The sequence below is a fragment of the Lissotriton vulgaris genome, chromosome 7 (assembly GCF_964263255.1).
Source record: "Lissotriton vulgaris chromosome 7, aLisVul1.2, whole genome shotgun sequence".
NCBI lineage: Eukaryota > Metazoa > Chordata > Amphibia > Caudata > Salamandridae > Lissotriton > Lissotriton vulgaris.
Window position 1 is genome coordinate 1571433066 of NC_141695.1, and position 72089 is coordinate 1571505154.

Below are 72089 nucleotides of genomic sequence, written 5' to 3' on the forward strand. Positions count from 1 at the left end.
TCAAGATGTTTGGGACTCGCTGTGATTTCCTCATCTCAAAGACGCGAGCGGCCGCCATTTTAGGTCGCTGCGCTCGCATCTTCCTTAAATTCCAAGCTCTGCCGCTCCTCTAAACATGGTATAGCTTCACAGTTACCGCACCCTGTCATTTGTTTTGCTTGCTGCAAGAGACATTGATTGTTTGAAACGCTCAGAAGTGCGTTTTTTCTCACAGCTTTTAATACGCAGTAATTCTATCCTCTCATCACGCGAGCGTCCGCCTTTCCAGGTCGCTGTACTCGCGTATATATAAATTGCCAAGTTTTGCCGCTCCTGTGGTCGGAAATAACATAATAACATCATAGAAACCACACGCTGCAAAAGATACTGATGTTAACACTCAGAAGAACATTTAAGCCATCATTTAAGAATTCTTTGTCACTGCTTGCTGTGAGGAATCTGTTTATATATTGCTGGTGTTTGCAATAACCCAATACACTACCAAAGGCATTAATTGAGTTGGTGTCCATGTTACTAACAGGTCGCTTCTAATTAGTACTCAGAGCAGGCACAAACAGCTGTATTCAAGTGTACAGTGTATGTACACTGTGCCACAAGATGTACCTGTACTGAGATAATCCGAGCCATCATGGAAGATTCACCTTTCTCCTCATATTGCCTAGTTGAAATGGACCTTTATTGGCTCTGTACAAATTGATTATATACAGCTCTTTTCTTGATGTTACCAATATACTGAGGAAAAGGAGCAGCCTTCCTATCAAACAGAGCCAGCTTTTGTTCTTATGCGGAACCTTAATTAAGCTTCATTGGTTATTCTTGCAGTTTGGAGGATCTTTTCATTCCTCATCTAACTTTGAATAGACTGCCATTATACCATACTACTTTTTGGTCTTTCTACAGCAATTGTTGCAAATATCTTATCTTTATTCTAACTTCTTGGTGATTCCCTTTACATTTTAGTATGGCGAATTATATTCACTCTGCTAGATCCTCTGTATCTGGTACAAAACAAAAAAAACATAATAATTACCCGCCTTCTCCTATTCACTCATCCCAGAATTCTGTTTTAGACTCTATATTAGATGATGTCCATGGTATTCAACTCTTTATGTCCATGACAAACGAAAAACTGAAACAGATTGAGGAGAGATGGATTGTTATGGAAGGCAAGGTACTGGAATTAGAACAACGTATTAGCGACTTAGAGGATATATCTACTATGATACCTTTATTAGAACAGGAAATTCACAAGCTAAAAATCCATACTGAGGACCTTGAAAATCGAAATCGTAGAAATAATTTACGCCTTTATGGTCTGCCGGAAAACATTGAAGGTCCATATATGTTATCATTTCTACAAAAGCTCCTTCTTGAACTCCTAGATCTTCAAGCTTCAACAAATCCTTTCAACATACAAAGAGCACATCATCTGGGACGTCTAAACCCTAACGCTACTAAACCATGAGGCATCATAATCTTTCTTTCTTGAATTTACTGAACTAATGCAGGTTTTAAAGGCTGTAAGACTTAAACGTTGTCTCATTTGGTCTGGTCATAATCTCTTCATCTCTCAGGATATCTCCAATGCAACAAACGCTTGTCGCAAAGAATTTCTTGCATTACGTCCTCAGATGAGACATCTTAACATCCAGTATGGAATCCTCCATCTATGTCTCTGCAGAATTACACATAATGGTCAGTCGCGTTCATTTGATGATCCGGAAGAACTTAAAATTTATCTTCATGGTCTTTCATCTAATGGAATTGATACTAATGGTTGACTTTTCTCTTTGTTAGAAGTGTCACTTTGAATTCACCATGCATGTTTACTCATTGTTCTCGGATCATTTGTTTTTCCCCATATTCATGAGGTTCTTCTTTTCACGTCTTCTTTGTATTCACTTCTGCGGTCCGTGTCCTCTTGCGTCACTATGCTTTTCCTCTGTCAACTTCTTTTCTTTTTACAGATCTGGATGTTATTCCTTGATCTGTTTGCTTGCTTTTCTTTTCTGTTTCTTTTCTCCTCTTTCTCCCTTTTTCTTCTTTACTTTTCTCATTGTATATCACTTTTAATCTTGTCTTTTGGTAACGGTTTGACTTTTAACAATAGGTCACATTTTCTCTCATTCTTAACCTTAAACTACTTCTCTTTTAATAATATGTCTTTCTTATTATATATTGAACAATATCTTTCTATTTTTTCCTTTGTCAATGATGCAGTTTTGTGTCCCTGTTCCCTCCTATACTCCATACATTAACGTCATGTTAATGTGGTCTCGTGGAATGTTCATGGTCTTGGTCATCCTGTCAAATGTCAAAAGGTATTGTCTCATTTAGCTGAACTTAACACTCAGGTGGCCTTTTTACAGGAAACCCATTGTAATGATGAAGAATCTTTTAAACCTAAACGCCAATAGGTCAATCAAATTGTTTTTTCTCCTGCTATTGATCGTCATAGTGGTGTTGCTATATTGTTTCATAAATCTACCAATGCACAGATTCTCTCATCAGATTGTGATCCCCTAGGTCGTTGGGTAATGGCTGATGTTATCATTAATAAAAGACAAATTACCTTCTGTAATATTCATGGTCCTGTAAAACCATATCCAGAATTCTGGTACACTATAAAAGAGAAATTATTATCTGTATCCAATTCTAACATTGTGGTTGGTGGTGATTTTAACAACTGGTTAAACCCGTTGTCAGACAGACAATCTAAATGCAAATTTAAACCAGATAAAACTCATAACTCATTTCAATCAGTCCCCTATTTGATTCATGGAAAACGTGTAATCCAGATACCACAGAGTTTACTTTTTACTCACCTGTACACTATACTAGATCTTGCATTGATTATATTTTAATTTCCAAATCGCTGTTACCTTGTCTCCAAATATCTGAAACTGGTTCTATTTTTATTTCTGACCATGCTCCTGTTTCTACCTCTATTGACCTGCCTGTCTTTACCTGTAAACAAGGTCGATGGGGTTTTAATAACCACCTTTTATCAGATCGTACTTTTATATCAGAAGCGACATCCTTTATTAAGGAATATTTTGTATTCAATAATTATAATTTGACAGATACATCATTACACAACAATTGGGATGCGTTTAACGCATCCTTTCGAGCCTTTACTATTGCATACTCTTCAAAGAAAAAAAAAGAATTAATGTTAAATATAAGGAAATGCTAACTCTTATCGAAACATTAGAACACAATTACTACTCATCCAAATCCACATCTTCTCTACAAGGATTAATTAAATCTAAGTCCACCCTAAATAAAATAGTTACTGCAGATGCTTGTAACATTCTCCTTAAGAAGAAATCGAAGTATCATGGAGGTCAAAACAAAGCAGGAAAAATGTTAGCAAATTTAAAAATCAAATCAGAATGTAAAACTATCGGACCTGTTCACTCAGAATTGAATAACTCACTCCTATCAACTGACTCTGATGTTATTACTATATTCCAATCATATTACAATCTATTATACACAGAAACTGCTAATCCCTCTGAAGAAGACTTTACCTCTTTTTTTCTGGGATATTCCCAAACCTAAAACCTCCCCGGATATTTTCAAACAGCTTGAGGAGGATATTTCTCTTTAAAAATTATCTGATGCTCTCAAATCCTTGAAAATTGCAAAGGCCCCCGGCCCTGATGGTTTTTCAGGTGAAATATTTGTAGCCTTCGCCTCAATTTTTACCCCTAAATTATTAGACATTTTTAACTCTTTGATATCTGAATCTAAGGCCTGTGGCTCTTTTTTGGAAGCCATTATTATTATAATCCCTACGCCAGATAAAGAACCATCCTTTTGCAAAAATATTCATCCTATTTCACTAATCAATTATGATTGTAAAATTCTTGCAAAAATCCTGGCATCTCGTTTAGAGAAAGTTATACCGTATACTATTAACTCGGATCAGGCTGGCTTTGTTAAGCGGTGTCTGGCCTCTGACAATGCTAGAATTTTTTCCAGTATTCCGGCTCTTAGTAAAAAATATCTCTCTCCCTTAGCAGCGCTATCTCTGGATGCAGAAAAAGCCTTCGATCAAATTATTTGGGAATTCATGATCCATACACTAAAACGGTTTGGATTTGGTCTAAAGTTCATCTCATATGTCAAAATATTATATACAATCCAAAAGCTTGTGTTTTTGTTAATGGCCTTTTCTCTCCATATTTTTCTCTCTAAATAAGTACTCGTCAGGGTTGTCTCCTTTCCCCGTTACTTTTTTTGTTGTGCTTAGAACCTTTTTTGGAACGTATTAGAAGTAATCCTCTCATTACTGGTTTTAAAATAAAATCCCACTAAATTAAAATGTTGGCTTACGCTGACGATGTTGTTATTTCTATGTCCAATCCTATGTCCTCCTTACCCCCTTTTCTACAAGAGATTTCTGCATTTTCTAACGTTTCAGGCTATAAATAACCTTTTTCTAAAACTGAGATTTTACCCTTAAATCCTTCATGTTACAGATATATATTTGATTCGACCAGCTTCACATGGTGTACGCCCAAAATTGAATAATTAGGAACATGGCTCTCCTCTAACATTCGAGATACCTTACTCCATAATTTTACTGCCTTTAAACTTAAAATTACCAATTTGTTGAATCTTTGGTCACCTTTATTTTTATCATGGTGGGGCAGGCTTGATACAATTAAAATGATAATTGTTCCCCAGATACCGTTTCTATTATCTATGTTACCATTTACAATACCTAAATATTACTTTACTCAGATCAATTCATTATGTATTACATTTCTTTTGAATAATAAACATGCACGTATTGCTATATCCAAATTGACTCGTCCCAAGAACGATGGAGGTGTAAGATTGCCTGATTTCGAAATATACCATAATGCTTTTCGGATTCTAAATTTTTATGCTCTATCTAAAGATTATCAAGATCTACCTAAACCTTCATGGATTAATGTTGAATGTTCATTGCTAAACGATTTCTCAATACAGGATATTGCATATATGACTAATTGTACTTTTATTTCTAAATACTCAATTTGGAAATATTCTCAATACCTCTTGCATACACTTTTCTTTAAAAAATTTGACAAATATCAATCTTTTTAAGCCTCCTCACTATGGTTTAATAAATATATTAAGTTTCGTAACAAATCATTCTACTACAAACAATGGAAGGAAAAGGGCCTTTTTTATGACAATCAAATGATTGTTGATAATGTGATCTTATCCTTCCATCAGTTACAAGAGTCTTTTCACTTAACTGATTCCTGTATTCAACCGTATAATACTTTAGCTCCCATATTACAGGCTTGTGTACAGCAATTTCTCTCTCACTCAACTCCGACTTCTTTCCCACCTGAAACTCCTTTATATCAAATTTCTACTGATACTATTCCTAGTGCCTCCTTTCTATATAACATTTTATCTACACTGGATGGCACAAGGAGTAAGTCAAAAGTTGAAATGGAATGGGAACAGGATCTAACCCAGACATTATCTGTATTTCAATGGGATAAGTTCTGGCAAAAATTGTTCAAGACTTCCAAAGCTGCAAATATGACACAATCTTTATACTTTATTTATAATAGAGTTGTTCTTACTCCCCTAATTTGACATAAATTCAACAATTCTATCTCATCAAGTTGTTGGTCGTGTTTTAATGCTGAAGGCTCTCTAATATAACCTTATTATTTTATTGTCCTAAGGTGCATACTTTTTGGAAAGCTATATGGTCAAAATGTATGATGGTTTTTTCGTATATGATTCAATTTAAGATTCACAATGTTTTTCTAGTTACTATGTCTCCTGATTTTGATCAAATTAACTCAAAATCTACGTTATTCGATCTATTTCTTGATGTGGCTTTTAAAGTTATATTAACTTGCTGGAAAGATAGGTCTAAACTATCTTTTTTACTTTGGTGGAACTTAATAGTTGATGAACATAGAATTGCCTCTGCACCTCAATCTCTAATTCATTTACAAATTAAATCTGATTTATTATAGTTACCATTCACTACATTTCTATCATCATAATCTTTACAATTTATTATAATTTTATTTTTCATACCTCCTCCTCCTTCTTATTTCTCTTCTCCTTTCCTTTCCTCCATCTCTTTCTTCTTTCTCTATCTTTCTTTCTCTTTGCTTCTTTTTCTTTTCTTCTTTCCTTATAAAACTAACTATTTTTCTCTTCACATTATATTCACACTAGTTTTCCCACAGGTTATTCTCTATATCAGTAAAATATGATATATTGTTGTTTATTTTGTATTCTTGTTTACATGGTCACTGTTATGGAACTTTAATATAAGAATTATAAATTATTGTACCTCCTTATTCTATACTTCTTCTAGTTTAAGATTACTAGTTATATATACTTGTATACTTATTTCTATATCAGAATTGATAACTGTTTATTTCTATTCCTGTGTTTTTTGTTATCTTCAATAAAAATTATTTAACAAAAAAAACAAGGAGATCTGATCTCTCAAGGGTAATACGTTCCCTTCTATGTTATTGTCTCTTTGTTTTGTAACATTCTTTCCTTTTTTATATTAAAAAGTAATAAAAAAATTCTGAAATAAAAAAAAGCAGCTTCAGCAGACCTCGGTCAATGGATATCCAAAACCGAGATATGACCTCCACTACTTTCTAACCTTTTGCTGCTGGAGATCAACTTGCAAGAAAATTCCACATCTCTTCAGATAAAGATCATGATCCTTTGTCTGTTAATAATGTTCTTGAAAACCTTTCACCTCAGAGCTAACAATGTACACACCCGGGACAGATCAATTCTGTTGACCAATTAATTTTCTTCCTAGGGTGAGAACCAATCAACTTGTACTAAAATATGCACTATACTCCTTTCTTCATGAACGGAACCAACACTATCCAATGCTTTCTCATCTCATGGGTTTTCTGACAAAGGTCTTACAAAGGGATTCAAATCACTTCAACAACCTCAAGATTATTCAATACTTGACAGGACATATCCATAGAAGATCTTAAGTCTGCTTTAGCCAACTACCCGAGGATAAGGCCCTTGGACCGAATAGTTTCACAGCGTAATTCTATTCCAAATTGTAAAACATTTTATTAACTCATCTGCTGTTCATGGAACTGCTGGGGGGTACCATGGAAAACGTGTAATCCAGATACCACAGAGTTTACTTTTTACTCACCTGTACACTATACTAGATCTTGCATTGATTATATTTTAATTTCCAAATCGCTGTTACCTTGTCTCCAAATATCTGAAACTGGTTCTATTTTTATTTCTAACCATGCTCCTGTTTCTACCTCTATTGACCTGCCTGTCTTTACATGTGCACCCCCCACCTCCCGGAGTACTTGGGGGCCCGCAACAGGCCCCCTCAAGCAATTCCCGCCTGCCTCCACGGAAAGGCATCTGCAACAGCCCATCCTAATATGGCGGGCGGTGTCTGATAGACACGCCACCATACAAACCCTTTTCCGCCCCGGCTGCATGGCGACCGGGGAGGAAAAGCGGCGGACGGTGTTTCCATCTGCTGTGGTCCCCCCGCCATAGTAATATGGCGGGGGGAAATGGGTGGCGGGCAGGCAAGGATGTCGGGCGGATCGCCACCGCCCGCATGTCGGTGGCGATCCGCCCGACATCCTAATGGGCCCCATAGTTAGAGATCTCCACCACCCTAGTGGAGATCTTTCTATGGGGACGTATAGGGAAAATAATAGCATTTGTTATTCTTTAAAAAACATACACATAAGTATAAAATATAAATGCACTAGTTAGAAGTAATATACTAAAATGTCATAACAAACACTTTCAATTAAATGGGTGATAAATAGTTACTTAATTAAAAATATGTATTTCATTTATAAATCGTATTTCCTAAAGAATAATATTAAAAAACACATACACTATAACATTCTTATTATTATTTAACATGTATTGACTTTTGTTAAATATTTTGTGCAAAATATTTTAACTCATTTTTTATTTTTAAATTAAGATTAGTACATTTTCAAATGTATATAGTCATATATATATATATACAGATATGCATATATCAATACATATATGCACATATTATATTCATTACCTAATATTTCATGAGTGATGTCATGAGTGGTGTTACTGACTATGTCATGAATGATGTAAATTGTGAGGTCAAAAGCAGTGCATTGCGGTGGGCATAGGTTATAGCTAGCTCAGGTAACTATAACTGCTGAATTTCTATGTTTTTATATGAGTGAAACATAAGACTAACAATAACATCCCTGTAACCTTTGGCTTTTTCAGTGAATATGTATGATTGTATGTGTATATTTTTTCTGAAAAGAAACAAGGATTACTGGCACAAATACCATAAAAAAACATAGAAATTCACTTAATAAAACAAAGGTTACAGGGACATTATAGTTAGGCTCAGTGTTTAAGCATAAAAATATCATACAAATTCAGTAATTATAGTTACCTGTGAAAACTATAACTTACGACCCTAGTAATGCACTGCTTATGACCTCACACATTACATCACTCATGACATGGTCAGTGACATCACTCATGATATCACTGATGTCTCAAATTACATTCCTTATGACATCACTGATGACATCATCCAGTGAGTGCGAGTGTTGTGTAAAAGTTGCTGACACTGAAAGATACTGCTTAGTGATAGTCTAAGCTGTTCATTAAGACTTCACTCCACAGTGATGGCTGAGCATAATTGGGTTTTACAACATACTGACCACTTTGCTTAGACCTCTCACATTTGTGATGAATCAGGGTAGTAATAGTTTGCAATAAATGTATAGTTTGACTAAGACCTCTCTTTAGGCTGATGGCTCAGTGTAGTGGTGGTTTGCAGCAAACTGAACTCTTTGCTGACACCTTTTTCATGAATGAAGAATAATTGTACTATTGAAATGTGACACAGTGCCTTGTCCTCTAAGACCGCTCTAATGGGTGTGTGTTGTACTGGTTTGTGTAAAACTGACGTATGCACTAAAACCTCTTTCCAGGTTGACAAATGGTGCTGTTGTGGTTTGTGGTTGACTACCCTGTCTCTGTGACCTTTGTGCTTTCAGTGAATTTCCACAGGTTTTAAATGGAATTTCCTAACTGTAACCTTTTTTTAGTGAGTATATATGTATATAACATTGACGAAAGTCATTCGAGCCGAAACTCGTTTGTCAAGCCATGGGACAAGAATAAAGTAATTTGATATAAAAAATTCAGTGTTTTGGAGTAAATATATCTATATCTAAATATATATATATATCCCTCTATCTATCTATATATATAAAAAGCAAAGTAGTGAGATTTCTTAAGCAACAATAGCAGTTGCAATAACTTCTTCTTGTTTAGTTTCGATCGTTTCTTTTATTCTATCTTTAGGTGTTTCTAATCAATACAGCAAAAGCAGCCTTCAATACAGAAAACAGCCAACACGTGTTTCGCACCCCACTGTGCTTCTTCAGGGCTTTTTAATCTGTATCATTAGAGCTTCATGGTCTTATAATTGCTTTAATTTCGTTTTTATGGTTCCTGCATGTGCTAGTCTTTTAAATCGTTGTGTGTTGGACGTAACTCCTTTTTTTGATTGAATCCACACTTTTGGTCATTGAAATGAAACTATGCTCAGTATTCAGGTTCCCCTTGATATGGGTATAGTGTTGGCTGGAAGGATTACATCTGTCTCGTCCAGTGAAAAGAGTGACACACACTGATTTCCTGGTGTGTTTCGGCTCCAGCATGAGGCTTGAATCTCAGGTAAAATTATTGCCTCATGAAAAACTGTTTGATTGTACAAGCAGGCTGCCATGCGACTCAATGACTTCAAGTCCTATGTTTCCCAGAATGCACTGGAATGTTAACAAGGACTTGAAGTCTGTGCATTATGGAGATTTGATATAACAGTGCTAGCACCATGTGGATTAAAAGCCCTCAGTGCATTGAAAGCACCAAATATGTGACTGCAATGAACATTTAGGGCATTTCGGAAGATGAATCATATTGATAACTGTAGCATGGTTGAAAATGAATTAACTTTCAATGTGCTTTAAAAATATGAAATGTAAAAAAAATGATAAACTAAGGAAGTGCATGTCAGAATTGTTGACGATATGTGAGTGTGGTACACGAAAATATATAGCAGGTGCACTGTAAAGAGAATGATGCAGCATGGGACAGCAGTGTTGAAGGGACACAATTGTGCTTTCTTTGGAATGCGCTCTGAACGAATGCTTGTTAACATTACAGTGCATTTTGGGAATAAAACGCTTGATTTTGCCAAGTTGATATATATATATATATATATATATATATATATATATATATATATATATATATATATATATATATATATATATATATATATATATATATATATATATATATATATATATATATATATATATATATATATATATGTATATATATATATATATATATATTACCTAATGGCGGGCACCAGTAGGTACTTATAGTTAGGACCTAGTTTCAATAGAAAAGCTTTTTTTGTTACCCTAATAACTTTGGTGTCGTTTGATGAATCTTTGCGTAGTTTTCAAAACTAGTGGGGCACTCCGTTCAGCTCCTGTCTTGAAGGTTTCGGTGTGATTCGTCAAGCATGGGCCGAGATAAAAAGGGGGTCCCAAAACATGTTTTCCCCATGTAATTTTTCATAGGAAACTTTAGACAAAGCTACAGACCGAACTGCTGAACAGAATTACACCAAATGTGGCAAAAAGGTAGGACTTGGCTTCGAAAGAGCCCTTTTTGTGAAATGGTGTAAATCCATTCAGATGTTCCTAAGAAAGTCAAAAAAGAAAAAATATTGATATATGAGCACCGAGGAGTCGCGACCACAAGCTCAATTCTGATTGTTTGCCAGCACTCCAAACCAGGAAGCGTTGTCAGCCATCTTGTGACTCGGTAGAACTGAGTCACAAGAAAACAGTGAAACAGAGGTTAAAAAAGAAGAAAAGGGGTCTGGGTAGAAACACCCTGACCCCCTAGGCCTGCTCAGGGGGTCCCACAAGGACCCCCAGGGCCCAAAAAAGCATTTTAAAAATCTGCAGAAGTCGCAAATCCCGACGAAAATAAAACAAATTAAGCGCAGACTCCAGAGGGTGGACCAGATCCCGGGAGCAATGCCAAAATGAAAAAGCCCAGGGACCGCCACCCCCCCCCGGTGCTATGCTAATTATGTGCGGAGGGCACGTGCCCCCCGCAGCCCCCAGGACCGCCGCCTTCCTGGGGCTTTTTTTAATTGTATGCAGGGGCATGTGGCACCCCGCAGCCCCAGGGGCTGCCACCTCCCTGCGGTTCTATTTTTTTTTTAAATAAGAAGTGAGGGTGGGCAAGAACCCTCCCCACACGCCCTGGGGACCACCACCTCCCCGGTGCACTCTTTATTCAATTTTGGGGGTTCGTTATGGACCCTGGGACCCCCACCTGCCCGGGGGTTTCAAAATGAAATGAGGGGGGGGGGCGCGGCCCCCCTCCAGGAGCATTTGATGGCCCTGGGGACTGCCACCCCCCAGCGCCAGCTCCTGCAATGTCCTGGGGTGCCCACCCCCAGGACATTACTCTTTACTATGGCAGGGTCGGAGCACGGTCCCAACCTATCATAGCAAACTCTGCTTTGGTTTTTCGAGGCGAGATCAGGAAATCTGCTATTGCTTCGAAAATCCAAAGCATATTGCTTTTGATCGAAGTGAATTGCATGTCAGCAGCTCCCCTTGCTCAAAGGCAAAGCCGGCTCCCGCAGGAGTCAGGGAGCTGGCGGGACTGTGGGGGCATTGGGGCTCCCCCCACGGTCCCCAACGAAAAGGGCCGGCCCCAGGGGATTGGGTCCCCGGGGCTAGGAGTGGCCCGGGAGAGGGGTCAAGTGCCCCCCACGCTAATTAAAATTTTAAAAAGGGCAGGCCCGGGGGATGGGGTCCCAAGGGCCAATAGAGGCCCATGGAGGGGGGCCATGCAGCCCCCTTCCTGTTTCTTTTTTCTTTCTGTACCTCACTTGCTCCTTTCTACCCTTCTCTTGCCTCTTTCTGCACCCCTGTTGCTTCATTCTGCACTTTCCATGTTTCTTTCTTCACCTGTCTTGCTTCTTTCTGCATCTCTGTTGTCTCTTTATGTACCTAATTTGCTTCTTTCTGCTCTTTTCTAGCCTTTTTCTGCACCTCTCTTCCCTCTTTCTGCACGTCTATTGTCTCTTTCTGCACCTCATTTGCTTCTTTCTGCACCCCTGTTGTCTTTCTGTACATTTCCTGTCTATTTTTGCATCTCACTTGCCACTTTTTGTACTTTTCTTGCTACTTTCTGCACCTCACTTGCTCTTTTCTACACTTCTCTTGCCTGTTTCCGCACCCCTGTTGCTTCATTGTGAACTTTCCATGCTTCTGTGTGCACCTGTGTTGCTTCTTTCTGCACCACTGTTGTCTCTTTATGTAGCTCTTTTGCCTCTTTCTGTACTTTTCTTACCTTTTCTGCAAGTCTGTTGCCTCTTTCTGCACGTCTGTTGCCTCTTTCTGCACCTCATTTGCTTCTTTCTGCTCCCCTGTTGTCTTTTTCTGCACTTGTCTTCCCTCTTTCTGTACCTTTCCTGCCTGTTTTTGCATCTCACTTGCCACTTTCTGCATTTTTTTGCTTCTTTCTACACCTATGTTGCTTCTTTCAGCAATTCTCTTGCCTCTTTATGCACTTTTCTTGCCTTTCTCTGCACCTCTCTTCCCTCATTCTGCACGTCTGTTGCCTCTTTCTGTACCTCAATTGCTTCTTTATGCGCCTCTGTTGTCCATTTCTGCACTCGTCTTCCCTCTTTCTGTACCTTTCCTTCCTGTTTTTGCATCTCACTTGCCTCTTTCCACACTTTTCTTACTTCTTTCTACACCTCTGTTGCTTCTTTCAGCAATTCTATTGCCTCTTTCTGCACTTCTCTTGCTTGTTTCTACACTTCTCTTGCCTCTTTCTGTACCTGTATTGCTTCATTCTGCACTTTCCATGCTTCTTTCTGCATCTGTCTTGCTTCTTTCTGCACCCCTGTTGTCTCTTTATGTACCTCTTTTGACTCATGTTTTTGCACCTATCTTGCCTTTTTCTGTACCTCTCTTTGCTGTTTCTGCACGTCTGTTGCCTCTTTCTGTACCTCAATTGCTTCTTTCTGCGCCTCTGTTGTCAATTTCTGCACTCGTCTTCCCTCTTTCTGTACCTTTCCTTCCTGATTTTGCATCTCACTTGCCTCTTTCCACACTTTTCTTACTTCTTTCTACATCTCTGTGGCTTCTTTCCGAATTCTCTTGCCTCTTTCTGCACTTCTCTTGCTTGTTTCTACACTTCTCTTGCCTCTTTCTGTACCCGTGTTGCTTCATTCTTTACTTTCCATGCTTCTTTCTGCACCTGTCTTGCTTCTTTCTACACCCCTGTTGTCTCTTTATGTACCTCTTTTGACTCACTTTTTTGCACCTATCTTGCCTTTTTCTGCACCTCTCTTTGCTGTTTCTGCAAGTCTGTTGCCTCTTTCTGTACCTCATTTGCTTCTTGCTGCACCCCTGTTGTCTCTTTCTGCACTCGCCTTCCCTCTTTCTGTATCTTTCCAGACTGTTTTTGCATCTCACTTGCCTCATTCTGCACTTTTCTTGCTTCTTTCTTCACCTCTGTTGCTTCCTTCAGCAATTCTCTTTCCTCTGTGCACATCTCTTGCCTGTTTCTGCACCTCTCTTGCCTCTTTTTGCACCCCTGTTGCTTCATTCAGCACTTTCCATTCTTCTTTCTGCACCTGTCTTGCTTCTTTCTGCATGCCTGTTGTCTCTTTATGTACCTCACTTGCTTCTTTCTGCACTTCACTTGCATTTTTCTGCATTTATCTTGCCTCTTTCTGTAGCTCTGTTGCTTCTTTCTGCACTTCTCTTGCCTCCTTCTGCATCTCTTAGTTAGAGGTAGTTTTAATCACCCTGCCCTATTATCTACTCAGGCCATACAGGGGAGGTCATGCCAATAACAGGGGTACCCCAACCTTTAGTGTACCTTAGTGTATGTAGGTGTTTTCACTGTACTCTAAGTGTCTTTCAGTATAGCACTGGCTCCAGGCCTGGTTAGTCAGAGTCAGTTACCACTAGTACCCGTCAGCAAAAGGTTGGGGCACAGGAGGACTTTGCAACAAGGCCTCTTTCTGCTCCTCTGTTGGTTCTTTGTGCACATCTCTTGCTTCTTTCTGCACTTTTCTTTGTCTTTCTGGACTTCTGTTACCTCGTTCTGCATTTCTCTTGCTTCTTTCTGCACCTTTCTTCCTCTTTCTGCACATGTCCTACCTCTGTAGGCATAGCTAAAAATTAGCATTTAAAAAAAACTTTGAAGTTCACTGAAAACATCACAGGTTTCGGGGACATTATAGTTAGAAATTAGCATTTAATAAATCTTTGAAATTCACTGAAAAAAACACAGGTTTCAAGGGACGTTATAGTTAGTTGGACATTTCAGTTGTACAAAGCCAGAGAAATTCTGCCGTTATAGTTAATTCAGCTAACTATAATTCGCGCCCACGCAATGCACTGCTGATGACGTCACATATGACATGGTCAGTGACATCACTGGTGACATCACTGATTACATCTCAATGACATCACTGATGACATCATCCATGTGATAATCTGATGCTCCTCCTTATACCCTAATATATCCTCTGATACCCACTCTAAAATACAGACTACAATTTTTGAAACCATAGGCACACCAATACTAGTTCGTACATACCCACTCATTAATTCCTAGGTTACACACACATTCACTCATTCACCCATACAGTCACCTATACATGCAGTCAACCATCAATACAGCACTATCATATGCACTCACATATCTATACAGACACTCCCACACTACCACTCATCCATAGAGTTACTCACACACCTAGTTAGTAATGCAAGGAATCAATCACACACCCATTTACTCACCTACACAGTTATACACACATCACCCCACTTATTCAAACATATACTAACACAAACTTACACTCTTATACAAAACTTATACAAGCACACATTCATCCATACAGCCACTCTTACAATCAGTCACTCTCACATATATTCATTTATATACTCCGGTCCAGGAAAGACATGGCTTGGCAGTTCGGGCTGGACTGTTCCCATGAGGCACAGGGTCAAGGCTGATTTGCATATGGCCATGTCTGAACTGGGGTGGTGTGGAGTGCAAAAAAACGATGGATTTAGGCCCTGATCTCTGTACTGGGGAGAATGTATGACATTGTTCTGCATTCTGTCCATCAACTGTTGTTTTGCATTGATGACGTCACATATGACATGATCAGTGACATCACTGATGACATCACTGATGACATCTCAATGACATCACTGATGACATCATCCATGTGATAATCTGAGGCACCTCCTTATACCCTAATATATCCTTTGATACACCCACTCTAAAATACAGACTACAATTTTCGAAACCATAGACACACCAATACTAGTTCGTACATACCCACTCACTAATTCCTAGGTCTACACACACATTCACTCATTCACCCATACAGTCACCTATACATGCAGTCAACCATCAATACGGCACTATAATATGACCTCACATATCTATACAGACACTCCCACACTACCACTCATCCATAGAGTTACTCACACACCTAGTCAGTAATGCAAAGAATCAATCACACTCCAATGTACTCACCTATACAGTTATACACACATCACCCCACTTATTCAAACATATACTAACACATACTTACACTCTTATACAGAAATAGTACAAGCACACATTCATCCATACAGCCACTCTTACAATCAGTCACTCGCACATATATTCATTTATATACTCCAACAATCACATATACTGTTGTTCACATATGCAGTTAATCACACATGCACCACTGAGACATCCATTCACTCACCAACACACCCATACACACACTCACCCACCCATACAGCCCTTCACAGATTCTCTCTTGAACCCATACACCCAGTGAATCACCCACTCACACATCTATGCACAGTGTTACACCCCCACCCACCCATACAGACAACTAGGCACCAATACAGATACTCATACAATCAATCAATAACCCATATAGACCCTTATTTTGCTACTCTCAATCCCATGCAACTGCTTACACACCAACTGACAAACTAAACTGTGTGAATGTCTGTATCAGTCACTAACCTACGCATTCAGTAAGACACATTTAATCACTCACTTACACAGTCCGTCACACACCTACTAAATCATCCATTCAGACACTTATACACCCACTCATTCTTCAATACACCTTGGCCTATATATATATATATATATATATATATATATATATATATATATATATATATATATATATATATATATATATATATATATATATATATTCAATGAAAAAACCATTGGTTTTAGGCCATATATAGTTAGGGATTTGCATTTACAAAACCTTATTTTACTCGCATAAAACCATTGAAATTCCATATATAGTTATAAGCGCTAACTATATATCGCGCACCCGCAATCCACTGCTGATGATGTCACATATTACATCATTCATGACATGGTTAGTGACATCACTGATGACATCACTGATGACATCTCAAATGACATCACTGATGACATCACTGATGACAACATCCAGTGACTGTATGTTTCTGTAAAGTTAAAATATCTCTTACATATTGAAGAATGAGTGGATATATAAGGTCTGGATGAAGGATTTAGTAGGTGCATGACTGACTGTATGAGTGAGTGATTAAATGTGTCTCACTGAGTGCATGGGTTAGTGACTAAACTGTCTTAATTTGTGCATCATTATGTCTGTTGTTCTGTAAACTGTTGCATGTGTTGATAAGTAGCTATATGAGTAACTATATGGGTTATTGATTGGTTGCCCAAGTATTTGTATGGGATACTGAGTGTGTGTGTGGGTGGCTGGGAGGTGTGTGACTCTGTGCATAGATGTGTGAGCAGTTGATTCACTAGATGTATGGTTTCAAAAGTGCATGTGGAAACAGCTGTATGGGCGGTTGACTGTGTGCATGAGTGTATTGGTGAGTGAATGGATATCTCAGTGCTACATGTCAAAGTAAGTACATATGTAAAACACAGTACATGTGAGAGTTGACATATATAAATAACTGTGCATAAGAGCCAGTGAATGTGTGAGTGGCTGTATGGATCATTGTGAACTTGTATCAGGGATTGTATAATAGAGTAAATATGTGTTAGTATATGTTTGAATAAGTAAAGTTTGTATAACTGTATAGTTGAGGAAATGGAGGTGTGATTGATTCTTTGCATGACTGACTAGGTGTGTGAGTAACTCCATGGATGAGTGACAGTCTGTGAGTGTCTGTTTACACTGATTGTATCTAAGGTTATATTAGAGTCTGAAGAGGTTCATCGTATTATCACATGAATGATATCATCAGTGATGTTATCAGTCATGTCAAATGAGATGTTTTCAGTGATGTCATCAGTGATGTCATTTGAGATGTCATCAGTGATGTCATCAGTGATGTCACTAACCATGTCATGAATGATGTAATATGTGACATCATCAGCAGTGGATTGCGGGTGCGCGATATATAGTTAGCGCTTATAACTATATATGGAATTTCAATGGTTTTATGCGAGTAAAATAAGGTTTTGTAAATGCAAATCCCTAACTATATATGGCCTAAAACCAATGGTTTTTTCATTGAATTTTCAAGGTTTTGTAAATGCAAATTCCTAACTATATATCCACTATAACCTATGGTTTTTTCTGTGAATTTCATTGGTTTTTTAATAGCAAATATGAAAAGCTTTAAAATGTCAAGTACGTGATAGATAAAAACATTTTCGTATTTATGCACGCTGATGTGCTTTGAACGCTGCACCCCCCCCCCTCCCCTCTTTTGTCTTAGTAGTACTCTCTCTTTGCAGATACTGAAGGGTAGTTAACGCAGGCCTTTACCCCCGTTGTAATCCGTCGTGCCTGCTTGTCTCTCCATTTGATTGATTGTTGTCCAAGCATTTACTGTTTTAGAATTGGTTCTCTTTGGATCATTCTCTATTTACAAACAAGCACAAAGTCGCAATACTCTGTTTAGTCTTTGCAGATAGTGAAAAATCGTGTAAAAAAATAAAAGTAATCGAGCAAAATCAGTAGGCCACTAATTGGATCTCTTTTTGACCTCGCTAAAATAGAAATATTAGGAACAACCCTTCATGAGAAATACGAAAATAGTGAGATGAACTGAGCTCCACACCATGAGGGCTGCAAGACAGCTCGGCTCCATCACCCATCCCGCACAAAATAACGACAAACCCTGTGCAAATATTAAAAATATAGACAACACACCAGCAAAGAAACAGGGTAAAACATTTTATTAAAAAACTATTTACATAACGTTGGTTTATAAGATGATGTCAGTAGTGGACCGATGTGTGAATAGGTCGAAAGCAGCACAAGGCTCCAAGATCCGGATGGCAACCTCCTGGATGTTGGGTGCCATAGTTCAGAGTTCTGAGTTTGAGCCTTTTTCAATGCCTGTGCTTTGTTGAATCAAAATGGCGGCTTGACACAAAGCTGACTCAAGCGTTGCTACTGATGCTATGCAGACCAAAACTGGTTTTCAGTTTGTACATTTTTCTAGATTTTTCAATCCAAGTTTGGTTGACTTTGTAGAACGATGGCTTCAAATTTTCAACATACGGTGTGGTGGCGCTGACTGGGAGGGGGCGCTTCGCTCCTGCCCCCTCCCCAAGTAAGATTTTCATACGTGAAAGTACGTTAATGGTTTTGGTCCCTGAGTTGCTTCGATGTCACTGCCATTCTCAAATGGCATAAGTTCTGGATGTTGGGTGCCATAGTTAAGAGTTCTGAGCAGTGCTTGTAACACTGTCTGAAGCTTATTTCCACCTACTGCAGCTTCACTATTCTCAAAGTAAGTGAGTGTCGTTTGTGGACCTGACTGCATTAGAAAACAATGTGATATGTTACCTTCCTAAACAGCTTGACGGAGGCCCCTGAGGGGCGGTGTGATGGCCATGGACTCGGAGAAGACGCTTGGCTCCGACACCCTCCCCAAGTCTTATAGCACTGGTGTAGCCTGAGATCGCCCCCGACATAGGCGGCCGGCTCCCGGGGTCCGGCAGAACTTTTTGCCTTTTGATGACTCTTCAATTCTGAACCTTGTCCCACAATCCGTTTGACCTGAAGACACGCTGTAGTGGGGCGCCCCTTTACCGTTTCAGTTGCCATTCCGCCCGCTTTTGCTACACTGTGCCTCTTCCGCCATTCAGCTGTTTACCGCCCGCTCTTGCGACTACAGCGTCTCGCTCATCATGTAGTTGAGTTGCTCCCGCTCTTGCGGTGCAGCGATAGGCGGCTGCCACAGGACTCTCAAAATGGCGGCCGGCTCTTCGGTTTTGGGCCTGGTCCACTAAAATGGCCCTGGGACACCTTTGAACTCGGACGCTTCCCTGATAGGGCTTGGGTCCCATTCTCGAAAAGCGTCCCCTCAGCCGTGAAGATTCTACAAAAGTCTTGGGGGCCTCCGACTCCCGCAGGCTTCTGGTGGGGAGCGGCTGCCATGATTGCTCGTGGAATGGCCACGACGGAGCTACGAGATGGTAGTGGTCTCATGCTGACGCCAGCTTTAGTCTGAAACATCCAGAAACACTGTAGACTACCAATTCGATCAGTTCCGGTAGCGCCCCAACATGACCCGGAAGAGAAGAACTTGCCCTCCCCTCTTTGACTGATGGTTCTTGTTGCCTGTCCCCTCTGTTGTCATTTAACAGAACTTTTTGGACTGCTGAAAGGGGTTGTGTTCCGAACGCTGGTTGGTGGAGACATTTTGACTATATTCTTGACCTACGTTGTCGCGTAATGCGTTATATGACACGCCGCGTTAGCGCACCCGGAAGTGATCCGAGGCGCGGCGCGCGGCGCGCAGCGCGTAACGTAAGCATAACAGGTCATGTGACTTGTTAATAAAACTTTTCATTGGTTCATTTTACTTTTGTTAATTTAATGATGAAAAGCTTGATCATATGACCTAAAAATTACGCTTTTTATTGTTTTCGAACAATATTTTTTTTTCAAACATATGTTATAATATTCCAGGCTAATGTACTTTCCCGGAAAATTTACAACTGTCTTGCAAGTAAAATATATTTCTTTTTCGAGAAAAAGGGCGTTTCTTCCTTCCATGACGGAGCCGTTGAGTAAAAGAGATTCAGCCTGCTGTCTTAGTCGCCGATACGCCTGATTATCAGATTCTTATCGATCACTTTATGTTGCAGACATGAAAAACACAACTGCCCTTGACCATTTATCTTTACTGCGTTCCTACATATTATACCTTTTATCCGTCATGTAATTGGACTGCTTTATTTCACTTGCCTTTTACTGATTCGAAAACAGTGACTAAAAGTAAAAACTTTACCAATGTAAATACTACTACCGTGTTTTGTTTTAAAAACCTTTATTGTGAAAATGTCAGTATACAAATACGGGCCTATAACCACGTGGGCCGGCCACGGAGCAAACTGAAATCGTATATGATGAGGAGACATTTACACTGTAGAAGAACGTAACGAGCAGGCCATTAGGTTGCAAGAACAAAGGTGTCTAACAGTTGCGGAATCGGTGGACGTACATTTTGTAATTAAAATACGACAGGGCCACTTACAATAACATTTTCTAGATATACATTTGCGGGCAAGGAGTTACGAGTCCCATTTATACCGGCGCCATTTTGGGCGAGGCCGGGCAGGTCCAAGATATAGTCAAAATGTCTCCACCAACCATCGGCCAGACCAGAACCCCTTTCGGCCCTTTATGCTACAAGATGGTGTCTTCCATTCAAAAAATATTGTTGGCAGCATTTTGAAAGGAAACCGAAACAGCCGTTCTCCTAGTGAGTTTCACATTGTTACATTTAGGAAGAATGTTGAAGAGTAGTATGTGGAAAATCTGAAGCCATTTTTCTACAAACTCTCAATCAGACTTGGATGGAAAAAAAAAACCTGAAGAATGTACAAACTGAAAACCAATTTTTGTCTGTATAGCATCAACAGTAACGCTTGAGTCAGCTTTGTGTCAAGCCGCCATTTTCATTCAATCAATAGCGTCCCCCTGCACACATTCAGGGACCTGGTCGTGTCTTCAGATGAAACGGATTGTAGGAAAAGAAGCAGAAAGGAAAAGGAAAAAAGTTCCGCCGGACCTCGGGAGCCGGCCGCCTATGTCATGTGCGACCTTTGGCCACACCAGGGCAATAGTGAAGCTGCAGCAGGTGCAAATAAGCTTCAGACAGTCTTACAAGCACTGCTCAGAACTCTCAACTGAGGCACTCAACATCCAGGACTTGCCATTCGGATCTTGGCGCCTTGTGCTGGTTCCGACCTATTCACACATCGGTCCACTACTGACATCACCTCATAAGCCAACGGGGCACCCCACGCCGACTTTCGGCGCAGCATTGTAGGATGGCCACACCAGTGCGGCAACTTGCTGGACACAACATCGGGGCCATCCAGATCTCGGCGCGTTCGACTCACTGTACCGCAAGAGTGACCGCAACTCAGCTGGACACGCCATCTTTCGGCGCAGCATTGTAGGATGGCCACACCAGTGCGGCAATTTGCTGGACACCACCTCGGTGCCATCCGGATCTCGGCGCGTTCGAGTCACTGTACCGCAACAGTGACCGCAACTCAGCTGGACACGCCGTCTTTCGGCGCAGCATTGTAGGATGGCCACACCAGTGCGGCAATTTGCTGGACACCACCTCGGTGCCATCCGGATCTCGGCGCGTTCGAGTCACTGTACCGCAACAGTGACCGCAACTCAGCTGGACACGCCGTCTTTCGGCGCAGCATTGTAGGATGGCCACACCAGTGCAGCAATTTGCTGGACACCACCTCGGTGCCATCCGGATCTCGGCGCGTTGTGCTGCCTTCGGCCTATTCGCACATCGGTCCGCTACTGACGCCGCCTCACGTGCCAACGGATTTTCTACGCTTTTTGTAGCCCTATGCCGCATAACAGGTCATGTGACTTGTTTATAAAACTTTTCATTGGTTCATTTTACTTTTGGTTTCCTAAAGATGGAAGTCTTGGTCATATGACCTAAAAATAACACTTTTCATTGGTTTAGAACATTTTTTTTTCCCAAACGATGAAAGCCCCACCTTGTTTCTGGATCATTCAGACTGAAGCTGGCGTCAGCATGAGAGCACCACCATCTCGTGGCTCCGTCGTGGTCATTCCGCGAGCAATCATGGCAGCCGCTCCCCACCGGAAGCCTGCGGGAGTCGGGGGCCCCCAAGACTTTTGTAGAATCTTCACGGCTGAGGGGACGCTTTTCGAGAATGGAGCCCAAGCCCTAACAGGCAAGCGTCCGAGTTCCAAGGTGTCCCAGGGCCATTTCAGTGGACCAGGCCCAAAACCGAGGAGCCGTCCGCCATTTTAAGAGCCATGTGGCAGCCGCCTATCGCTGCACTGCAAGAGTGGGAGCAACTCAACAACATGGTGAGCGAGACGCTGTAGCCGCAAGAGCGGGCGCAACTCAGCTAGATGGCCGCCACCTGGGGAGGCCCGTTCACGCCGCCTCCCCCACGCCCCCCCCCCCCGGGCCGCCGCACGCCAATTTTCGGAGCAGCATTGTAGGATACCAAAACCAGTGCGGCAGTTTACTGGACATCACCTGGGTGCCTGTCGTACATGTTGTGTCAGCCATGGGACACTGGACACAGTCCCATCAACATCTCAACGCGTTCTGCTGCCTTGGGACTATTCGCACAACAGACCGCTACTGACGAGGCCTCCCCCCGCACCACCCGGGACGCCCCACGCTGTTTTTCTGTGCTGCATTGTAGGATCCCAAAACCAGTGCGGCACCCAGGCGACATCACCTGGGTGCCGTCCAGAACTCTGCACGTTGTGCTGCCTTGGGACTATTCGCACAAAAGACAGCTTCTAACCATTGTTGCTTTTTGAGTTGAAAAATGTTTAAATGTTTTTAGTTTTTGTTCCGTTCATTATAGTTAAAAGTTAATAAAGTTTTATAATCTTACTTTGTTGGAGTGTTATCTATTTTTTTTAAAACGGGTGAATAGGGCCTTGAATCGGGTTATTGTCATGTGTGGGCTTTGGAAGTGTGCTGCTGCAGGATCGGACATTTCAAACTCAAATGCACGTTCTTTTTCTTACCTTTCCGAAGCATGGAGCGCAATAGCAGGCAGAGAAAGGGTGATGCACGTGTTGAACACTACCTGACCTGGCAAGTTGCTGGCAGTGCCCCCCCGCCCGCTCCTGAAAGAGGGCACACACACACCGCCGCCCCGAGTACTTCACAAATCTTTAAAAGACCATGCGCTTGTTCATGAGGCTTAAATGGTTTATCACCTCTTCTAGAACCCCTGCATCGACCCTCTGACGTTTCCTGGAAAAATTACCATGTAACACAATACCAAGCCCTGTCAGCTGAAACCCCCAAGGAATCGTGGGGCATATTATCAAGGGGGTTTATCTCCGCTTTTTTGGCTTTAAAAGCCATGAAAGCGGAGATAAAATTATCTCCCTATTACCAAGCTGTCGCTAACACCAGTTAGTGACAGCTAAAAGGAGATAGCGACCATCTTGGGCCCCGCTTTGCATGTCAGTGATACTTATCACTAATAACATGCAAAGTGGCGTGCCAAGATGTTAGCGACTGGAAACAGTCCCTAACATCGCTTTCTCCTATTACCAACTTTTGGAGATATTCGCGCTAAGCGCGAATATCTCCAAAATCTAACACCTGCCCTGAGCAGTTCTTAGCCATGTTATCCAATGGGAGGTGGATAACATGGCTAAGAGCATTTGCTCGATAATACATGAATATCGCTGACTTTTCTGCGATAATAGCAAGGTTTATCTGCGATAAAAATCGCCGATGTGCGGCGATAATTTTTGTCTCTAAACAAGTTAGAGACAAAAATTATCGCTAGTTGTTCGTAATATGCCCCCGGGTTTTTGCTTGCAGAAATCGGGAGGCGGGAGACTAGCACTGAAATCAGTAGTCACACGCCTGAATCGGGAGGGTTGGCATGTCTGAATTCTCTACAGCTGGGGCCATAAACTACATCCGCAGGGGTAGGTGATAGCCTGGGACCAGCCTGGCATCTAAAATGGCTGCCGTGCACGACAAAATTGTGGCATTGGAAAAAAGGCAAGATGGCGCAGCCGCTGGAAGAGATGTATCAACATATATCAGCCTCCTCAGCCACCCTCAGGAAACATAGGAGATTAGGATACGTCTCCCGCACCCCCTTATACCTAGTAATTTAATTAACGAAGCACAAAATGGTGAATTCCCGTTTCGCTACCAGTTTGCGGCCCAGTTCGCGGCCCGTGAAGCGCTTCTACCGTGAAAAATCATTTTTTTTTTCTTTTCCCCACGGGACCCTTTAATAACCCCAACAACATTCCTAGGGGGTCAAGAGGGGGATACCTTGCCCCCTTTCATTAAATTCCCCCTTCGTTTTTCACCTCTTCTTCTCTCTCGATCCTACCGAGAGACAAGATGGCGGCCGCTCCGGACTGTCACTCAGCAAAAAAAAAAAAAGCTCACGCACAGCCGCTGGAAGAGATGTATCAACATATATCAGCCTCCTCAGCCACCCTCAGGAAACATAGGGGATTAGGATACGTCTCCCGCACCCCCTTATACCTAGTAATTTAATTAACGAAGCACAAAATGGCGAATTCCCGTTTCGCTACCAGTTTGCGGCCCAGTTCGCGGCCCGTGAAGCGCTTCTACCGTGAAAAATCATTTTTTTTTTCTTTTCCCCACGGGACCCTTTAATAACCCCAACAACATTCCTAGGGGGTCAAGAGGGGGATACCTTGCCCCCTTTCATTAAATTCCCCCTTCGTTTTTCACCTCTTCTTCTCTCTCGATCCTACCGAGAGACAAGATGGCGGCCGCTCCGGACTGTTTAGAATGTTGACAGACACCGGAGAGCCAATCAGCTTTCTGCGCGCAAAGTTCCGAAACGCGAAAAGTAAGCGGACCGGATCGCTGCCCGGAGCGCTGTTACAGATATATATCTTGATTTAAACGTTAATTTCTCAAAATCCACTGAAGCACATATATTGAGACCTAGCAAAGGCACATCGGGCTAACAGTCCCTACAATTTTGCCAAGTTTCGTGCAAATCCATTCAGCCGTTCGAGCTAAAAGTGAGTCCAACCGCCCTATGGAAAACTCAATGTAAAAAACGCGTTTTGGGACCCCCCTTTTTTCTCAGCGCCCCCTTGACGAAACCCCACCAAATTTTCAGGGGCTGCTCAGAAACAAAATGTGCCATTTTCCTGACAATTTCAGCCGATTCCGTCCACAAACGCCAAAGTTATTAGACATAGAATTTTCAAAAATCCCATAGGGAATTAATCCTAACTATATATACCTACTGGCGATAGCCAGTAGGTAATATATATATATATATATATATATATATATAACATATTTAAACTGTACAGAAACACACAGTCACTGGATGATGTCATCAGTGATGTTATTTGAAATGTCATCAGTGTCATTAGAGTTGTAAAATGAGAAAGGTGCTCCCTTGTGTTGGGAAAAAGCTATACCTCTCTGAAGAGCTCTAATTAGAGCGAAACACTGTGTCAGGGGCTGTTTTTACTAATTTCAGGTTGGCTTAGTTGGTATTTTACCAATTCAAAGCTGTAATACTGTGCCTGGAGTGGTAAATGGCTTTCATCATTTTACAACTCGGCATGGACAGCCCTGTGCTAGTCCTATGCTTAAAGACTTTGCTGTAGAAATGGCAGAATACTTCGTCCTTTTCTATCTCGGCATGGGTGGCACTGTGCTAATCCTATGCATAAATACTTTGATAGAAAAGCAGACATTTGAGGTGAGCAGATCTAGAGTGTCGCTGGTGTTGAGAGTGCTCTAACAGGAGCTGCTTTCCACCTAAACGTCTCTGCTTCTTTTTCTGCATAATTTATGTGTCACTCTATGCCTGAAACGGTATTGTTCTGAGATATGTGTGTGTGTGTGTGTGTGTGTGTGTGTGAACTTCAGATGTCGTGCAAACTGTGGGTTCCTCTCAATAAACCTTTGTTGGAAAACATGTTGTCACCCTTCGAGTTATAACAGTACTATGTCAAAGACTAGTAAGTAAATTAAATAAACCTAATGTTTGCATGCAGAGCTTTAACTGTTATTTATTTTGTTGCAACTCATGTGTCTGATACAGATGGATGCCTCATGTTGCGATAACCTTTGGGGATTGCTGGCATACGAGAGTTAATACTCTGAAACAACTAGCTTGCTGCTCCGAGCTCTTAAATATTTTAATTTGTACCATGTTACAGGCTCAGTGGCTCAGATTTGAAAACAGGCACTCTGCTCCAGTTTGAGGCAGTGCAAACCCTCACTGGATTTTTCTGGTTCAGACTGAGGCATCGTGCCTGCTTTGCAAAAATAACGTGCCCTCTCTAGTGCCTATACTTACACGTGAGCCAGCCCATCCAGTAGGGCGCATCGGTTCAAACCACCACTCCATGGGGCATATTATCAAGAAAGCTCGATACATTCTCGCCGCTTTTATCGACAGGAAATTGCCAATAAAGCGGCAATAATGGGCTTGATAATATGCTCTATGGAATTCTAATCGAAGCCCATGTTAGATGTTAAGTCATCTAACATGGGCTTCGATTGGAATTCCATAGAGCATATTATCAAGCCCATTATCGCCGCTTTATCGGCAGTTTCCTGGCGATAAAAGCGGCGATAATGTATTGAGCTTTCTTGATAATATGCCCCCATGTTTCTCCACGGGCACCCTAACCTGAAGGAGTCTTAAGAACCCCAGAAAGCTGTGATGATTTGGTGGCTGTAACCACGCCTTAATGGTGTTATTAGGCACATACAGTGCAGGGGGCAGTGTTTGCAAACAAATACACATACAACATGGCTCTTGCCTCATTATCAGTGTTTAGGACCCCCTGACAAAGGGCTTAGCCCCCACCCCACAAAAGACTCCTTTAGGATAACAAAATGAGCATTCAGTATAATAAGTGGCCTTGAAAGTCTTTCGTGTAAGCATACTTTTTTGTTTTTTATTATGTGGATTCATGGTTGCAAATGGAGATTGCCAGACGAAGGGTTTCAACTCCATCCAAGTCGAGGGCCAAGTCACCCAAACGAGCTTCCACACACTGAGGTAATACCAAGGAATTCACATATGCATAAGAAAAACCATAAACTCAGCAAAAACAGAAGGATAACATATTTACCCAATATTAGGGTCTACCTGATGCACAGAAGACAACTACTTTAAAGCACACTCAGAACTCTTTAGTGTTTGCCAACTTATTGTTTTTATTTTAATTTTTACAATACAACCAATACCAGCAATGAATATATTATATATTTTAATGTGCATTTAGTAGTGTTTTCAGCTAGGTTACAAGGGGAATAGTCAGATAAGATTAAAGAAACCATCATTAAGTTATTAAAAGCCACACATTTCTTTTGGAACTCTTACTGTCATTAATTGACTGGGGAAACAAATAAATGAAGGGGGAGTGCCTGAATTAGTCTCAGTTACTGGTAATTATTCTGCGGCACATTCAAATCCATCAGATTTCACTCACTAAGCTACTCCAATCAGGGACATGCAAATCATCCTTGACTTGCAGGAACAGGAAGAGTCCAGCCTGAATTGTAGGCCAGGTCCACTCCAGGTGACCGCACACGAATAGTGGTTTTCTTTGCTGAAGCACAGTTTCAATGTTCTGGAATATTATACAAATTCGGGCACCACTTTTCAAAATCCTTGGTTTACAAGCATATCAATATTTTTTAACACTTTTACGACATAGACAAATGCAATATTTCTACTAGGGGATGGAAGAAATGTAACAGCCCCTCAATTCTAGCTGAATGTAAAATAAAGCACCCGTTGCAAAATGAGAAGTGAGAACGTCAGTGAGCGCATTTTTTGGAATTACCCTAAAGTGACTCGTCAAGCAGATTTGCTGATGCTGAAATATAAGTTATGGGGTACAATTATTGTGACGTGTGTGTTATTATTAGGGCATATGAAAACTGACACTTTTGATTGGTGATAAGAAATGTATGATTGGATAAAGATGGAAGAAACCTCCACTGAATACAGATGCTATCAAAGACCTCACTGTCAGCCTATTGTACAAGGAGAGTAATAGGAACATAAATGAAATGTAATACCCATGGTGATGTCATTGGATATATTTCTATGACGCGCAAATTATTTTATAGGTTTAATATGTAAGACACTATGAATTAACGTGATGTATCTACACTCGTAATGTTTTCACTGCAGATACATTCTGTTGTAAAAAGTGTTCTTTTTGCATTTCTAATGCATTTTTAACCCAAATGAAAACACAATTGAATTGAATTCAATTTTCATGGAAGGCTTTTCAAATTTGTCATTGGTTTTACAGATGTTCATGCTGGGAATTTCTATAGTCATTATGTCTTAACTAATACCATACTAATATGTTCTGGATTATTTTTTTCGTCCAACCACCTGACAGCTCTCCTTAAGTTTTCTCATGTATGGAAGGATATCATTGGAGATGCCATCCAGAGGTATCAGAAAACTAGGTTAAAGTGCTTTTGTATTGTGTCTTAGGGTGACAGAAATTATAAGGCAGTTGATAGCATCACCTATGGATGTTTCGGTCTGTAAAGGCTGCTGTACACCTTTTAATAATCACTGAGCCACTCCTATTTAGAGGAAACCAATTAGTGGAGTTTCCTGGGTGAAATGACATATCTGCTGGGGCTAGGGCATGAAACAGAGGAAATATATGCTTGTTCTGATTGGAAGAGGTATATCGGCATGGGGAGATCAGAGGGGCCTCTGTGAAGGGATATGCATGCTAGCAGTAACAGAGCACCCTCTAATGAATAATGGGGCAGATGTATCAAGAAACCATTTTGCACTTCTCTAATAGCGATTGTTAAGGAATCGCTATTTGAGAAGTGCAAAATGGTATGTATGTAGAATTTCGCTATTTTTTAGCGATTCCTTACAATTCCTTAATTGCGATTAGCAAATTGCTAATCGCAATTAAGGAATAATTTTCCCATTCATTTCTATGGGCCAGGAGGCCCATAGGAATGATTGTGCAGTACTTCTCAAAATGCGAATTCGCAATTTGCTAATCGCAATTTGAGAATTATTTCAAGGGTGCAGGGGTGTCTCAAAGACACCCTGCTGCACCCCTCAAATCTACATGTGTGTGCATGTGGCACACATACATGCCCTATGGGCATGTATGAGTGTCACATGCCACCCTTACAAATGCCAATTAGGGCATTTTTGTAAAAAATCGCAATTTACCACCAACTACAAGTTGATGGTAAAATGCGATTTTTTTACACAAATTCGCACACCAAAAATGTGTCATACATATCATTTAAGGAATCGCAAAATTTGCGATTCCTTAAATGCTATGCAAAAGAAGGAATCGCAAATAATTGCGATTAAATAAATTGCGATTATTTCATACATGTGGAATATCGTAAAACGGCCGTTTGCGAGTCGCAAAGGCCGAAAATCTGCGATTTTCAGCCTTTGCGAGTCGCAAAAGCCTTGATACATCTGGCCCAATATCTTCTAATTTTATGTTTTATGGGACATAATGAGGTATAAAGTATAAATGAGGTATAAAGAGGGCTAATTATGCTTTGCACATGTGCAGGAATACAACATAAATTCAGTCAGGCATTTGTTGGTAGTAGTGGGATTGTCTTTTGTTGGGTGGTACTATGCCATCACTGATGCAGTATCACTGCATATTACTCTGGGGTTTTACTACAAAGCACAACATGTGAAAAAATATACACTAACTGAATTACCACATCTTTTTTCAATATCTAAAATAAATAGGGCTCAAGAGGCGAATCGTATCTTCCTGTCAATCACAATGATTGACAGGAAGATAAGATTCTCTTGGGCAAAATCTCTTGCCAGATATGTGGGCAGCCTCCTCAGATGGCAATGTGTCATTGCCATTCAGTGTCAGGTTAGGGATGTTTACAATTTCGAGTCCACTATGATAATTGCTGAGGGAATGTGGAAATACCTACGCCACCCTAGGGAACCATGGGGCATATTATCAAGGAGGTTTATCTCTGCTTTTTTGGCTTTAAAAGCCAAGAAAGCGGAGATAAAATGATCTCCCTATTACCTAGCTGTCGCTAACACCAGTTAGCGACAGCTAGTAGGAGATAGCGACCATCTTGGGCCCCGCTTTGCATGTCAGTGATATTTATCACTAATGACATGCAAAGTGGGCGTGCCAAGATGTTAGCGACTGGAAACAGTCGCTAACATCGCTATCTCCTATTACCAACTTTTGGAGATATTCGCGCTAAGCGCGAATATCTCCAAAAGCTAACACCTGCCCTGATCAGTTCTTAGCCATGTTCTCCAATGGGAGGTGGATAACATGGCTAAGAGCATTAGCTCGGTAATGCATGAATATCGCTGACTTTTCAGCGATATTCATGCATTGCGGCGATTTTTATCCCATTTGCGATAAACCTTGGTAATACCAAGGTTTATTTGCGGTAAAAATCGCTGCAGCTCAGCGGTAAATTTTTGTCTCTAACCAAGCAATAGCGATAATTATCGTTATTGCTTGGTAATATGCCCCAATTGTCTCATGTTTATATTTTGCAATAACACATGTTAATGTTTTGATTTTAATGTGGAGCTGCAGGTATGAGGCATTTCTAGCAAACTAATGTTAGTATTTTATGTTTTGTGAGGAGCTCAAATACATCAGTCATGGGCACGACCATTAACAAAAAGGCTGAAAAGTTGTCATTATATGTGATGAGCTTCTCCACAGCCATAAATGAAACAGGGGCCTTTATTCAAGCTGGCCTGTAATTCCGGATTCGACCAGTAACAGTAGATAATGGCTGATACTGGAACAAGAAAACTTGTGAAATCAAGGTGGGAATGGTGAATAACCTATCGCACTCTGTGTGGAAACATGAGTTAACTCATAATGGACCAGTATTTCTGAATACCTGTGGTATAGGCACTTCTGGGTGTTGGAATGTAATGGGAGACTTCTAAACCAGATACATTGACAATGAGTATGCAAGAGTTTAAGAGTTTTCTGAGATTTCAACATTCATCTTGAATTGAGTAGTAATTTTTATCCCAAGAAAGTGAGAGTAAAGTTTTGCTTCAGAGACATAAGCATTTCCATCCTTTTGATCCAGTAAAAGAAGACTGCTTGAAGTATAGGAATCACTTCTTGGATGCTGGGGCGGGAGCTGCATTTGGGCAATCATTGGGATTGGGAGCCACATCAACGGCCTGGCATGCTTTGATATTGGAAAACTTGCTGCACGTGAAGTCGACAACCAAATGCCGTTGGCCTGCTCTATTGGGGGTGATTTTGATTGGTATTTTTAAGGTCTCACCAGACTTCACAGTTCCAACCCTGCAATAAAAAATATAGAAGTTATGGTTAATATGTTACCTTTGAAAGATACAACAGTGAGTGCTTGTTTCTGAGAGTAAATATAGAAAACCGCTTTTTTCACAGTACAAGTCCCCTGAATGCACAGCAAAGTAATCAAAAACAAAGAATCCCAAGGATTATAGTTAAAGTTTGGTTGCATAGTTAGCTGATCTTCAGTGCCGAAGCAGCAATGCACACCAGGAAGTGGTGTGGAATCCTCACTAGGATCTAAAGCCATTGCTTGTTCTGACCAACAACCAGAAAATATTCAAGCTTGCAAGTCTTGCAGCCAATTCACCAAGCAAACCTACACCCAAATTCAGGTCCATGTTCATGACAACATCCATCTTGTTATGTAAATAATATCTGTGTTACTCCCTTATTGTATCCCGAAGAAGGCCATCCCAAAATTGTGGATGAGGATTTATTAACATGAGATTCTAACTTCGTTTTATGCTTCACATCTTGTATCATCAAATAGACCCATTGGAGCAAGCAGCAGATATGGATGGGTTGGTCATTCCAACAAACCCATCTTGCTCCTCTGATGGGGTTTCACTTACTGTTAAATTCTTCAGTTCCTATGATTTAAGGGGTGTGATAAAGCTGTTCCTCGTGTTAACCCAGAGCCTCTGTAAAGGCAGGAACTTGTACAAATGATATTTTCTTTATTGAAGTTCATAAATAATCAGTCACTCAATCAATTAATAGCATTTATACAGTGCACCACTGCTTCAGGAGAAGCGTCCTGGCGCTCAAAGCCAAGTGACTAAGAGTAACTCTGGTCTGTCAAATCTAGATTTGGCCAAAGTGCCAGGTTTTTAATTCTTTGTTGAAACAGTGCACTGACTCAGTCATGCGGAGGATAGTTGAACAGGGCTCCTAAAGTTTATCACTCAGGACTGAGACAGATCTGCTACCCTGATGGACTTTGCAAAACCTTGGATTGCACATACATTGATGTGGGTTTGATCTCAGCAATCTCTCCTGTTGGTACCGACCCAGTCTATTTCCCAAATATCAAGGGCTCTGAATGACAAGGTTAGAGCCCTTAACTTGATTCTTTTTGACACCGCTAACCAATGTAGCAGCTTAAGATGTGAAGAGATATGATGGCAAAAAGGGACCCTTCGGATTAGTCTTGCGGCCACATTCTGTATAATCTGTAACCCGAGGATCAGGAAGGTGGAGAGACCCATATAAAGGATGTTTACGTAATCCAAACATGATGTCACTAAGGCATGGCATAAAGGTTTTTGGGGTTCAGCCAAGAGTAGGCGTATCAACTTCCTGACTGACCTGAGCTTCAGGAAGCAGATCGAAGTAATATGCCTGCTCTGGTGAAGGAGAGCTGGGAGTCAAACAGTATTCCCACATTTCTGGCCGATGAAGCCAGTTCCGAGGGTGGATTCAATTTGGTTGGTCAGCAAAGGTTAGCAGAGGGGGGACCTTGTGGTTGAAGAAAATAACCTCCTTTTCATCTGTATTCAACTTTAACAAGTTTTAATCCATCCATTTGACTTTGTCTTTTAGGCAGACTTTCAACTTGACAAAGGCTGCTTCTATGTGTTCTCAAAATGTGAACACCAATTGAGTGTTATATGCATAGGATACTACCTTCACTCCCCAGGATTCAATGAGGGTAGCCAGGTGGGCCAAGTAGAGGTTGAAAGATAGAGGACTAGGAACGGAGCCCTGAAGCACCCCACTGACCAGGAGTTTGGAAGAGGAGGAAAAAGATTAGAGGAAAAAACCGCTGAAAGCGCTCTTCCAGGAATGATCATATCCAGGAAAGAACTGTGTCCTGGAAGCCAAAACGCCTCAACCTATTCTGCAGGGTGGCGTATGCCACCATATTGAATGCTGCTGACAAGTCTATAATACCATCATAGCAGCGGAGTCAAACATGCATATGAGAATTAAGAGAAAATAATTTTTAAAAATCCCCAAAAATCCATCATGTGAGCTCATGACCAGATGTTGAAGTTAGGAATCACGGCCTTCTGCATTCGACCATCTTTTTGAGCACCGGCTGAGCCATTCTTTAAGAAGTGACCTTCGTGTCTAGCAATTGTGTCATCATATGAACTAGAAACAGGGCTTATAATGTTTGAGGAAGATAGTCAGCTGCACGTATCTTTCTGGGGAAATCCCAGTATTGTTGTGAAGAAGTAAGCAACTCTTTTGTCAACTGTCCCATCAGCAAGCACTCTAAATTTCCAATGGCCTTTCTAAGGCAAGTTTAGATGGATTTGTAATTCGTATGTGTTATAAATAATAGGAAAGGTTTTCTAGCATCAGCCAATTTTACCTTGATCCCTCGTTCTAATTGGGTTCAAATTGGGTGATACAGGCTTTCTGTTTCTGTCATACACACTGATCCGGGAGCAGTGACCAATACTGTTCCCAATGTCCACCCGACCTCCAGGCAATTCAATACTAAGTTTGTCTTAACCTACTTCCTAGCCACTCTCACATTGGAACCTTAACATTTCTGCAACTTCCCAAATTAGGAATCACCTCTTCCTGCCTTCCTACGCCACATTCACATTTACCAACTCACCATTTTGTATCTGGCAGTTTGCGTTAAGAGCTAGAAGATGTTCACATTTAATCTAGCAGAGATAGTCTCCTTTCTTGTACAACAATAACTTCTAAAGGTTTGTCCTGATATTGCAACTTTTGTTTGTAGCAAAAAATCTTGTGACATTTAATTATTTAAGCCTATTTGGGCCAGTCTCCATAGCTGCAGGTGCAGAGGCTTTTCTATGGCAGGTTTCTGTTTTCCGTGACATGCACATTTTTGTGCCATTATGAAAGAGTGCCATCTCAAGCAAATATTCATGTTTACTTACACTGCATCTCAAAGGGAAATATGTGTTATTTGTGGGACAGATGAGTATACCACTATATTTTAAGAATCAGTGATTTCCTTGATAGATTTATAAAACTAACCCTAAAAACTGGTTGCTTAAGATTGAAGGCATTGGTCTGAGAAATTCCTCCTTGTAAATTTACATAAGGTGTCTTTTCTTTCTCTTTGAGTGACAAATTATATCAACTCTGATTGCCGGCTTTCTCTAGAATATCAGTTTCACGTGGTGGGCAGAAACAAATCGCACACAATTAACTCCTACAACTACCCATTTGGGCATATATTAGCTTTATGCATATGACTTCATGTTCCTGTGGTGCAGCAGTGTATGAAATGAGTAACTTGACACCACAGAACCTGCATTGAAGTACCTACAAATCTAATATTGAAGCACTTGATCAAGCAACAGAAGATTTAAGAAGGAAACAGAACACACTTAATTACTGATGTCTGAGTAATTGCTTTGATTTTAAACAATTGCTGGTATTCTTGAATAATGTAATGAGGGATGAGTGAAAGCCAAATTGTAAATCAGTAGACTATTTCCCAAAGACGCAGAGTGTTCTGCATATTATGTGTTGCACCCAGGAACCAGTGTAGAATTAGACCAACCACTGGTTTTACCCATTCTTGCCCATGGAGAAAGGAACAGGTATGTGGCAACTGGCCTGCGTCTGTTTCTTCTGTTTTCCATTTTCATACCCCTTCATTGGTCATTGCTATGACCAATAAGTAGGCCATATAAACATGTCGCTGCTGCCTTAGTTTTGCGGTGTGTGTGGGTGACACTCAGATATCATTCTCAGAATATCATCTGATATAAACTTTCTGTTCTAAATATCGCCTGCAAAAATATTGTCCTATCAGAGTTGATAATAGAAAATCTACATCCAGTGGTGAGACATTTCTGTAAACAATATTTAGGACACATTATTTATGTCAAAAGATATTTTATTGTAACATAGTCTTACATACCACTGCTTGTGGGGTGCATTTGTAGAAAAGCAAATGCAAAATACCTTTGTGGCACAGGCAGGAGGATTAGAGAGGAATGGTGAACAGTGTCCATTTATTTACCTAAATTTGATAGAAAATCTCTTCTCTCCTCTCACTGATAGAACTGTCTCGATGGGTCATGGATATACTAAAATGCATAGATGGCATTGTATCTCAGCTGGTTGAGAAAATCCACTGAAAAAAGTACTAAAAAGGTACGACATAGTGTCTGCCTTTTTAATACCTTAACAACATTAAATTGGCTCCTGATGATGACCTTTATTAGCTAATATTGCAGCATTTGGAGTATTAAACCATCTATATGTCAACATGTTTTCTCTCTACCTAATCCGTCTGGTGATTTTTCTTTGATGGCACTCTTTTTCTCGAAAGCTTGAAAGAGATATTTGCCAACAGCTATAATCTTGATCGGTAATGTATGTTTTTGATCTGCTTTTCTTACGTATACTCGATCAAAGGAAGCATATATTTAGGCATGTCTTAGAGCTAGTGCCCTATCTAGGCCTTAGGCCGCCACAGGCGGCCCCTGCATTTACCGATTGAAGAGCGGGGTGAGGCTGCCAATTCTTGCGGCCAACACGGCTGCAGGCTAGAGCAGCGAGAGGGGGGGCCGGCCGCCGTTCCAAAACTAGTGCCGCCGGGGGGGTCTGCCCCCACTGCCTCCCCCTAGCTAAACCAATTGCCTAGAGCCATTGCCTGGAGTTAGCTTTAACTTTGTTGTCAGTTTCATATAATTTAATATATTCATTACTTAAAAGTCACATATATATATATATATATACTTAAGTGGAGTTAACTTCTTCAGGTTTTTCAGGTATCAATAATTTGAAGCAAGGGAGTTTTTCTTGCCAAAAGAAACCATAGGATCTACTATCGGTCATTAAAACTAAAAGGAGTTCCTAAACTTGTTCTAAATACTCCTGCCTGCTAGGAATCAGTTGCAATCTATTTAACTTATATGAATTATATGAAATTAGTGCTTTTTTTGTACAATTAAATTGTCTTTATTGCAAATGTATGCCTATCATGTGTAGATGGCAGCATATTTTCTTTTTTTCTTTTTGTCATATGCTTGCAATAAAATAAAAAATTCCACCAGATATCTATGCTGGGACATATTAGCTTTGCCAATGATTCCTTAGTTGGTGGCCTAGTATTAAGTGGTTGGCCAGTTTTTTCCACAACCAAAGATACAATCCTGATGAATGCATTTTAAATATTAGAATGATAGAACACATGTTTTGAAGAGCAGCAATGGCCTTTTTCTTTATTTTATGTTAGCATTCCAGAATCGCTGAAAGCCATTTAGGATAGTAAATAAAAAAGAAAACTATGGCAAACACACTACATTAGCATTCAACTTTTAAAAGCAAGACTTCTTGACTCAACCAGTATTAGCAGAATCTAATTTTTCTTAGTCTCTGCTATGTGTACAGCCAAAGCAGAATATCTTTTAACCAATTGAAATTTGGATGCAGTTTTGTTAGAGCCCATTCTTTGGTACATTCCCTGAATCCTTGAGCATTTGAACTGATCAAGGAATAAAGTGACTGCAGTTGCAACCATGATAACTTCTCAGGTATACCATGTATGGAAATCAGATCTTAGGGTTGGAAGCAAATGGGGAGGCAACCTGAGTTGACTATTTGCAAAACCATTTTACTATTTATGCCACTCTGCTTGATCTTCTATGCAGATATTTTAAACACAATAATTGGTCATACTTGGAGCTCAATTGGAAGGCGGCGGAGTTCTGTAAATAAATGACCTATAAAGCACCGCCTATTGCAAAATGTCCGTGCTCTGCAGTTATAAAACTAAACTATTGGGAAATATGTGTTAAAGAATCTGCCTTCAATAAGGAATTTGCATCTTGAGAAGAGCAAACGGTCATGAGTCAAGTGATCATCTTTGCTTGAGCAGGCTGACAGAGTGCTCCATGGCGTTAAATCTTCACTTCTGAGATATCACACTATCTATAGGCCACAAGTTTGAATGTCGACAAGGCCAATCCAATCTCTCATCCATCTGAGGTTGATGAACTGAGTATCATTAAATTAGGAAACAATGGCACTTGTTATTTACTGTGTTTGGAAATGGAAGAAGTGTGGTATAAAACAACATTTTTTTTAATCAACAATAGGGTGGGGCATCAGAAGCATCCCCCTTCTACTTACTTTATGGTCAAGACCTCTTTAATAAGGCCGCTGCCCTCTGCAGTCAGTACACCGTCAGTAACCTCCTTATGGAGTGGATTGGTGAAGGAAATCTCCACAGTTGACTCCTTGTTCACCATGAGGGGTTCCGATACCTGGCGAGAGCAAAAAACAATGGATTAAATATTTCCTTTATTCTGATTGGATCTTTTCTTGCTGTCTATTCACCTAGAAACTAGGAACATTTGATCGGATTGGACATCTGTTACTTCATTGCTTTTATCCCAATATACTTGTAGGGGGGCTTTGTGTCACACTTCATAAATGTGATTTAAATGCAGCCACAGGTTCAAGGTCAGAACTGCCATTCATATATGTAGGTGGTATTCACTTAAAATTCAATTAAAATATTTGCATAAAGCAAATACAGAGCATTCTCAATCTTGGTTATGTGATCATTTCCAAAATTGCTTCCAACAGCATACCAAAAGAATTCCCTTCTTCCCATTCATCCACAGCCCCAACAGTCACCAGGGACATGATTTGGGTGGTTTTCTGAAGCAGTACAGAACGGTACCACCTTCATAATCATATCTGTTATAAAAGGGGAAGGCACAGGTAATATTAAAGTAGTAGTGAAGACACAGTAGTATTTTAAAGTTAAAAAAAATCCAGATACTATTTTGTGCATAAGATGGTTTCAATTTCTTTTTTTTCTACATTTGTTTATTTTTTATTTTTTGAGACACGTATATAACTTTTGCAGCAAGACACATTTAGAGCGACATATTAATAGAACATTGATTACCTAGGTTACATCAGTTATATTACACTCTAATAACTACCATTGTATTGTTATTAGTTTTTTTTTAAAGTGATCTCACCATGGCCCCAGTTAAATATTGTATTTCTTAAGACATCTGCGTGATTGTACACTGACTTCTACATGATAGCTCAGCAGATACTTCATCTAAGTCATTCTGCAATTGGACTAGGTGTTTTTAAGCACCAATGGCGGGATATATCTCATCTCATGGCATGGCTTCAATTTCAAGGCACAAGTCCCAAGATGTACTTCCCTCTTCACACATTTAAATTTAGCTCGACCAGAAACACTTTGAAAGTTCGACTTTCCAAACTTTAAAATAAATTTGTTTTAAAACATCAACTTGTGTTTCTAAAGGAAACCCTCTATATAAACTATTTGAGCAAACCACTTTGCATTTCAAATAAGTCCTGCTCTCTATTACTTGCACGTGAACTATGTATCGAAGGCAGGCATGGGGGTCTATAGAATTGGGAGGTTTGATGTTATGCAAATCAGGTAAGAGAGAAAAGCAAACAATATAATGTTTTAAAAGTACTGGTGAAAGTAATCTATGTGCAAATTAAGAATGCTACGGTAAAGACCAGTGTAACAACTAGAGCCAAAACATCATAGCCACAACTTCTTCATATGTCATAGGTTAAAATATAATGCAGACCCCCAAATGAAGAATACCAGGATGTTGACAACATGGCATTAAACCTAACCCCGACCATAACCCAAAATCTATTGTCAACCAAATACTTTCCCATTGCCCACCCCTTTTCACTTACACTACGCTAATCATTTCACTAACCACTACAGCTCCATTAACCCTTATCCTTTCTCTAACCACACCTTCCAACTCTAATCTTATCCTTTTTGTATCTAGTACTTTATCCCTATTTCCAAACATCATATCAATTTAAAATATCCTCATAGTCCACTGTCGAGAGCTATACATAATTTGAAGGCCTAAAACTAAGCTATAGGTCTGAGACACAGAAGACGGCATACAAAAAGAGAGAGGGTTTTACCAACTAGTATAATCTGAGGCAGAAGGGTTATAAAGCTATTGGAGCATGCCATTCAATGAGGGTAAAATAAACAGAAATACAAGCACTGAAATATTGGAGCCGCAGGCCTAAACCAGCAATTACTGGCCTACTGCCCCTCAGTGAATCTCCCAACATTCCAATGTTCTAATTAAGTTTACTTGACAAATGATGTGCTTTGCTTTGAAGTTCTTTTTTCTCCATGATTACCTTTCTACATTAAGTATCTGGTTTGAGGATTTGTCTCGGCTGCATGCCGTTATTATCTATTATTATTATAGATCCAGCTAGTTTTGATCTGATCACTCTTTTTCCTGCAGTCACCAAGTTAAAAAAAAATTGTGTTGCTGATAACTTGGTAATTCTTTGGAATCAAGCCATCTTCCAGATAATGCCTCAGTTAATTTCAGGCCCTGCCATAGCACAGAGTCAGCTTCTCTCGCAGTGCAGGGTGACATTTAAGGGAGCTATGTAAGATATTGCATAACTGTTGTAATTCTGCTCGACCTTGCAAAAGACTTTACCATGGTGAACCATAACATTGTTAGTTCCCACTTGGCTGAATGCAGTGTCAATGAGGAGGCTCTAAAACAGTTCAGATCTTTTTGTCTGGAGAGATCTCAGAGGGATACCATAGATAAATGGACTACAGTAAACACCAGAGTTTCTTAGGGCTCCACAATTTCCCCATGTTCTTTAATATGAATAGCAGACCTTTTTTGGTTGTAATTAGGAGCTCACTATATTTTAATTCTGATGACAATCAGATTATTTTTAAGGTAGCTAAAGCTTAGCAATTTATTGTTTCGTTATCTGAATATATCAATGATATCTGTAGATGGATTGTTTCTAGTTGGCATGAGATCAAACTAGATAAGAATGAGGTGCTGGACAACAATGTCAACCCATAACAGCTGGTACATCCACCTAATGACATTGACACCCACCCTAATATAAAAATGGTGGTCAAAAAATTTTGAGTCAATTTTGATGCTATCTTAAAATTGAAATCTCAAATATCTTCTGTTACATCAACCTACCGCATGAGCATGTGTGATCATCATTTCTTGCATAGGCATAGGTTTATTCTTCCCCTAATATCGATGGACACTGGGAGAAACTTAGTTTGGGCATTAATTGGATCTCACCCAGATTATTGCAACTCCTCATATGTTGAAGTGTGTAAATAGCAGGCTGTGCAAAATCAAGAGTCCCGAGCCATTATTCAAACTCCATGGTTCGCCTCGGCACTGACTTACCATATCAGATGATGATTTAATGTGTTGTATTTTACGCTTTTATGATCTTTTAATGAGAAATCAAATAAAGCTTACTTGACTGGATTTCACTTAAATTTTGTAAACGGTTGTTTTCAAACCTATGCACATTGTACATAAATGCCACCACAGAGATGGCCTCCTGGTCTGGAAATCACACATTAAATTGTAAGAGCCTGCCCTGATACTTAGCTCTTTGAATTTCAATCTACGGCTGTCCCACAGAGCCAGACATTATTTGTTGGTGGAAAGTTCTTCTCTTACTTGGCAGGCCGACATTATTATCATTATTATTCAATTTGTAATGCGCGCAACTAACCTTAGAGTGTTTCCCTGCACAGGATAGTGCACAGATCCACTGCAATAAGCTAAAATAGCCAGGTTTTTAGACCATTACGAATTACAATTCCTTAAAGCGGAGGGGAGAGAGTTCCACAGTTTAGGGCCCAGATATGGAAAGCAGCTGCCTTTCATGCAGGTTAAATGAAACCTTAGTACAGAGAGCAGAGTTTCATTTGAAGATCTTAGGGAACCAGCCAGCCAGCTCGGCTGGTATGGAATAACCAGTTTCTGAATGAAGAGAGGTCCTAAGCCATGTTTGGCTTTGAACATAAAGCACAATGCTTTAAACTCAATGCACTTAATTATCATCAGCCAATGCAATTCCTGAAGCAGATGGGAGACTGAGGCAGATTTTGGTAAGCGGAAGAGCAGCCTAGCCGCAGCATTTTGCACCCCCTGTAGGTGCTGAACCAGAGTCTTGTCAGCGTCTAGGTACAGCACGTTACAATAGTACAGTCTGGATGTGATCAGGACACGGGTGGCCATTCTTTGTGCTGCTTTAGGGATCTGCCATACAATTTTTTTCGGCTATTAGAGAACTGTGTACAAAGTAGCAGTGACTCTAGCCACTTGAGATTTCATGAAGAGTTTATCATCCATGAGAACGCCCAGATTTTTCATCAAAGGAGACGGGTGGGTAGGGTTCCACGGGACTCTGGCCAGCGTCTAGAACCCTGTAGAGAGGCGTTCCTACCCAAGATCATGACCTCTATCTTATCCTTATTAGGCTTGAGGGAGTTCGAGTTCATCCGTATAAACATTTTGCTCAAGCTCAGGTTAAGAAGAAAGAAAGTAAGCTGAGTATCGTCAGCATAAGAAAAAAGTCCAAAACTCTCCACGAGGTCTGTCAACGGATGCACATAGATTTTAAATGGAAGGGGGCTCAAAGCAGAGCCCTGTGGAACTCCTGAGGTCAGGGCTTGTGGCTTACAGCACACATTGGCTGAAAAGACCTGAACTAGACAGTCTTTTAAGAAGGATGCAAGCCATCTCAGTGCTGAATCTTCCAGACCCAGTGCCTCCACTTTAGCTAACAAGATTGAATAGGATAAAATGTAGAAAATCGCACTAAAATCCAATAAAATGAGTGCGGCACTGCTGCCGCCATCTAGGTGTTCTATTACATGATCAGTGACACCCAAAGGGCGGACTCTGTGCTGTGTTCAGCCCTGAAGCTGGGTTGCGAGTGATGGAGAGATATTTGGGCCTCAACAAACGCGCAAAGCTGGGCATTCAAGTGTTTCTCCAGAATTCTGGAGATGACTGGTAGCAGAGAGATGGGATGAAGGTTTGAAAGATGTGAGGGATCTAAGTGGGCCCTTTTTAGAAGTGGAAGGACCGTAGCATGCTTCCATCTCTGAGTCACAGACCCTTTTATCAATGAAAAGTTGAGAAGCTCAGATATCGTAGTAAGTAGGGCCGTGTCCACTAATTTAAAATCAGCTTTCTGGCCTGTCTTGTTGTAGGAATAAGCGTAATAGCGCTCTCTTTAGTCTTTAACTTACTTTTATTACTCATGCCCTACACATAGCTCCTAAAGACATCCAGGTACACAAGCACTCAATATATTTCCATAACAGAACTTCATGGCATCATCGTTTTCATGCAATGCCAGTGACTGTACCCCAAAATATAATGAGTTCTTTTGGCATTCCTTCTGCCATTCTCACCAACTGGAAGGAGGCATTTTATGGAGCCTATAGGGCCTCTGTGGCAAAGCACGCAATCAAGCCGAGGAGTCATTTACCACGCACCTGTGCTCATATCTCACCTTCACCGGAAAACTCTTTCTGCCCCAAAGTACTCAAGTATGAGATTTAACTTTTCTTAGCAGACAATGTGGAAACTGATGGACAGGAATTGATTAAATAATATGCCTGAATGTACTTTTCCATGTTGAAAACTACAGACTGATTGCATTTTAGTGCCCAAAGTCTCATGTCCCACTGAGAGCCATGATTTACCACCACTTCATCTTCTCTTCAACTCACCCTGGACTTTTTCTTGAACTAGAATCAATTTTCTAAAAAGCCTGCTTCTGAGATGATGTAGCCCTGTGCCGCAGTTGCTGGACACTGCCCGACGTTATGCGCTGTGCCACTTTTATGCGTATGCAGGAAAAAATAGTTGGGGGGTTTGTTACTGGTGGGAAAGAGTGAACCCCTAAAAATGCAATAATCATACAAAGATCTACTGCTACTCAGTAAATACATATTTTTTATACCACAGGTTTACAGTTCATTGCATAACGGTTTTTCATGAATCAGACTTATTTTTCGAAGCCGGTATGTTACCAAATTCCACGTAATGGCTGGCACTAGCTAGCCACTGTCTTACTTTTTCCCAGTTGAAGCCTACTGGCATCTGTTCCATGATATTTGATCCCAGTGGGTTAACTTTCTTGTAACATCCTGCTGAGGGCTGTTGTTTCAACTTTCCTTCACTGTGTCCAGGGGTATGGAGTTTGTTATATTTGATTGAGAAACACAGTTTTCCTATTACAATACTAAGGGTTGAGAGACAATAAATCGATTTTTCTCATTGCACACAGGTCTGTCATTGCACTTTAGTGAATCAACAGACAGTTTTCCTATGACTATCAAAGAAAGGTAGAAAGGGCTAGAAGATAACACCCCTGGCTTGTCTGTTGGTCCCCCATCGAGTTATACTTTCTTTCTCTGATCCCAGGGATCTTGAAGGCAGAGGGAGAAACAAAAATGAACAGAGCTCTACAAATCCCTTTAACAATCTGTAGTAATAATTTCTTGTTATTCAGCTAGCTGCTCAAAATGAAAAAAGATGTTGGCCAACTCAGCAATAGCGTCAAACGTTCTATTGGTACAAGAAGTCAGTTCCACTATTCCTGACATTTTGGTGAATTGACATCCAGGGTTTTCCCATTTCCACACCACAGTATGCAGTTGTATATATGTCAGATTATTGAGCACAGAACTATCATCCTAGAAAATTATTAAGGACAAAATAACGAGTACCAAAATATTGTCGCAGTATGTACATATGGGTAAATACAGATTACAATTCTTACCTACACATCCACTTAGCTTGAAGATATATTTGTTGTGAAGATTGATTTAAGTTGAGTTAAATTTACAGTAAACAGATGCTTACCTTCATATAAATACCTACTCTATTTTATGGTGTTGACATTTAACGCACAAAAGGTGATGGGAGAATGCTTGTAATAAGTCTAACCACTGTCAATCGCTCGGGATAGAAGTCCAACCCATTGTCCTTTTCCCTACCATGCCATCTCAGATTAGACCCAACCATTTGCAAAGCAGTCTTGACCCTGCTCAGTTTGAACAGTCCAGCCCGAAGTGCCAAGCGAGGTCCTTTCTGACCCGGAAATCGAGTCTTTGGGCCCTATTTACAAAGGTAAACAGAGACAAAAGTCTACCTTTATGAATTTCAGTATTCACAAAGGGCATTTACGAGTAGTGAAGTTAGACTTTTGTGTCAGTTAAACTTACGTTTTGGTCTTAAATTAGGACTTTTGGTCTCAGTTAAAGTTAAGAATAAAACCTAAGTCTAACTTCACTACTCTTAAATGCCCTTTGTGAATATCAAAAGTCGTAAAGTTAGACTTTCATCTCAGTTTACCTTTGTGAATCGGGCCCTTTGTGTATTTGACATTTAGGCCACAATATTTCCGTAGGATAACATTTTATCCATGACACTTAATGCTACACAAAGAGGCAGCGCATTCACACAGTTACTTGGAATCCGAGCACCACAAAATCATCAGTTATGTATGCATTATAGAACTTAAGATATCGTCTCGCTGCTACCAACGATTCATGAGTGACCCCTTAAAGGCCAACTTGACTTACCATTATCTTCAATTTGGGGTTCTCCAAAAGGATGTTTCTCTCCACGACCACATAATCTTTGGTCTGCTCACACAGACACACAGCCCGGACTTGGATCATGTTTTCTGCATGCAAGCGATCTTCATACTGGCTGTAAGGAATGGTGAAAGGAATCTCTTTCGCTGTGGAAGGAAAAATATGCAGAACACTCAATAAGCATTTGTCGCCTTTGATAAGAAGTTTTACTCTTTATTTTATTTATTTATTTATGCAATTTTATATAGCGCGGACTTTACCCGAAGAACTCTCTGTTTTCAGATTCGCCAGGCAAAGAAAGGGAATTTACAACGTGACTGATTTGCTGAAAAAGCTTTGTGCAAGAGGGCACAAGTGTACAGAGCGAAAAGCAGCAAATAAAAACATAGCGCATGCAGGGGAACAGATATTTTTTATTTTAGTGAGCATTTATTAATATTTGTACTCGTATGTAAAGCACCTTCCTTCAAGAGGATAAGAGAGGCAGCTCTGGTGACTCAGTAATGAATGCACCCCCTGGAGGCATCTGTGGCTTTCCCAGATGTCAGAGGTTCCAGGGCTTGCTGGTGGTTCTACTGTGCAGAAGTGGCTAACAATAACAATCATTAAGAAATGACCTGCAGAGTCAGGAATTCTACATGCAATTCCACCAGTTACTCCTCTTTTCCACCCAGTTTCATCCAGTCATGTGATGTCCACATGAACCATGAGGTTACTTTGGGTCTTGTATTTTTGATTGCCCTATCGAGCTGTTCATAATCAGAACAGGACTGGATTCTATTGAAGTTCAAAAATAATTTGTTTTCTAATGTTCCTGAAGAGCCCTATGAGGTTTCCTCCATTACTTCATCCTATTGATTGCCCTCAGGTTCTCTTTTCTAAGCCTGTTTCTCCTCTTTCCCAATGCACTCTTGGCTGCTGTTTGTTCTTACGTTGTTTATGCACATTTTTAAGTTGATGACACTATAATCAACATTTCGTTTTCTTCCTTTCCGGATACCGTACAATGACATCTGTCAATTTGCAAGACTCTAACCAAATCTTGAATATGTGATTGTTCTTCTTATTTACTTTAAACCAGCCAAGAGTGAAATCCTCTTATTTACTGCTTCTTTTTAGGCTTCACTGTGTCTTCTACAGGTATCCTGGCTTTTGAGCAAATGGGATTTTGTGCCGAATTGGGATTCCAAGTTGTGCAAATATTACTACACCTAGGTTTTTGCCACATACAATTTTTGCCTAGCGATATCTTTTGGTTCAGATAATGTATATGAACATTGGCGGCTCCTCTATAGGGGCATTTGGGCGCCTCCCCCAGCTTTCTCGCAGTGAGAGAAGGCAGAAACATAAATGGTAATAATTACCATCTGTTTCTGCTTTCTCGCCCGGCGAGAAAGCTGAAGTTCCTGGTTAGTAATGGGTGGTGTTTTTCTCGAGGGCAGGGGGGAGTGGCTTGCCCACTTTTGTTCCTACTGACTGTTTGGGCAGCCTGAGGCCACCCAAACCGTCAGTATGAACAACAGTGGGAAAGCCACTCCCCCCTGCTCTCGAGAAATACCGCCCACTCTCCCTGTTCTCTCTGTATGCTGCATCATACAGAGAGAAAATTACCTGGGTGGGGCAGCGGCCCCACAAATCACAACACTGCCATTGCAGCATTGTGACTGGTGGAGGGGAGGGAGGCTGCCTGCTGCCTTCCTAATGACGAGCGCTGAAGAATTCAAAAAGCCGGACGGCGGGAGTCGGGAGTCTCGGGACTTGAGGAAAAGCGGGACGGTAAGTTTAACTTTTATTTTATATATGAGACAACAATGGAGGTGGGCACTCCCAGAGAACTTTATAGTTTAGTAATGAGGCGTAATCTGTTTCCTCGTAGACATCATCTTCCATTAAAGTACATCCAAGTTCATTGGTATGAGCAACAGCCAACGCGTTTCGTTCATTTAACTGAACTTCGTCAGGGCGAGATCAGTTCAAATGTGGAGTATATCTGTCAGCGTATCAATACACAGCCAAGGCCTCCATGATAAGGGCCAGTATTAATATGTGCCTGTGGTAGCGATCTCCAAGTCACGGTATTCCAAGAGGTCTTGGAATACCGCAACGTGGAGATCACTACCACAGGCACATACGCTGACAGATATACTCCACATTTGGACTGATCTCGACATGGCGTATGGGACACCTGCTACATTTGTAATGGAGCATCTCACCTGCAAAACTCTGGATATAGCCCTATGCACCTTATTTAGAAGTTGACAGATGTGATAATTAGTCAAAATATGTGAAATATCCTGTCCACTGTATCACATGTGCCATACAATGCACTTCTAATATGCCGGACAGGACATCTGCCGTGTTTCTAATGGATTATCCCACCCTCCAGTAACCTAATAGTGCCGTAAAACAAAAAAATATTTACAAAGCTCCTTAAACAGTATTACCTTCTGTTGGGCCGAGTTGAACGGTGTGGGAATCCTTTAAAAGTTCATGCATAGGTTTCCTGTTGTACAAGATAGCATTGGCAGAGATGTTCACTGGTATAGTTTTGGTGTCAGTTTTTAGGTTTGTGAGAATCAATTTGAAGTTGACATCATGGCCCACTTCAGAACCACCAGCCAGCTTGAACTTCCCAGCGTAGCAAGCCTTTTTGTCTTGTGCTCGAGAGGATCGCGTCCCATCGTCTCTTGATGTGGTCTCCATTGATGTTAGGTTCACAGGCGTTTTCAAGTACTACTAGTGGTTCGAACAGCTAGAATAAAATCAAAGTAAACAATAGTTTTCATTGAAGCTTCAATAAAATGCACTTGCCTACCTAAAACAATGTACATTTAGTGATATGTAAGACTAGGAACATTCACAGTTGCCAAACATGCATTATTGCATATATCTCTTAATAGAATGTTACATAAACAACATGTTGAATTGAAAGGTGAGCGAATGCAGAGTTCTTTTATTCTCTAGCTGTCTTTCCATAATTACAAACATACAATTGTGTCAGCTTCCATTCGAAGTAGAAAACAAATCACCATTTTGAAGTGAAAGAGCGGTTATTAGAAATATAGTGGGGATGTATGGCAACGCGATCATTTTACATCGTGTTTTTTACAACGCAAGTTGTTACAACGACTTGCATTGGAGGGCGCTGGATTGAGGATTAATAGGATTTTCTTTTCCAACTCCAGCCCACGTAACAGTAGGGAAGGTGTTGCAAAAGAAAATCACACTATTCCTTAACCTAGAGCGCCATCCAGCGCAAGTCATTGTAATGACTTGCGTTGTAATGGCTGCTTTGAAAAGGTCCTGCGGTGTAAACACTGTGTTGTAAATGACGTTTCCCATATAGGGGTGGTGCTTTTCATGTGTAAACTCTCTTTAAAATTGAAATTGTGATGGTGTAACTTGCAGCCAACTGATGCCCTTTTTAATGACTTATGCCTTCCTTTGCCCTTTTGTCCCCTAAATCTGAGATTCTCCTGCAAACACTTAGGGGCAGATTTACAAGCCCCTTGCGCCTCATTTACGCCACCGTAGCGTCATGGTGCGGGGTACTTACAAAGTGACGCATCTGGGAGATGCATCATGTTGTAAAGCCCTGCGCCAGAAGAAGGCGTTCCGGCGCAGGAACGCCTCCTAAAAGTGGCTGAGTGAAATCTACAAGATTTCGCTCAGTCACTTTTAGGCCCTTGCTGCGTCAAAACCCTGCGCCTGCCTAAAGCAGGTGTAAGTTTTTGCCCCATGGTGCACCGCATTGTAAATGCGGCGCATCCATGATGTCGGAGCTGTGGCATACAATAACTGGCACATATGCAGGGATGGGTCAGTTATTGTAAATATGCCCCTTAGAGAGGGGAGTAGCGTGAGATGAGGCACCCCCACCACTACCTGCAGTTAGGTGGATGGCAAGCAAGTGTGGCCTTGTGCTTAGCCTAAAAATCTTCAGGGAGAACCCCAAGAGTTTTTAAACTGTCTAAGTACTACACCCAGCCCGAAAACCAGCCCAGTGAGCATCTCATTGTTCTTACTCATTCTGTAGAGATTAGTAATTGGTTGTAAATTGGCCAAATCTTCGACACCAACATTTCATTTTTATGCTTTGAGCAGAGTCAGCATTAGTTGTCTCACCAGCCTCAAAAAATGAATAAATAACAATTTAAAAAATAAATACCTAATTATATGCAAACATAACGGGCTTTGGATCAGCCGTCTTCCTCCATAAGTCTGTTCAATTCATGGTCTGCTTCGTCCCACCATGTTATACATTATGGGGCAATTAGTCAGCCCCCTTCATACACTGTCTCTCTTGCACTATGATGACAGCATTTTACCTGATCACGTTTGCATATCAGACTAAAAAGAAGAGCACTTCAGTGCCAGGGATTGTGAGCCAATATTTTTATTTAGCAATGGTTTGTGCTTTCCATTGTTTTATCTTTTTGATTTTTTAGCCATCTTTATTTGTTCAAACTATATCTTCAGGTTACAGTAACTTAAAGTAAATAGTACGTTTTCTTTACACAAATAAGAATCGCATTTTCTTGTGATGTGTGTTAAAAGTGCAAAGGATATTTATATCTGTTCTAATTAAACTTGCTTATTAAGAAGTAATAGTAATGGTCAATTAAAATTATTTGTGATTGATTTTTTTGACTATGTTATTGTAGGTATGTGACTGCCACATGTAGGGAACAGCATGCTATCGTTGTTTTTTGTTTCTTTTGATTTTTGTTTCTGTTGCTTGTAATTAAAAGAAAAGGCACACCAGCTTGCCAAGACTAGACCATTGGCTTTTCAATTGCTTGTTTCAACTGTGACATCACTTGAACTGTCTTAATATTTCTGGGAGAACCCTGACTCAATAGTAGAGTGACCAGGTGATGCTAATAAAGGAAGACATATCTGACAATGAGATTGGGGCAGCATGGCTGGGAACAGGCCATCAAAGTTACACTGAAGCCGCTACTGATGGCAGCTCATTAACATATACTCAAAGACCTATTATTGGTAGGGGAGGGACGAGGTGCAATTGACAGGATGGAGCTGTACTAACTATTCAGCTGAGAAAACTTGCGCGGAGTGGAGAAGTGTGGCTCAATGGTTAGAGCGGCAGACCACGATGCAGAGGTCTGGCCTGGGACCAGGGTTCAATTCCTGCCACGGCGGGTCTTGGGATCAATTTCCTCGAACCTGATAATTCTCGCCTCGGTGCCTATTCTAATCATGGGTCCCACTCTGCAACTCTGGGCAATAGCTTGCTTAATCTCCACAACGGCCCCAACAGCGCTGGGATGCCTGGCTTCACCTTGGGGTGCCCAGGAGTGGGCATTTCACAGGGAAAAGCCAGGAAGGGTTCCACAGCGGTATGCGTACAGCGCCAAGACGCCTCAGGGTATGAGTGCGCTATACAAGTACAAATTCATTTCATTTCAAAACAACTGGCTTTATCCAGCCCTCCAGCTGTTCAATAGGACGAGAAGGAGATTTTCAAAGAAATAGATCTATGTGTCTTGGGTTCAATTTGCTGCTTTAGATGAATTGTTTGGTTACTTTGCTAAGGGCTATGTAGCCACAATCCTAGAAGAATTTTTACTGGAATATGGCATTCCTACCTATAGCTGAGGTGGATTATCAGTAGCAAAGACTAATCAAAACTATTTGGAACAATTGAATAGACCTTTCCTTTAGACATACACAGTATACTCTCCTGATGGGATCAGTTCTAACTGGGGCTGATGGCTACATATCTAATGTGACTATTTCCTCATGCTTGTGTGTGTTGCCTGAATTAGCAGGAGAGGAGGAAGCAGGAAGGGAACTGGCAAATTAGAAATAGAATGACTTTAGGTTAGGAAGCTTATGCTTATGTATGAGTCACAGCATAGCTGCCACTTCGAGTGACATAGTATTTCAAGGTCATGTGTTGAATTTCCACGTCTTGCTGTCCATGTTCTTGAAGAATGTCCCTTGGGTGGCATCCACCATTAGACACAATTTTGTGGGCTAGCCCTACGACTTCCTTCAGAGTAAGCCGGATCCTTTTTTTCGGTTCCCAGTTATTGTAGAGGTTGCCCATCCTTAAACACCCCACATCAGCCAGTACTCTGTGATTGTCAATCTGTCACCATGAAGTGCGGGACCAACCGTATTATTCCTTTGTAATGCATTGGATAAAATTAATATTTAGGGGTGTCTCAGCACTTGACTAATCATGTTTTGGGCAAGCTTAGGGTAACGTGAAACCTGTCTTCTCCAAATAATAATAACTTGAGCAAACTTGTTTGGCACAGAATCCCCGATACCCTCTATTCCACAGCCTATATTTTGCAATTTTATGTGCCTGTCCTCCAATCAGTTGGTATAGACTTCAATCTCCATCCAGCACCATCTACACAATCTACCCAAATGTGCAGGACCCCTCTGAGGTTAATTATTTCTAATGCTGAGACCGTTGATGACGTCACTTCACTTGACATCATCATCGTCATCAAAGTGAGCCAAAGGGAAATCCCATTTCGTAAGTGGTCCTGATGTTGCACCTGTCCCCATCAGAAAAGCAACATTTATGTGAACATATAATATTTTTTCTCTTGGTTTACAAAGCATGAACAATTATGCTACGTCTGTTGATTTTCCAGAAACTCTGTGTCTGCCTACCGTAATATGATGTTTTTCCAAAATAACATTTTAAAACCTGTTCTTCTTGAAATATTGTACAATGATTTTGTCATTGTTCACTTATATTTAATATAATATTGTTGTGACATCATTAAACACATCCACACATGTCAACATTTGAGACCAGAAACGAGGGATATATGCGTACAATATGGAAAGAATTTACATTAAATTGCATAACAGCGGACGGCATTTTAAGTCAGCTAAAGGTAAATTAAAGACATAAGTTTCTCTGAGAACACGATGAATCTCACAACTAAATCGGGAGTATTGGCATATATGAACAACATAACTCACAATTTTTGCAGTTCAAACAAGGATATTTTACATATCATCAAAAAAGTATGTTCTATCTCTTTTATTGAAACATTTGGGACCCAATGTACTGATAAGAAGGGGAAAAAACATTAAAATGCAGCCAGTTTTATATGTCAAAATAGAGATCAAGCCTCACAAAGGGGGCCCTAAGTATACTCAAGCACATTCATCTTGCATTCACATGTCGCCCGATATATCATGTGTGACAATGTACCCCATTCCTTGCATTGCAGCCGCACTGATCACTTGCTGGAATCCCTGGTTGAAAATTGAATTGAAGGAGACCGGGCATATCTCAATATTGTGCCTCGAATGGCACAGGTACAATAGGCACTTCCCTATTGTACGCTTCTAGGTTCAGGATAGAGTTGGATTCAAACCAGCTTAGTCAATCATAGGAAAAAGCAGAGTATCAGAACAATAGTTAAAACAGGAAAGCAGAGACTTACCTCAATTCTCTGTTCTCGCTGGGAGGCAGACGGATGAGTGATCCAGTGCGTCCATCCTCGTTTTATTTTCTACACTGTAAACACACCCAATGTGACGTGCAGCTATGCTGTCAGGATTCCAGGGCTCTTGATCACTGCTCAGGCACTGGGCCAAGTGTGTGCCTGTTGTTCAACTCCCTTCCAAAACCACGTGGATTGCCCTGAGGGAGCAAAGGGATTCAGCTGTCAATATCCAAATGTGGTCTGGATTGGGGATCAAATCCTCTTCAACCAGAATTTGGATTGTAAAGAGGATTTAATCATTTTCTTAAAGTAAATGTTGCCTGGTGGAAAAACAGGAACAGCCTGTATCTGGATTTAGACAGTTCCTGCCTATTTAAATCACTAATGTGCCAAACCCTTCTCATTAACGCGAGGGAGCTTTGCCTCAACTGTTTATTCAACTCTTAAATGTGTTAGACTATGTTGGTGAGAGTTACGATGAAGAAGTTGTAAGATGTTACCTCACATCCAATAGCTATATGAGATTCCCTGGCTTTAATGAAACTGCTGTTTCACACTAATCGACCGTTAATGATCCTCATTGAGGAAGATTCCTACGGTTGAAAGCGTATCGTCTTGTCTAGAAAAAGGCTTCTAATGTGGGTTCTGCTTTATGAGGGTTGATGTCCAGGTGATAAATCATCTGTGCTCTCTGGAACCCATTCTCTCCATTCTTCATTCTCTCCATTCTCCATTCTCTCCAGACTCCATTCTCTCCAGTCTCCATTCTCTCCATTCTCTCCAGTCTCCACTCTTCATTCTATCCATTCTCTTAATTTTCCATTCTCTCCCTTCTCTCCACTCTCTATGTTCTCGATTCTCTCCACTCTCCATTCTCTCCATGCTCTATTTTCTCCATTCTCTTCATTCTTCATTCTCTCCATTTTCTCCAGTCTCCATTCTCTCAACTGTCCATTCTCTCAATTCTCCATTCACTCCACTCTCCATTCTTTCCATTCTCTCCACTCTCTCCATTCTCTCCATTCTCCATTCTCTCCATTCTCTCCAGTCTTCATTCTCCATTCTCTCCATTCTCTTCATTTTCCATTCTCTCCACTCTCCATTCTCTCCATTCTCTACACTCTCCATTCTCTCCATTCTCTATTCTCTCCATTCTCTCCATTCTCTATTCTCTCCATTCTCCATGCTCTCCATTTTCTCCAGTCTCCATTCTCTCAATTGTCATTCTCTCCATTCTATTCCATTCTCTATTCTCTCAATTCTCTTCATTCTCCGTTCTTCATTTTTTCCATTCTCTTCTTTCTCTCCAGTCTCCATTCTCTTCATTTACTCCATTCTCTCCACTCTCCATTCTCTCCATTCTCCATTCTCTCCATTCTCTCCAGTCTCCATTCTCTCCATTCTCTTCATTTTCCATTCCCTCCATTCTCCCCATTCTCCATTATCTTCACTCTCCATTATCTCCATTCTCCATTATCTCCATTCTCCATTCTCTCCATTCTCTATTCTCTCCATTCTCTTCATTCTCCATTCTTTCCATTATCTTCATTTTCCATTCTCTCCACTCTCCATTCTCTATTCTATCCATTATCTCCATTCTCTCCATTCTCCATTCTCTCCATTCTCTATTCTCTCCATTCTCTTCATTTTCCATTCTTCATTCTCTCCTCCATTCTCTTCTTTCTCTCCAGTCTCCATTCTCTTCATTTTTTCCATTCTCCCCACTCTCCATTCTCTCCATTCTCTATTCTCTCCATTCACTTCATTCTCCGTTCTCTCCATTCTCTCCATTTTCTCCAGCCTCCATTCTCTCAATTGTCCATTCTCTCCATTCTCTATTCTCTCCATTCTCTTCATTCTCCATTCTCCATTCTATCCAATCTCTTTTTCTCTCCAGTCTCCATTCTCTCCATTCCCTCCGTTCTCTCCACTCTCCATTCTCCATTCTCTCCAGTCTCTCCACTCTCCATTCTCTCCAGTCTCCATTCTCTCCATTGTCCATTCTCTCCATTCTCCATTCTGCTTGGTCACAGGAGTTCCCGTCAGAGTGGAAAGAGGTGAGAACAAAGCTGACCATGGTGCTCTTTCCCACAAAACTGACTCTTCATGATTTTGACATTCAAAGGACGTCAATGATGACACTTTTGTTACCTAAAACCAACTATCACAGGATTATTGTAAAGCTATTTTGAAGTAACACTGGTTCTAGGTCACTTAAGGGACAGCATATCATTGGAGCGCTTTGCTTTTCAAGGTGTCACCAATAAACACACAAATGTACCCATGTAACATCAATCTGGAGCCCACTGTCTTTGTGGTACTTCCAGTTAGCTAATGTTTTCCAGGTCCCAGGAACAGTAACACGCCTGTTCTTCATTCTATCAGGTCTCCTGTTGGACTGAATTTGCAACTTTGCATCTCTCCCTGAGATCCAATAGTGCCATCTGCCTTCTGATTAAGCATCCTGGAAGACCCTGTTTATTCGACACTCATGTAAGTATGAGAGTTTGTATGTATGTATTCTTCTGCCTGACATTTTACTGGAAGAGTGGAATAGTTGTACCTAAAGATTCACATCTGTATGGAACAATTAATGCCCCCCAGGTCTTCAATATCAACTCTGTTGTGCAGTATCTCTTATTCCTAGGCCGTAGAACATCACTGATGAAAAGCTTACAAATGTTCTTACTTCCATGGGATCATCATGGTTGTGTTTTTTTAATCTTATAAACCACTCGACTGAGAACAACCAATAGATGTATTCAAGGTGGTCCAGTCCTGCTTTCACTGAGGCAGATAACCGTGCTTGCTGAAGAGGGAGGAGCTGAGCAAAATCTGTGAAAGAGAAGTAATGGAGAAAAGTCGTTTACGGTGATATGAGCAGTGGAGAGGGCCTCATGCATAAATTCTCTTAACTTTATACCACATATCAATTAAAAATACGCACTACGGCTAGATGTTTACATTCCTCTGCTGCCAACCTGGTTGATACTCCCAAATTCCTAAGAAGGGAGGTAGTAGCTCCTCGAGTTCTGCAGCTAGATTGTGGAATTGTTTACTTGTTTATATTCAGGAAGTATTCGGCATCACAAGTTCAGATGCCATGTCAAAATGTGGACTACTCTCTAAAGCATTTTCTACCCAACTGCCTTCCACCTTTTTTAACTTTGATGATTTTTCATTCATCACAGTACCTCAATGAGCATTTTTGTCATTATGCAGCCCTCACTAGAATATGCCTCGGAGACATAGTGATGGTGATGTTTTTGTTTCAGAAACCAGTCAAAAGAGATCTTTTAGACCCTGGAGGGTGACTTCGCCCACCGCAGCAAAGAATCCCATCCGTATTGGAGATCCCTACTTGGCTAGCGCGGATATCGCCGCCTTCATTACATATACCCGTGCAGCACAGTCACCGAAGTCACAGTACTCTACTGAGTGGGTATCATGGTTTTTGTTTGCTTGACATTCTTATTTATTTTTCTCGAACAAACTTTCAAAGTAGAAATGTGGTATTTCCATTTAGAACAGGTTGACGTTGGAATGAGGCGTACACCATGTCGTTGTTTTATTAATTACTAAATGCCATTATCTTGTGATTCCGTCAGGTCTTTAGACCCCTGCAATAGATGTAAAGAGTGCGGTCCTAGTTGTCAGAGGTAGGGAAGGGACAGCATGACGTCATTGGAAAGTATTCTTTGCTAAAAATGGAAAACCACCCATCAATAAGTAATCTGTTGAATGCTTCCTATATTTACTTTGCTGTGGATAAATCGTATTTTTCTCGCCCTTCACCAGTCCAGCCATTTATCGAGGCTCTAAACCTACATTTTCTTAAGCTAGGACATTGCTCTGAAGACAAGATAAGAATCCCACTGCATTGGCATGAGGTAACCTGTATCTAGAGGGACGGTTTATCTTCAGAGTGTCCTAAGATTCAACATAATGAAAAGGTATATGGTGCGTTACAATTCTAAGCTCTCTCTAGACTTGCATTAACAAATGAAGTAGGAATTTCTTAGGCAGTTCAAAACCGAGACAACCAACATTTTGCTAATATCACATACATTGTGTGTGTTGGGGGGAAACTCAGTAAAATTGTGGAATATTACATTAGATGTTAGTATTGAGATCCATCCATCCATCCACCCACCCACCCATCCATCGATGATAGATTTAGATTTTTATCTTGGAGATAACTTTGGCTCTGTATGACCTCTAACTGAAATTTCCTGTAACTTTGCTGTCAATGCTAGAAAACCATTATTAAGAAATTCAAATTGTACAGAAGAACAGAAGGAATTCACCTAAATCTAACCTTTATCAAGGAACAAGTATTACCTTTGACCAAGAGTAGAGATGGGAAGGTATAAGAATCGGTACCCCTATAGAATGGTATGTCCTAACCTTCAGCATTGGACTGGCAAGGCACATTGTCAATGCATTGGGGCTTCCACAGTCCATCCTCTCATGCTACCTCTATACTGGACCGGGTAGAACAGAGAATTGGGGGTGTGCACTGGGATTCCAAGTGATCTGTTATAGAATCCGAATGAATGAGTGGTTAGGTCATACCTCCCACACAGGCTTGTCATTTTATGAATTTCTATGCTATCTCTGTTCTCCTCATACTTTCCTGCACGTTTCTTGGGCAACAAGCATTCTGTGTGCTTCACACAAGCAGTGAATTCTTTACTCTTCAAATTTACCCTTTACAAACTTAGTTGTGATGAGGGATCATAATATGAAACTTCCATTGTGTGCGTGCTACATGTGATGGAGTCACTGGTGTTCCCAATAACCAACAGGGTGGAGTACCAGATGTTATCAGTACATTGTCTGAGATACATATCGTGCCCTACATACTTTCTGCAAAGATATCTCTGCATTGAAGTTAATAATAGAAAATCTACACCTAATGGGAGAATATTTGTGTAAATAATATTTAAGACATAATAGTTATCTCAGAAGATGTTTCTGTAAACTATGGTCTGACATGCACCCACCAAAAGAGAGACACTATTTGCACTGTGTAATGCACTTATACTACTCTAGTTATTGTACTGTTTCCACACACGTTTAGAATGAATTACAATAGGATGACTACATCTGCCTCCAGATTCCTCACCTTATGAATTATCCTTCCTGACTTCAGACTCATCAGGACAGAACTTCCCCAGTCGTATCTCTCCAGCGCCACCAAGTGGTGCCACGCGGCATCAGCCGTGACTCTGCTCTTGGATAGGATGACATCAGACTTTATAAAGTGCCAACTGGCATGCTGGTGTCTGCTGGTGTTTGGCCATGTGAAGCGTGAGAACAAACTGGGACAGAGAAAGTATACTCCCTTGCCTCTAGAAGAGTGTCCTGTCAGGGAACAATAGCCTAAAATATCTTACATAAAATGCACACAAAAAACACCATAGACTGCAGAAGCCCACTTTTTCTTTGAGGAAACTGTCCAACTCCCACTTTGGCACCATTTCCTGACTCTAAACACTTTCTGGTCATTGGATAAGAATCCGACACTAAAAATAGACGAGAGACAGGAGTTTCTGGCTGCATTCCTCGACCCACTTAGCATGATGCATTCTGCCAGGCTGTGTTGAATCAAGTCACGTTCTTGCAAATCACAATGATTCACTAGGTCTCACTGTAGCATACACTCGGAAACCTTTTTGGTAATTGAATTGCCATTGGAATAAATGCTTCAGAACGAAACTAGGCACTTTAAATGCATTTGATATGAATAAACACACATCTATATTTGAACTTGCTGCAAATAAAGTGGTCAGCACCCACAGTGATGGCTCAGTGATAAATAACAAGAATAAGTGTCAGAGTGTGTATGTTCAAAACAAACAAAACAATCATTTGCAATGGAATAGGTCTTGCATTTTTTAGAGTTAGAGCTATTGGCGTTGTAAGACCAAACTATAGAAATATAATATGGCAACAGAGAAGAAGTTTAAATGAACAAGAATTAAACAAACAAGGAGCTCTGTCGCCGCTATACAGAACAACTACATGAGAAATTGCTGCTCAAAAAATTATCTAAATGAGTCATTTCTATACAATAGTAATCTAAGTCTTCCAAGCACAGTCCAAGGCACAACAGTACAAAGGGTTCAGAAATCAAAGAGCTCTATAGAAAACAATAGGGAAAGGGCACAAGAGTATGAGTAACACCAGTGATAGCATTGCTGAAGCTCGGTCAAAAGTCTTCAGTAAGTCGGAAATATGTGCTAGCCAGAGCTACACTAGGGGCAAAGTCCAAAGGATCATTGGGGAACAGACCTCATAAAGTCCACTCAAAGTGCAGAAGGGAAGCAGGAAAAGGGTTCAATTAAGAGTCCAAAAAGGGAATTCTGAATAGGGTTTGCAGAATGGGGTTCAGCAACGAAGTCGGCAAAGGAATCAGAAAAGGAAGGTTCCGCAGGATTCTGTCCCTCTACCTCCCAGTTGTTGACATGTTATAGTACACAAGTCAGCAGGTGACACCCACTTTGCCACCTCATCATCAGAAAGCCTATTGTTCATGTTATAAAATCCATGTTGCTGACTGCAATAGTAGAGAAAAACCCCACACTGGACATGGGAACATCGTTTTAGTCACATGGTCTGGTTAGAGCATAATAGTCCTTTATTCATCCAAAGGTTTCTCATGTGTCCATTGACGAATTTCATTCTCAGGCCATGTATTCAACACTGTTACAAAAAGAAAGTATAATTTCTAACACTAATAAAGCATTAGAACACCTGCAAGAAGAACAAGTCAGCAGAAATAACACAACAACGGATTTATGAAAATGCAGCAAAAAGGCATATAGGCCTTCAGTGCAAATGCTAACTTAAGACATTAATTTCAATGATGGACATTTAATATGCATGTGCACATTCAAACACATATGAATATAATATTCTTTAGTACTTTTAGTTAATTTGGCATTAATAAGCATTAAGTATTTAAATTGCACAATACTAGGTATAACTGTGTACTGGTGCTACATTTTGAAAGTATAGACGGGTAACATTAATGTACACAATGCAAAGATGTTGTTGTTCCATTTACATTAGTATACTACACATATGGGGGTACATAGGAACAAATAACTGGACCTCTATGAGTTACACAGACAATCTAGCACATAATTGACAATCATGAATAAAGATTTCTATAGTGAAGCATGTTAACATGGGGAAGAGGATGCATTTGAAATAAAGTATCCACCTTACTAATACTATCCTTGCAATGCAGTACATTTTATAATTGTATTCTTTTTAGTTGTAGTAAACTATATACATTTTATTATTAAGCATCAGTCACTTTATTAATAAACATCAATTGATTATTCATAGAAAATTTCTCTTAAATTCATTCCTGTATAGTGTAGACTGTTTCTAAGTTAAACCTCAGTAATATTTATTTTCAACATTAATAAATAGTCTATGTGAGAAACTATAAAGTCTACAATAAAGGCACTCCGAAATCTCAGTGTCAGGTGCAACATGTGCACTATTCATTGTGTCACATAATAATCATGTGCAAAGTTCAAGTTTATTGCATGTGTCAATTCTCTTTCTTGTCAGACTTTGTGACGTATAAAAAGTGGGCAACTTTGTGCTTCCTATTAATCAAAGTGCAGAAAGGTCATAATCCTATCTGATTGTACTAATTGTTTATGGCCATTCCTTCAATGTTTACATTTTATTTACATTTTAGATGTTATGGGTCCAGTTTACAAAGGGATGTAAAAGTAGGTAGAAGAATGCTACAGTAGTACTACAATATATACAACCAAACCACTTTGTGCCTTGGCACTCATGTCTTCAATACAAAGCATCACTATCTGAGCTACTCAGCCCAAAGAACTTTCTAAGTATATACCTACACTTGTTTCACATGTTGGAATTTATTGTTTTATATATTTCTCTCCATGTCAGAATGAATATGACCACATAAGTACTTATTATAAAGTTTCAGAAAACATAACAATGCATTTGCATAGCCTTAATGCCAGTTCTCCCCTGCATATGTATATCTCAGAGTGCACTTACATATAAAATAAGAGAAGACAGGAGAGCACTGGACTGGAATCCAGAAAATGACCCCAGGTGGCAGTGAGACAAGAGTAGATTCTCCATTGAGACTAGGGTGGAGCATCGCTCAGCTCTGGCCCTGGTGAACTGGCTAAAAAGGGTGGGCACATTGAACCAAAATTCTAGTTAGTCTAACTACATTTACCGGACATTTGCTTGCTCAATTAGCAAGGCCTGTATTTTTTTTTGGTGATCAATGTGCTGTTAAAAAGAGTGTGGCACATATGTTGTCTGGGCATATGGCATGTTTAAGGTGCTACTCAAGCTAGTGGCACAATAAAAACAGCAGGCTTACTGGTAGCATCTAATTTAAAAGCCCTGGGTACATACATTACCACTGTAATAAGGACTTACAAGTAAATTAAATATGCCAATTGGTGATAAGCCCATGTTACCATGTTTTAAAGGAGTGAGCACATGCACCTTGGCACTGGTTAGCAGTGGCAAAGTGTGCAGAGTGCCAAGGCCAAAAGAAATGAGACTAGCAAAAATAGGGAAAGGTTGGCAAAATGTTTGTGTGTGTCCCTGCAGAGAAAGACAGGTCCAACACATGATAATCAAAGTTTGAGGAAGCAAGCTCTAGAAATAGTGTGGACATGGGGAAGATGGGCAGAAGCATCATTCCCTGAAGCATAGACCTTTGAAAGATCAACATGTGAGAAGACCCAGCTACCCAGCACCTTCATGAGCCCACCAGATGTAACTGAACCAAGAACTCTGAATACAATGGATATTTGAGCTTGATTACGCAATACCTTCCCTCTCCCCTCCATGAGATCTGTTAGAAGAAATATAACAGAGGGAACCCTACCCAGTTTTCCCTTTCCCTCCCTACCTCCATTCATGGGAGGAGCTAGGGCACAAAGCTGACAGACCACATTTCTTGATAAATATATGTGCGTGAACTGTACAGAGCAGTGATGGTGCCCCTAAGATCTAACTCCAGCAAGCCCCAACACAAGGCACACCTGACATTCTCTGTGTCACCAGTAGAGTAAAGACATGTGAGAATAGTCACAGAGTGGTTAGACTCCCTAATGAGGATAGGTAAACGTCTTTCACTGAACGTGGTATTTTATATAAACAAACACTAGTGAACTTACAAAAGAAACCAAGGTATCTCAAAACAAGATAGATGTCGAGCAATGGTCAATCTTTCTTCAATGGCATGAGGACACACATAAATGTAAGCATGAATCTTAAGTCCACTGGATGAAAAATACCTAAGAGAAACTAAAATTCCAAGTGAGTCACCTCAGAGATAGAAATAGGGCTTGAGCTTCCCTGCTCCACCACCTCCTTATCTGTTCCCCTACATCACTGAACTAGAGGATAAAGGAGGACGAGAACAAGGATCTGAGGGGGAGGATCTGTTGAAAATGTTCCCCATGCCAGTCTTGGAGGCTGATATTGCAGCTATATACGCACCTGGAAATGGAGCAGCACCTGCAGCACCACTTAAGACTAGAGCAAAAGGAGGTACTGTGTAAGCGAGCACTGCAATATGACAGATAGACAGTAAAGCTTCCGGTAGAGGGGTGAGAGTGATGAGGCACAAGACTTATTCTACTACCTTTGATTAGTCCAGAGGGTAGCTCCAATCTTTTCCCATTGGGCATAAACCCCCCAGGAATACAGCCTCACCATCATTAGAGAAAATTTTAGGCAAACTGTGAACCTATTTTCCAGGGGACACTTCCCATCTCCCTCACTCAAGTGATGCTGATGATGATGAGGACACTTCCCCTTTTGCTCTGCTTTCTTTAACCCCTTGCGTGCTGATGACAGAACGGTTCCGTCATCAGCTACGGGTGAGCTGTGCTGATGACGGAACCGTTCCGTCATGACTCCAACTGCGCAAGGCGGAGTCAGCACAGGCGGAAAATACGCCCCGCACGCAAGGGGTTAAGGGACGACCCAGAAGTGGTGGTAGAATCATAGTCCACTCTCCTTGAGCTCCCTTTGATTGAATGAACATTAAGAATCAATTCTCTAACAATAGAGTAAACCGTACTATGTTCTGGGATGATCTACAGTGTAATCTGAAGTGTACAGACCAAACTGGACAGATGTAAATCAGCTACTGTTGATGGCGCCAAGTGAAGCAAGAGATAGATTGGTAGAGAAATCAACACAGCTTAGGGTTAACCCAGGCAATAAAGGAGTGCTGAGTGCAGCAGAGGATGCATTGTTGAATGCCATTGTGGATGTGCATCCACTGAAAACTGATTGAACTAAGATATTAAACAGTAGCAAAATAAGGTGAAGCACTGGCTGATTATTTGGATAGACTTGTTTGAAAGGTACTCCGCCATAGCTCATCGATGTGAGATGGCTCAGGAACCTGTAGGTACAGCTTTTGTAAAGGGATTGCTACTCAAGGTTAGAAGGTAGGTAATGTTTATTGTGTTTGCATTGAACAGCACACTAACAAGTTGAATTGGTGATGGCCGCTAACTAATATGTAGCTTTGTAAGAAAGAAAAAAAAGGGTGGGTAGTGTTTTGCTTATGGTCAACCAAGCAGCTGCGGTCCGTGCAGGTAAAAGCGGTGAGGCGGTGGGGCTGAGTAAGGGGGATTTTCGAGGGACGATGCTGAGGGAAAATGAATTATTTATTTAATTTTCCCTCTGTATCGACCCTTGAAATTTCACCTTACAGGGCCCCACTGCAGTTACCTGCACGTACTCCGGCTGCAATTAGTGCTTTGTAAATGAGATTGTCCTATCACTATGCCTAATGCACAAGGTCTCCCCGATCAGTCTGAATTTCATCAGATTACCCAGAACTCTTATTCTAAGTTTTAGGACATCCATAAAGGTACAGACTGTTTCATGAATACCTTAATCCAAGTAGATCAAAAGGGTTCCTAGGTAGATTGCTTTATTAATGGTAAACGAACCATCTGTCTCATTGATATTGGCTGATGAACTTTAAACATCTCTGAATTTCCCACTTCACCTATCTTGGGCAAGTCTATAGATGCAGTCAGTATTTCTAATATAAGAGTTCCTCACCATATTTCTGATTTTATATCACTCTCTCTGAGAACTATTTGCCTTTTTGTTAGCCCTACTTCCCCACCAAATCTGCTCAGCAGAGACATCCTTCACAAGTTAAATTCCATTGTATTGTGTACTATGAATGGTTAGTTTTCTAAATATACCCCAACAGCAAGAAAATGAAGTACTCGCGCTACTGTGTAAGAGTAAAAATTATCACAGTTATTAGACAAAAATTACCCTGTTTACTGAAATATTCAAATTGCTTTCAAAGGTACTTACCGCTTTGTGGTGTTCATATCATCAATGGAACTACTGAAGATAAATGTTGACCCCATCGAAGCCTGAGGCACTGAACAAGGATTCACACTGTGATAGTAGATTGGTGGTGTTTTAGTGCCTATAATTAGTTGATGTAATACCCCAATTTTGCTGCTACACAATACGAGTAAGGCCAGTGTGGGCAGGTTTGTCCAAGATCTTAAGGAAATAATAGTGTGGTTATTCCAAGCTTCCCTGTGGTCACCACACTATCCACCATTCTTTCCTGCATCCGTGCAAACACCTGTGGTTTACTCTTTTTTATCTTTGTTCTGCTTTCTTTTCTATCCCCATGCATAAAGAGAGTCAGTATCTCTTCTTTCCGAAGATCTCAACTTTGATGGATCCATCTTCCTCAAGGATTTAAAAAAAAAACACCTTCAATAATTTATCAGCTACTAAAGAAAGATCTGGATACTGTCATTTTTCCCTGGGGATCTACTTTAGTTCAATGTAAAGAGAACTTACTTTTGACACCTCTTAACCAAGATTAAATCTACTTAATCACTGAATTGGCCGTTACCGGGCATATAGAGTAAAAGGAGAAACTGCAGCTCTGCCTTCTTCGAGTGCTATCAAGAAATAAGTGCCATCTGTCCTCTGATTGAGTGGAATCCATTTGTTATCAGTGCTTCCCTCTTACTGCTTCTCAGATATGTATTTATCTGGTCATGGGTCGGTACTGCATACAGTGGATCGTGGGCTATGATGAAATAGCAAAGCCCTTCCAGGATTATATCAGAAAAGAATCCATGCAGAGGTCTAGCAAAGCCAGAAATGCTTTCGAAAAATTAAGCAAGCGCTAGTTTCAGTGTCTGCTCTAGAGATTCCTGATGATGCAATTTTATATTGAGTTGTATTGCGCACTATCACTGAGAGGGTATTCTGGTGCTTGGTTTACTATTTTTACTTAAAGTGTTAGTTCAGAGTCATGGAGATATGGAAAATCCCATAGCCTACTATCCTTCAACGTTAGCTCCAGTCCGGCTGGACCCCCACCATGTTTACAGGCTGTGGCAGCTGCTGTAAAACTTTTTGAAGCTTCTGAAAATATTGTGCAGAGTTCCCCTTTAACCTCTGTGGTTCCACATTCTGTTGTCACACTACTCCTCACCACAAACTTCTAGCACGTCTCTGAAGTCAGTTATCCAGGTATTCACTGTTACTGTTGTCTGCTTGTCATATCACCATGGTCCAGTGTCCAGTCCTGAAACATGCCTCTTCAGTACACACATATGAGACGAGCTAGCCCCATGATTTCCGCCTTGTTACTGTCATGTGACCAAACCATGCATTGATTTAACTGATGAGCCTATTGCTAATTGTGAGCTGATGCATTTTGTTGACAGATCATGTCTCAGAAATAATGACTGTGTTCTGTTTGCTGGTTATGTTGTATGTACTGTGTATCAAATTATGGAAGGTTGTTGTTTGCATAAGGTGAGATCTGCTCAAGTAGCAGAATTTGTCACTCTCACCAGAGTCTGTGCCCTATCTAAAGAAAACTTTTTGACTGTGCACAAGGGATCAACGTCTATGTTTGGAGATGTGCACTACTTTTGTTTCTACTAGATGCAAAATGGGTTCTTAAGAAAGTGGATATAGTAAAGTGTAACACACTGCCCACCAGTATTCGCACAATGATGTCACCAGGAGTAACACCCTTGCAAATGCAGACACTAAAAAAGCTGTTTTGTCTGAGACATCTGATGTTGCTATGTATAGTGTGAGACCTGATATATTTCCCATACTGCTACTATAACATTTGTCTCACCTGCAGGAGCCAGCTTCCAAAAGTGAAAAATATCCTTGAAACAAGCAGAGATGTAAAAGAGAACCAGGGGCCGGGGCCACACACTGGGACACACACTGGCCTGCTGTGCTTCCCTAAGGCAAAACCTCATAAATGAGACCCTACCTTTCCCTTGCAATACCCTGGGTGGTGCAAGGGCAATGCAATCCCTTGACAAATCTAGCCCTTTGTTTCAGAAGTTGTAGTAAAGGAGGTTTTTAAGACTCTAGGGACAGATCAGCAAATCCACTGTGCATCCCACCCAAAATCAGCAGAAAAGGTAGAGAGGTATATTTGTACCATTAACAACAAGATAGCAAAGACATGATTGATAACACGATTGTCGTCCTATCACCAGCACTATGGTCTCCCAGACCAATTCCCTCTCAGAAAACAGAATAGAGCCCTTAGGAATAGTTATGGGCTGGCTGATGATTATGCCTTCAAACCCTCGAGTTGCAGCTTCAAACTTAGACTTACAATTAAATGATGATGCCGTCTTGCAAACTGTTTATACAATGTCTGCTCAGTTTCTATTCTTGGATTCAAGCAACCTTACCTGAGTGTTCAACAGAGGCCTGCCATTTCCACCAACTCAGCGAATGGGTGTACATATGCTTACACCAAGAGAAGACTGCTTTACAGCCTCATTGGTGTGGACTCTACCAGGTTCTGCTCATCAACAACGCAGCTGTTAAATGTTGTGGTCTGGCAATGGGGATCTACTCACTCCATTGCAAGTGAACTGTTTCCTAGATATGATATTGCCTTGTGTCTGCTTCTGGACCAGTATCTGGTCCTGGATCCATATCTCCTACTACAATTGCCTCTGCCGTTATCCTGTCACCCGCCAGTGGGATAGCACCTCCTTGCCCACTTTGTCTTCCTGTTCCACCACTGCCGCACAATACTGCTCCCTCAGCCACCTCTGTCCGAGGAAAGCAGACAACTCACAGGTACCAAATCTTTCTGTGGGTCTGGCCTGATATCTTTGTCATTTCCTTGAGTGTTTGGTTGGCAGTTGGATACATCCTCGCCGTGGAATGAGGACCTATTCCTAGGCCTAAATGTACTGAACCTGTTCTTGGTTAGAGGTGAAGTTTTGTCTATGTGAACAACTCTGATGTGCTGTTACTGAAAAAATTTCGACAGACGATTATTGCCTCCTCCGTCTCGATTGGCACTCATATGTCTGTGGATGATTAAGAAAATGTGGCTTTGATCAGAATTCCCTTAGAAAAGGATTTAACTTTTCTCATCCTATTTTATCATGGGGAAATACTGCCAGAAATTGCTGGTATTGCTCCCCACTCCTACCAAAGCTTGGAAAAGTATACAAAAATCCCCATGGCTGATGCAAACTTGGCACTATCCACCATATTGTGTCTGAATGGGGGCATTGTCTGTAAAGACCGAGAACCGAGCAACAAAAGTGTAGGCAGGGTGGCAAGTGATTTAATTTAAATATATATATATATAGTTTGAGTATATAAGATGTTTATTAAATTAAAATGTATTTTTTTCATGTTTAATGAATACCTTTAATATGTTAATATGTTAAACATATTTTTCAATTTTAACGTTTTTTGTCTAAATTTAAATGTTTTTATTTTTAAAACATTGTAGTGGAAATAGTAAATCTGACTGCTGCCAAAGTCCAACATTTTCCCTACTGGTGCTAAAATTGGAGTGAGAATAGAAAGTCAGACCTCTACACTTTCCCTACTTTTGCTTATGCTGAAATAGGAATAGTAGATGTGGCACCTCCAAAGTCCAATACTTTAGCTACTTTTGCTTAGATTGGAGTGGGAATTATAAATTGAACCCATCCAAAGTACACCATTTAACCTGCTTTTGCCTTATTTTGGAGTGGAAATAGTAAATATTAACCCTCCGAAATCCAACATCTGCCCTACTGTTGCAATGTGGAGTGGGAATAGTAAATCTAACCCTCCAAAGTCCAACACCTTCCCTACATTTAATTATATTGGAATGGAAATAGTAAATTTGACCCCTTCAAAGTCCAACACTTTCCCTGCATTTAATTATGTTGCAGTGGCAACACGACGTCGCCACGGGTGTTCTTCCGGGTCGAGGGCTGTGGATGGGTGCCGGCCGATATATTAAGAACGGCCTACTGGGACACAGTGCCCACTCCCTCTCCCAATGGACGAATAGGACCCCCAGTCCCAAACCAGTTCTTTCTCAGACTCAGCAAACGTACTGAGTTCCCTGTATGAGCGAGGTGATATGATCTCTTACATCACCTATATATTTTATAGATACTGCTTCATCTGTCAACCAAGAAAAGCTTATACCTAGAAACCCAATTAAATACTCAGCCTCGGAGCAATATAATAGAGAACAGGATCACACAAGCCCGGAAGGTTACCCCAGGACCACGCTGCTTCACAAGTTTACTCACACATGCGACGTCCTACCAATTCATAAGCCCTGAAGAAGTCCCATGTTGGGACGAAACGCGTCGGCTGTTTTGTGCTTTTATACCGATTGAAAAATAAAGATTGAAAGAAGAACTCTAAATATCTCTGAGGAATTTTCTTCTGATGGTTACTTTAATATCGTTTATACCAACTGATCCATTTTTTGTGGTGCACCTTTGCTGTTGTTTGTTTTGCTCTCAGTAGATTTGCTTACACTGGAGTGGGAATAGTGAATTAGGCACCTAAAAAGTCCAACACGTTCCTTACTGTTGCTCAGACTAGAGTGGAAATAGTAAATTGGATCCCTCATAGGCCAAAAGCGTTCCTTACTTTTGCTCACGTTGTGGTGGGACTGGTAAATTCTGATCCCTCCAAAGACCAACAAATTCCTTACTGTTGCTCAGATTAGAACCAGAAATGAAAATGTAACCCCTTTAAAGTCCAAAATGTTCAGTAATTTTGCCTGCGTTAGTTTAGTATAGTAAATGTAACGCCTTTGCAGGCCATCACTTTCTCTCCTGTTGCTGAGGATGGAGTTGGAACAGTAAATTTAACCTCACCAAAATCTTACACTTAACCTACGTTCGATTACATTGAAGTGGGAAAAGTAAATTAGACTCTTTCAAAGTCCAAAACTTTCCTGACTGTTGCTCATAATGGTGTGAAAATAGTAAATGTAACCCCTCCAAAGTTAAACATTTTCCCTAGTTTTCCTCACGCTGGAGAGGGAATAGTAAATTTGACCCCGCCAGAAGTCCAACACTTTTCCAACTTTTGTCCCTTTCAAAGACTAACACTTTCCCTAATTTTGCTTATTTTGTACGGGACCAATAAATCTGACTGCTCGAAAATCCAACACTTTCCCTACTTTTACTTACAAAGGAGTGCATATAGTAAATTTGGCCCATCTGAAGTCTAAGATTTTATTTTAATACTTAATAGCTTTTGATTGTAAATGTAATTCATTACTATTATTTTGTATTTATGTTTGAACAATATTTTTTTAACAAACGTTTTGTTACTTTTTCATGATTCATTTGAAGCATATATTTTTATTTTATGTTGATACCCTATACATATTTTATACCGTTTTTATATCACTAGAATACTTTTTAAAATTGTAATATTACTGTTAATGTGTGTTTTATGGTAAACATAGGGGCATATTATCAAGGGGGTTTATATCCGCTTTTTTGGCTTTAAAAGCCAAGAAAGCGGAGATAAAATGATCTCACTGTTACCTAGCTGTCGCTAACACCAGTTAGCGACAGCTAGTAGGAGATAGCGGCCATCTGGGGCCCCACTTTACATGTCAGTGATATTTATCACTAATGACATGCAAAGTGGGCGTGCCAAGAAAGTTAGGGACTGGCTAAGCGCGAATGTCTTCAAAAGCTAACACCTGCCCTGAGCAGTTCTTAGCCATGTTATCCAATGGGAGGTGGATAACATGGCTAAGAGCATTAGCTCGGTAATGCATGAATATCGCTGACTTTTCAGCGATATTCATGCATTGTGGACGATTTTTATCGCATTTGCGATAAACCTTGGTAATACCAATGTTTATCTGCGATAAAAATTGCCGCAGCTCTGCGATAAATTTTTGTCTCTAACCAAGCAATAGCGATAAATATTGCTATTGCTTGGTAATATGCCCCGTAGCCTCCTGGCCATCCAAACACCCAAATGAAAAGGACAACCTATGATGCTGGTCGTTCCTTCTTCTACTGTAAGCTCCTCTCTCAATCCTCTTTCTAGCAATGATTTTCCTTCAACCCATCTGCTGTTTGTGGGGGCAGCCTGCCAGTAACCAAAAATGCATACAGCAAAGTGTAATAGTGGTTGCATGACAGAATATCAAGGACACAAATATCAGCAGCAAAATAATCGCCAGAAAATAACAAGAACACAAATATTGACTTTACAAAGCTTGCAGGTAAAATAAAAAAACAGTAACAAAAATATGGGAGACAAAAATATTGTCAGAAAATAGGTAAGTATATAACATTTTAACTATTATAGACTAGGGGGCATATTACCAACGTTTAGCGATATTTATCGCTAACGATGCTTAGCAATGAATTGTTTAACGCTAAGCATCGCCGGAAATTATCGCTGAGATAACTTACTATTAGCAAGTTTTATCTCAGAAGTGATAAAAATCCTCGCGCTAACTGCCAATTGAGAGTTTATCGCTGGAAAACCAACGATAATCTCTCGAAGTTTGGCGTTAGCTTGATAATAGGGGCTCACAAACTTAGCCATGATATCCACCTTCCATAGGATATCATGGCTTAGTCAGGAAAATACCAGGTGTAAAAAAAGCAGTGCTAACCGCGGTTAGCGCTTCTTTTTTTTTATCACTAACAGGGTTAGCGAAATCCTTGATAATAGGAGAAATGTCGCTTAACAACATTTCTCCTATTATTTTTCTCTGGAACGCCCCCTTTGCATCTCATTAGAGATGCAAGGGGAAGCGTAGAGAAAAAGGGTGCTAACATGCGAATTTGCGTGTTAGCACCCTGTTGCTGATAGGGAGATAATTTTATCTCCGCTTTCTTGGCTTTTAAAGCCAAAAAAGCGGAGATAAATCCCTTGATAATATGCCCCTACATTCCCAGACAATAAGAGTGAATATGTCAAACAAGTTTCACAACTGCTCTAAACTGCTACTAATTATTAAACAAAAACAATGGCCAGACAGGTTTTGTTTCAATACACTATACCACTCATAGCCAAATAATCCCAGGCGGGACGACTTCTTTGATTTAGTCATTTACACTTTATGAATATTTTTGAAATCATTTGGTATATCATAGAGAGAACACAATTGTCACACAGTCACATCATGAACACATAAAGACATTAAAAAACGATACATAATACACAAAATCAATGTGATAAATTCCTGTACACACCAAAGAGACAACTGTACAATGCCTCAAATTAATTCATTCTAGGGCACCAGTCCTTAAATATTACATATATACAGACAAGCAGACATTAAATACATTGCAAGAGCCTGCTTGTCTAACTGAGCCAGAGACTATTCTTCACATGGGGTCAAATTTCTAGGGGAAGTGTGAATGGTTTATTTGATGCCCTGAAACACCCCTTCTTTCTTGCTCGAGCTCAGAGTCAACGCGTTTCGAACCACTATATTATTTAAGGGTTCTCCTCAGGACAAGGACTGGAAATGGCCGTCACTGTAGAAAATAATAATGGAATTGGTGTCAGTATTTGTGAACCTTAAGGATATTCTCTTGCTCTCAGACTCCTCTACTGGTACCTTAAACTACCTGTTATCTATTTCTCCGACCACTTTAACGCAAAATTGCCAGGCATACAAGGAAGTTGTGCAGATAAACAAAAAACAAGTCTGCTGTCATTTTACCTTATAGTAATTAATTGCAGTCTTGTTGTAACCCGCCATACAATGCAGCCTACCTCCATGTGTTGACAGTATGGAAGATGGAACCCCGGCAACTCTTCGGCGCTTTGTTTACTTTGAAAAAATATATTTCTGCTGCCCCAGACGGTGCTGTAGGGAAACGGGCACACAATTAATAGCCTGCCATGTCTGTATCCGTGAGCGTATTTAAACACAGGGGGTACCCCTCCTACCTTATCGTGAATGCTGGCAATCGCATCAGTGTACTCTGTTGCCCTGTTTGTTGTCATACGATCTGCAGTGCTTCCATCGCAATTGCAACTAAAAATGGCAAAAGGTAACACCAATTTAAGTATTGGCCGCGTGCGTTTTTACTACGAGAAAGGGAAAGACGAGTTTTGAAAGAGTAACTTGCTTACTTGGAATAAGGACTCTCCTCTCCTGTTCGCCAGCGTCCGTTTCCTCACAGTATACATCAGGCGTATTGACGCCGAGGGCTTGTTTACTTCATTTAAAGGGGCCGCAGATATTTAGGCAGACTTTTAGCGATACCGGATGCATTGAGACTTGTAGTTTTTTTGTTTATTTCACATCGGTCTCCCCGGGCAGGAAAACCAGAATCAGCTTACAGTTACGGAATTGAAATACACATCTGTGCTTCATACA

The 72089-nt window shown here is 40.6% G+C and overlaps 1 protein-coding gene across 1 annotated transcript; it reads right to left on the bottom strand.

The window, feature by feature from the left end:
* Nucleotides 1–27355: 27355 nt before the first annotated feature.
* LOC147706017 (protein-glutamine gamma-glutamyltransferase E-like) lies at nt 27356–52508 on the bottom strand. Its single transcript, XM_086932480.1, has 5 exons — nt 52373–52508; nt 47375–47682; nt 44916–45076; nt 37607–37740; nt 27356–31516 (listed from the first exon to the last, which is right to left on the bottom strand). Exons 2-5 carry the CDS (start codon nt 47631–47633, stop codon nt 31321–31323), a joined length of 750 nt encoding a protein of 249 aa, XP_086788606.1. The 5' UTR covers nt 47634–47682; nt 52373–52508; the 3' UTR covers nt 27356–31320.
* Between the last annotated feature and the right edge of the window lie 19581 nt (nt 52509–72089).

Excerpts from the sequence above, each read along its gene's own strand:
- LOC147706017 (XM_086932480.1), bottom strand. The coding sequence starts at position 47,633 with ATGGAGACCACATCAAGAGACGATGGGACGCGATCCTCTCGAGCACAA. Across the intron at positions 45,077-47,374 it reads TCAACTCGGCCCAACAGAAG|CGAAAGAGATTCCTTTCACC; the intron begins GTAATACTGTTT and ends TTCCTTCCACAG. Across the intron at positions 37,741-44,915 it reads ACCCCAAATTGAAGATAATG|GTATCGGAACCCCTCATGGT; the intron begins GTAAGTCAAGTT and ends TGCTCTCGCCAG.